Source organism: Ochotona princeps, chromosome Y, assembly GCF_030435755.1.
Source record: "Ochotona princeps isolate mOchPri1 chromosome Y, mOchPri1.hap1, whole genome shotgun sequence".
NCBI lineage: Eukaryota > Metazoa > Chordata > Mammalia > Lagomorpha > Ochotonidae > Ochotona > Ochotona princeps.
In genome coordinates, this window is record NC_080866.1 from 609,212 (window position 1) to 681,300 (window position 72,089).

Below are 72,089 nucleotides of genomic sequence, written 5' to 3' on the forward strand. Positions count from 1 at the left end.
CCTGGAAATTTTAATTCTGTAGTACCCTTTTAACCGATTTGCTTGAATAAATGAAGTTATTTGTTCAATTTATGTGCATTTTTTCCACAGAGGTCTTGTTTTTGAAAACATTCGGTGTTGGGTTTCCAGCAGGCATTTAACCTAAAGATTAAGACATTTCATAGAACATTATGGTGCTCAAGTTCAGTTACGATTCTGATGACAGTTGCAGCTAAGTAGGCCAGGGGAGGCATTAGTGATGGCTCAAGTAGTGGTATTCCTGCCACCAGTAATGCTCCTGCTATTGCGAACATTTGATGGTTAACCCAATAGATGGGTATGCTTTGCTTTTTTTGTCCCTGTCTTCTCTCTTTTCTGCATCTTAAGTTTTCAAATGTTAACTATGGTTATATAAATAGGTGTTGCTTATTAGTCTTTGTATCCTGTATATTTGTGCCTACTCAGTTATGACAATTACAGACTTTGCTATTTTAAGAAAGTATTCATTTGGGAGGTAGAGCATGTTTCTACCTTCTCTTTTCATTCTCCAGATGCCTGTTACATTACTAAAGCTGGGAGGTGGAAATGCGGTCCAGGTCTTACAGAACTCAACCCAGGTCTTACAGTGAGTGATAGGGACTCAAGTAAACAAACTTCTTAGAGTGTACATTAACAGGAAGATGGAATGGGAAGCAGGCCAAGAAATTAAATGCAGGCACTCTGCACTTGATCTTAGCCAAAAGGCCGAGAAGCGATGAATGCAGGCACTCTGATATAACAGGCAGAGGCCCTAACCAAGTATTGATCCTGTGTGCACCTTTCCTTAACTCATCTTTGTAATTCCCAAAGACTTTGAAGACCCTCACCTTCAACCTGTTGCTTATTCTAGAAATGTAATTATTTGTGATGTTAATTTTTATGGTTATCTCCACTTAGTGCAGTTCTTTTATTTCTACTTAGACTCTTCTCCCACCCCCCCCTTGGCTTATACAAGAATCACCATTTTTTTCCAAACCTGTTTGTTCTACTGTTTCTTTCCTTATGTTTTTGGCCCCTTTCTCCATCTTTAAGTATTTCTGGATGTGATCCTTTTACAAAGCCTTTGTCTTATCTTTGCTTTCATTAACACTTTTGTTTCTTTCCATCTCGTTCCTCAAATTTTGAGAATATTCTGTAGCATTTTAGTTGATCTGTGATATAAAAGTGTTCCGCTGGTCACAAGCTTGGAACTCTTGTCTTTTCTTGACCAAACTACAGAATTTTGTTTATCAGTCTTGCTTTGAATTTTCTCAATTTCCTTGTTCTTGATACTCATATCCTGCCTATTCTTTATTCTGATTTCTTATGTGGTTTTTCCAGTGACTTTCTGAGTATCTCTACCCTGGTGTCTTAGTGTCATTTGTATTCAATAACACTGAATCCAATCTTACTATCTGGAGTTGTGCTTGACACTGTAACGCTTTCTCTATATGCTTCAATACTGCTATTTTTCCAGGCTTCCTATTCATACATTAGAGGACTAAAACTACTATTCACCAGTTTTAGGTTTACATTTTTATCTTGTCTAAGCTTTGAAGATCTGGTTTGTTCTGAGTCATTTGTAGCAGAATGACTCAGTACATGAAAATCATTTGTGAGAAACATTAATTGAATAGTCAAATTTAAATATTTCTACATTAAGTGAAATTGAGTGTCTCCATTAGTGATATATCTTAATATACATGCTAACGCATATCAGAGTCATTTTATGATAGTTCTTGATTAAAATAAGAGAAGTCAGAAACTTCTCAGTCTCTTGTCAGGTACATTAACAGACAAAATTATTTTGGCAAATGTTTTAGCAGGGTTGGCATTGTGGCAGAGGAGGTAAATCCACCATCAATAACACCAGCACTTCAGATTGTGGCTGCTTCATGGTTATCTGACTCCTTGCCAATTCAATGGAAGATGGTCCAAGTTCTTGGGCTCCTTTACTCAGATCTTGTTGCTGCAGCCATTTGAAGAGTGAGTGGGCACATCTAGCAATCTCTGTGTGTCTCTCATTTGTTAGATATTTTAAAAGTCTTAAGACCATAAAAATTGCCAAATATGGATCTCCAACTTACAAAAAAGTTTATAAATACAAAATTTCTAATCCAAGTAATCAAATAAATAGTGGTTTATTAAAAGAGAGTTCTTGGGTTTTTGTTGATTGGTTGGTGGGTTTTTTTTTTTTTATGATATGTTTACTTGTTTGAGAGAGACTTACACAGAGAGACGTCTCCTTCCATCCATGGCTCATCTCTTAGAAGACTGCAAAGACCACAGCATGCCAGAAGCCTTTTCCAGATCACCCAGGTGGGTGTAGGGTTCCAAGAACTGCTTCCCAGCTGCCTTATCAGGAAGCTGGATTGGAAATGGAGCAGTTAGGACTCTAATCGGCACCTGTGCCACAGAGCTAGCCCGTAAAAGAAGAATCTAAATTGAGAAAAAGAACCAATGAATGTCATAAAAATTGAGAGTATGTTAATGTAGTGAGCTGTATTCAAGCATATATGTGACCAAGTGTTATGAAGTTATTGAAAATAAATGGGTTCTTTGTAAGGATTGGTCTTACTTCCTAATCTCTTGCAGAATGATACATTCTTATGTATGTATCCAAAACAACCTATGTCTTTTGAACTTATCAGTATGTGTTTGGGCCCGGTGCAGTAGCGTAGTGGCTAAAGTCCTCGCCTTGAACACGCCAGGATCCCAAATGGGCGCTGATTCTAATCCCGGCAGCCGCACTTCCCACCCAGCTCCCTGCTTGTGGCCTGGGAAAGCAGTGTAGGATGGCCCAGAGCCTGGGGACTCTGCACTTGTGTGAGAGGACCCGTAGGGTGTTCCTGGCTCCTGGCTCTGGCTTCAGATTGACTCAGCTCTGTGGGGAGCGAACCAGATTTGAGTAGAAGGTTGAAAGTGGCAACATATATATTCAGTTCTTTGTTTTTGTTTGTGTGTGTACACAAGCAGCGCATGGTTAAATAAATTTAACAAAACTCTAATACAAAATAAGAATTTTTTAAAAAGTTTTTAAAATTTTATTTGAAAGTCAGATATACAGGGAGGAGGAGACACAGAGGAAGATCTTCCGTCCAATGATTCACTGCCCAGGCGGCTGCCACAACACCTGGAGCCAGGAGTCTCTTGTGGGTCTCCCATGCATGTGCAGGGTCCCAATGCATTGGGCCATCCTCGACTGCTTTCCCAGGCCACAAGCAGGGAGCTGGATGGGAAGTGGAGCTGCCGGGATTAGAACTGGCACCCATATGGAATCCTGGCGTGTTCAAGGCGAGGACTTTAGCCGCTCAATTACCGCGCCGGGCTCAAGGCTTGCTTTGTTTTGGATCCAACTCTGCTGATGTGCCTGAGAAAGTAGTGGATGATGCTTCAGGTACTTGAGGCATTACCATTCTCTTGGGAAATTTGAATGGTGTTTCTAGGATCATTGCTTCACTCTAGCCCACTCCTCGCTATCGAGACCATTTAGGGAGTGAGCTGGTGCATGGAGGAACTTAATGCATCTTGTCTTTTGTCTCAGTAACTTTATTGCAAATAGGTTTTAGGAGTAAACTTTTAAGTTGACTTCTCCTCAGCCTCCCCCTCTGCCATGTTTATAATGTTGCAAAAACATTCCTTCCCGGAATGTCCGCTGAAATGAATAGATGGTTTAGGATTCTCTTTATTTGCCCTCTGCCTTTGGTCCCTCAATCCCTGCTGTTGGTGTCAAACTCCCCCAGCCATTTTGTTCCTCATTGTTGAAAGCTAAGGTTGGAAGTGATCATTCTGTAATTAATGCTGAGAAGGGACTCCATCTAGGGACCTGTTGGCTTAACTCTGAAATTGACCTCCTACACCCTGGGCAAGACACCTCTTGTTTGCACAGTTTGGAGTAGTAAGAGTAAAGAAAGCATGAGCATCATGTTATTTTTAATTAATTTTATTGGTTTCTTGTTTTGTTTCCGTGTGTTTCTTCCCTGGAATTTTGTGGAGTTGGCAGTCAGTCAGCACATTTACTCTGTCACAGTTGGTAGCATACTTAGTAACTGCTCAGCTTAGTTTCAGATATTTTTTCTTTTTTAACACTCAGAGATAGTGACCCTCAGAAAACCCTGTCTTTGGGTTTTCTATGAGCCTGCCTGAGTTTTTACTTATAGAAAGGAAGAAGAAAAATACCAGAGATAGCTAGTGTATAATGTTAAGTCTGCTTTCTTTGTAGTGTTGTTGGCGAAGTTACTTACTTTAGGATCCCTCTTTAAATGCCCTTTGCGCTATAGAACAGCTATTTCTTTTCAGCAGCCACAAGAGTTTTTCCTTAAAAGATTTATTTTATTTTCATCGTAAAGTCAGATACGTAGAGAGGAGGAGAGACAGAGAGGAAGATCTTCTGTCCGCTGATTCACTCCCCAAGTGATCGCAACGGCCGTTGCTGCACTGATCTGAAACCAGGAGCCAGGAGCCTCTTCCAGGTCTCCCACACAGGTGCAGGGTCCCAAGGCTTTGGGCCGTCCTCAACTGCTTTCCCAGGCCACAAGCAGGGAGCTGGATGGGAAGTGGGGCCACAGGATTAGAACCGGCGTCCATATGTGGTCCCGGCGCATTCAAGGCAAGGACATTAACTGTTATGCTATCGCACCGGGTCCATGCCTCACATCTTTCATCATCAAACAAGTGACTGCAGCTATTTAGAATATCAAGCAACTGTTTTAATGATCTGAACACCTGGGGTAGCATTACTGTTGCTCTTCTGACTTACTTATACATACATGTCAAAGAGCTTTTGTACATCAGACAGTTTGAAAGTGCTGGCATTCTGCAGAAATCCCTATCGCTTTTTACATGCCTGATTGCATTTTGGCCTATTTACAGGGTTCAGATTGCCAATCCTTTAATATCATAGAGGAATTTCATTATTAACCTAAAATTAGCAGTGTGTTTTTAGAAGTCCCCCCACTTTTTCTGGCGATAAACAGAATGAATTGCCACTTGCTAGTTTTTGAGCAGATGGTATTGTCATTGGTCTGCTGGAATACCTACGCATTTCAGTTTATTTAGAAATTTGTATTTTGGGCCCGGCACTGTAGCGTAGCGGCTAAAGTCCTCGCCCTGAATGCGCCAGGATCCCTTATGGACACCGGTTCTAAATCCGGCAGCCCCACTTCCCATCCAGCTCCCTGCTTGTGGCCTGGGAAAGCAGTCGAGAACAGTCCAAAGCCTTGAGACCCTGCATCGGCGTGGGAGATCCAGAAGAGGCTCCTGACTCCTGGCTTTAGATCAGCTCAGCTCTGGCCATTGCGATCACTTGGGGAGTGAATCATGGGATGGAAGATCTTCCTCTCTGTCTCTCCTCCTCTGTGTATGTGACTTTCCAAAAAAAAAAAAAAAATCTTAACAAATAATTGTGTCTTTTTAAATTCTTCATGTGCCTTCTCTGCCAGATCATTCAAGATGTTAAAAGTGTTTCCAGAAGTCTTCATTTAAGGACTAAGAGTAAGAATATCATCCACTTAAGATTTTTCTCTTCAAATGTATAGCCCTTTGAGGCCTAAACTCAAGATTTCCCTAAAAATTGTAGAGCTGTATTGAATCAGCTCTTTATGTAGATGAGTTCATCAGTGCTAGAATTTCTGAGGAGTTTTGTATCCTAATTATCAAAGGAAAGTAATACTAGGGAATTAGAATTGAAGGAGTATACGGAATATGTCTTCTCAGCAATACACGGAAATAAGTCATCAGAGCATAGCACTGGGTAGCATGGTATGAATGTCCTGAACTGCTTCATTCATAGCCTGCAAGTCATGAATAACCTGTGTTTATTAGACCCAATTTCTTTCATAAACACTTAAAAAAAAAAAAAACGCTTTACTTATTTACTTTTGAAAGGTGAGATCTACAGGGAGGAGGGGAGACAGAGGGAACTCTTCCACCCAATGATTCTTACTCCTCACGTGACTGCAACGGCCAGTGCTACGCTGATCCAAAGCCAGAAGCCAGGAGCCTCTTCTGGATCTCCCATGCGGGTGCAGGGTCTCAAGGCTTTGGGCCGTCCTTGACTGCTTTCCCAGGCCACAAGCAGGGAGCTGGATGGGAAGTGGAGCAGCTGCAATTAGAACCGGCGCCCACATGGGATCCTGGTGCATGCAAAGTGAGGACTTTAGCCACTACGCTACTGTGCCAGCCCCTCAAGTTTCTTAATGAAGATCTTAAAGGCCTGGTCAGTACTTCCCTATGGGTTCTGTTAATTACTATTCGGATTCCAAAAGTTGCTTGACGTCACAGGATGTTACTTATTCCTAGGCCAGTTGGTCTGCTTTTGTGTTATCTTAATTGGTGATCCTTTAACTTTCCACCCTGTTTCTGTCTGGGTTGATCCTTATGGCTATCTTGATATCACAAGGTGCTTTCCTCCAATAAGCAATAGCAAACAGCTAAATCAGAAGCATAAACAGAACTCAAAGCCTGGGTATTCCAGTATGAATGCAGGTATCAGAAGTGGTAGGATTTCTTTGTTTTGTTTTGTATAAAGTATTCATTTCAATGACTGAAAGAACATTAGGAGGATTAGAAATGTACTTGAAGTTGCGCAAAGGTTGGGCCTACTTTGGTACCCTAGTGGCAAAAGGCCTCATCTTGCACAGGCCTTGATGCCATATGGGCACTAGTTTGTGTCCCAGCAACCTTGCTTCCCATCCAGCTCCCTATCTGTGGCCTGGGAAAGCAGTGGAGGATGGCCCAAATCCTTGGGACCCTGCACCCATGTGGGAGAGCTGGAGGGAGCTCCTGGCTCCTGGCTTCGGATTGGTGCAGCACCGGCCATTGCGATCACTTGGGGAGTGAATCATCAGGCGGAAGATTCCTCTCTGTCTCTCTGCCTTTTCTGTATATCTGACTTCACAACTAAAATGAATAAATCTTTTAAAAATAAATTGTTAAAAGGAATTAACATGCCACGTTATACTGTGGGTATAGTATTCATTAAATTTATTATGGAATTTTCTTGATACTGTCTCATAGGCATTGGGGTTCCCCCTTCCACTTTCTCCAACCCCTTCCTGTTGGTTTTCCCTCATATTATTACAAAACTTTCCCCAACCCCTCCCTGTTGGTTTTCCCTCATATTATTACAATACGATAGTCCTTCAATAGCAGTCATTAAGTCCATCATGCTGCTAGTCTGACACTGCAGGTACAAACAATGGTGGTATTCAGCATCCTGTTGTCAGGATATATGTAACAGTTTGATTGGGAGTCCTTTATTTGGGAGTAAAGATGCATACTGCAATGTATCTTCATTTCTTGGTATGCTATTATGCAGTGAGATACATGTAGGCACATATTTCCTGTATAACTTGTATTTTCCATGAAAGTTGCCTTACATCAGAGCATCAGCGGGAACCTGTGATATTTGTCCGTTGGAATTGGCTTATTTCATTGAACATGATGTTCTCTAGTTGGGATCATTTTGTTCCAAATGGTAGAATTTCATTGTCTTTAGTGGTTGAGTAGTATTCTATAGAGTGGTTGTACCCACAGTTTTTTCATCCATTTCTCTTTCAGTGGGCATCTGGGTTGTTGCTGTGTCTTCACTGTTGCAGATTATTGTGCTTTAAATAAAAGAGTTGGGCCTGGCGCAGTGGCCTAGAGGCTAAAGTCCTCACCTGGAACGCGCAGGGATCCCATATGGGCGTTGGGTCTAATCCTGGTGGCCCTCTTTCCCATCCAGCTCCCTGCTTGTAGCCTGAGAAAGCAGTTGAGGACGGCCCAAAGCCTTGGGACCCTGCACCCATGTGGGAGACCTGGAGGAAGTTCCTGGCTTCTGGCTTCGGATCGGCGCGGCACCGGCCATTGTGGTCTCTTTGGGGGGTTAATCATTGGATGGAAGATCTTCCTCTCTGTCTCTCCTCTTCTCTGTATATCTGATTTTACAATAAAAATAGATAAGTCTTTAAAAAAAAAATAAGAATAGTAATAGGGTTGCGGAGAAAGATTCCTCTCTCTGATGCTTCAATCCCCAAGCAGCAGCCAAGGCCAGAGTTGCGACGAACCAAAGCCAAGAGCCAGCAGCTTTCTCCAGGGCCTCCCAGGCGGGCACAGGATCCCAAGGCTTTGGGCTGTTCTGGACTGCCTTCCCAGGCCACAAGTTCCCTAACTGGATGGGAAGTGAGGTTACTGGGATGCAAGGTGGTGCCCATATGGGATTCTGGCGAGTGCAAAGCGAGGACTTTAGCCTCTAGGCTATCTTGCCAGGCCCTGCAGGTCACTTTTTCTTACACAGATTTCATTTCCTCTGGATGTTTTCCCAGGAGTGGGATAGCTGTGTCATATGGCAGATCATCTGAGCACTCTCCATCTCCATACTGATTGCCATAATGAGTGCACAGCAGTAGTGAGCAGGGTACCTTTTCCGACATGTCCGTGCATGTGGTGTCGTTCTATTAAGATAGACTACTTAAATCATTCATGAGATCTTAAATATCCTTGTCACTTTGTTATCATTTTCTTTAATGTGATTACTGATTATGATGTGTTGTTTTGTTTCTGAGTGAAGGTCAGTCTCAGAGTTAGGTGGAATCTCCGGGAGGTTTTTATCTGTATTTAATGACTAAGGAGTGTGAATATTTTTTCATGTGTGTATTAGCCATTGAATTTGTCGTTTTGGAAAACGTCTGCTTGTTTGAAAGGCAGAATGACAGCACAAAGAGAGGTGTCTTCTATTCCCTGGTTCATTCCCCAAATGGCCACAAGAGTCAGAGCTGCCAGCGATATACTAGGTCAAAGCCAAGCACCATACACTTTTTTTGGTTTGTTTTTTAGTATTTACTAAAGGGTTCGACATAATGGTCTAGTGGCAAAAGTCGCCTTGAAGACGCTGGGATCCCATATGAGTGCCGGTTTGTATCCCATCAGGTTACATCCCATCCAGCTCCCTGCTTGTGGCCTGGGAAAGCAGTCGAGAACAGTCCAAAGCCTTGGGACCCTGCATCAGCGTGGGAGACCCAGAAGAGGCTCCTGGCTCCTGGCTTCAGATTGGCTCAGTTCCGGCCATTGCGGCCACTCCCATCAGATGGGAGATCTTCCTCTCTGTCTCTCCTCCTCTCTGTATATCTGACTTTGCGATAAAAATAAAATCTTTTTAAAAAAATTACTTATTTGTATTGGAAAGGTAGATTTACAGAGAGAAGAGACAGAAAGATCTTCTACCTGCTTGTTCACTCCCAAAGTGGCCACAACAGCTGAGCCTAAGCTGATCTGAAGCCAGGAGCCAGAAGCCTCCTCTGCATCTCCCAGGTGGGTGCAGGTTCCCTAGGCTTTGAGTTGGTCCTCCACTACTTTCCCAGGCCACAGCAGGGAGCTGGGTGGAAATTGGAGCAGCCAGGATAGAAACTTGTGCTCTTATTTGATCAGCTAGGATTGGTGCCCAGCTCAGCCCCATAAATTTTATTTCAGTCTCCCAAATGAGTGGTAGTTGTCCAACTATTTGGATTATCTTACACTGGCTTTTATGAACAACATTAGCAAGAATGCTGTCTCTGATGCTCTGAATTGAAATAGTGGTGATTGTAAGCTGTGTGTTAGAACTTTTGTTAAGTGCCTCAAAACTTTTGTTATTTATGGTGCAAATTGTAAAGGCAACTGTGTTTCTCAAAAGTGTAGGAGGATGTGAACTATCTCTTAAAAATGTCTATGCTCTGACAAGAGGAGTCATCCTGCACATTGGTTTCAGTGATGGCAAAGTGTGTACAGAGTTTATTTGTGGCACAAAAGCACCTTCTCCATATATATTATTCTTCCACTGCAGTAAGCAATCTCACTGTTGCAATGGTTATTATTACTTCTTTGGTTGCCTGCTTTTAAATTTGTAGTCATGTGTGTATTTTTGTGTCCATTTTTGTATTTTACTTTTCAGAGCAATGTTATACATGTGAAATTAACCAGTGGTTATGCATAACAGTTTTTAAGTTTTTAACTTTATTCTGCAATATTTAGTTTTAGGTATTCCGAAAGTGGTTTGCCCATCTTTCTTAGCAATGAATAGTTTCTTTATGAATAGCAGTTCCAAGGAGCATTTTTATAGAGTGTATTTGTACGAGTTTTGTACATATGTACATATTCAGGTTAGTTGTGTATACAACAGTGGAATGCTGCAAATTTAAAAGAATAAATTTAGGGTAAGTTAATATTTCTGATTCAGGGTATTCAAGAATTAACTTTTTGAAAGAAACTCAACAGAGTTGTCTATCTTTTCAGTGGGACATTATTGCACTGTTACAAAAAGATATGCTAGTTTTAAGAGTATTAATTATATATTGCTATACTTTGTGAACACATTGTAGTTGTTGCTGAGTTAGTTCTCCTGCATTTTACTCATACATTTGACTTCTGAGGATTGTGAGTTTCTTCTTGCTGCTTAATTGCATTAATTGCAGATTCCAGTGTCAAGGATGTATTATTATATATTATTTCTCATTCATAGGAATGGTTAAGTTGTTTTATTCTTAAGCTTAATTGAAGTTATGCTCCTTTTAACTATAAAAGGAGCAGCATTGTGGTGTAGTGAATTAAGCTGCTACCTGGGAGACAGATAGCATGCTGTATAGGCACTAGTTTTGTGGTTGCTCCACTTCCAGTCCAGCTGCCTGCTAACATGACTGGGAAACCAGCAGAAGATGGCCTTAGGGCTGAGGCCTGTGCCACACACTTAACAAAACCTGCCTGGTGGCTTCCGCTGGCTTACTTCCAGCCATTCGATTCTTTGCAAAGTAAATGTATGCTGGAAAATCTTTGTCTCTGCCTGACTTGGGTACTTTGTTTTTCTCTCTCTCTGTTTTGTCTGCTCAGAGCAATTTACTGTGTATCCTGGATCTTTTCCATCCTTCATTAATGAATGAAACTATTAGTCATGAGTTGTTTTGTTCCCAGAAAATTCAGTGTTAATTTTCAGGATTTTGATGGGTCATAACATTTGCAACTTGAGATGAAATTTACTGACTTTTTAGTATTTTGTGGACATTTGAGATGCCACTGAATATGATACCATGTTACGCATTAAGCGGTTTTTACAGTCTGAGACTTGAATTATTCTGTTTATTTGGGTTGTTATGTCTTGAGTTTGATTGCTACAGCATAGAGACCTGATAGTTATATTTAAATAATCGTAGCACATTTCCTGTGTTTCAATTTGGGCTTCTTTTTTTGAACATATTCCATTGAAGATCATAGTTTTCTTCTCTGATTAGTGAGTTAGCAGTGTTTAGGGATTGCTTTGCTCAAGGGAATGTGTATTTACATTTATTTTAAAGTGAAAAAAAAAAACCCTTTTACATAATTTTGAGTTTTACCAAGATGAAAAGGAAGGAAGTAGATAATGTATTTAAGGTTTTGATTATTGACTTTCTATGCTGAATAATCTGGCAGTAGGTGCTTGCTTTTCTTGCCAAGTCTAAGTCCTTCTTTCTGTGGTTTCAGTGTGTATTTCAGAGGAGATTAAAAGCAAAGTTGGATCTGGCATATCTCCAGTTTACCATATCCCAAGTCCCTCAAAACAGCATCATCTCCCTGCATATATAGTTACATGTGCAGTTATTAACAATGGTAGCAAATATCTAGCTCTTAAAAAAATTAAAATAAAGCTTAAAAAATCTTTAAAAACAGTTACAGCTCGTAAAGCATTTCAGTGTTTTACTTACAGTAGCTACCTCTTTTACACACTGCTGCCCATTAAAACAAAATGAAAGTTGAAGGGCCTGATGTTAAATAGCCTAATGGCTAAATCCTGGCCTTATGTGTATGTTAATCTCTGTTATACAGTTCATCTATTAGAATACATGTATATACATAGACATACATGTTTAGCTATGTATCTGTTGTATTTGCATGAATATTGCCATATGCCAGAGAAAGCATATTAAACTTCACTTTTTGAATTGAGTTATTTCACTTAGCACAATGGTCTCAGTGGGACTATTCTGTTGCAAAGGTAGAATTTCGCATTTTTTCTTAATGGCTGAGTAGTATTCCGTGGAGTAAATGTACCAATTTCTACATTCATTTATCTGTTGATGGGCATCTGGGTTTTCATGTCTGTTATAGATCGTGCTGCTGTAAAAAGGGGATTATATGTCACTTTCTCATATGCAGATTTCATTTCCTTTGAAATTATTTCCAGGAGTGGGATAGCTGGGTTATATGGTAAATCAATTTTCAGCACCCTCTATACAGGCTTCTGTAATGGCTGCACTAGTCTGTATTTCCAGCAGTAGTGGAGTAAAGTATCTTTTTCTACTTGTCCATGTCAGCAAATGGTGTTAATAGATTTCTGAATTTGGCATTTATTTATTTATTTCCTTGACAAGTTAGGAGCCTGAACATTTTTTTTTTGTATGTCTATCAGCCATTTGAATTTCTTTTGGAAAATACCTGCTCAGTTCCTTTGCCCATTTCTTCTCAGGGTTGTTTGTTTTGCTGTTATTGAGGTTCTGAAGCTTATTATAAATCCTAGGTGATAGCTCCTTGTCTCTTGTGTACTATGCAAAGATTTTCTCCCATTCTGTTGGTTGCCTCTTGGTCGATAATTTATTTGCTTTAAATATTTTGTAGAATGTTCCTTCTACTCCAGGCTTAGTATTTTCACATGAAGTAGTGTTAAAATTAAAAAGACAAAACCCTTTCTGTACGTATATTGAGAGGAACGTAAGGTTTTATTCTTCGTTTTGCTCATGTGGTGTATCACATTTCATGATTTGTATTTGCTAAGCTATCCCAGCATGTCAAGGGTGGATCACACATTGACCTTGCATCACACATTGGTCTGGGTAAGTGATCTGTTTAATGTATTGTTGGATCCTGTTGGCTAGTATTTTGTTGAAGATTTTTGCATCTATCAGGGATGTCAGTAGGTAGTCCTTTTCCCCTGTTTTATCTTCCTAGCTTCGCTATTAGCTTATGCTGGCTTCATAGGACGAGTTTGGAAGGATTGCCTGCCTTTCTGTTGTTTTAAATAGTTTGTGGAAGGTTAGGATGAGTACCTCCTGAAACATTTTGTAGATGTTGGCAATGAGGTCATCCAGTCCAGGGCTTTTCTTGGGGGTGGAAGGGAAGGGTTTAATTGTTCAGTATCAATCCTCATTAAAGAGCCATTTAGGTTTTTAATCATCTCATGATTCAGTTTTGTAATTTTTGTTTGCCCAGAAATCCATCCACTTCTTTTTGTGTTATCTGGGGTTTCTTTTTTTGTTTGTTTTGTTTTGGTGTAGAGTTGTCTGTAAATAGTTCCTGTGTGTTCTGTGTACATCCTTTGTATTTTCTTTTTCTTCTCTGGTATTACTTTTTTTAAACACATTTTTATTGCATTTCATTTTTTCAAAAATTAATTACATTGCATTATGTGATACATTTTTTATGCACTGGGATTCCCCCACCCTCCCCCCCCCCCCCACGGTGGATTGCTCCACCTTGTTGCATTTCCGTAGTTCAAATTCAGTTGACATTCTTTCATTGGAGGTATTTACCAAGCATAAAGTCCAGCATCTTATTGTCCTGGTAAGTTCAGTGGTTTCTTGGTGAGACCATCTCTGGTCTGAAGGTAGAGCCGGCAGAGTATCATCCCAATCAATTAAAAGCCCCAACATAATATTTCCAACCATTTACAACATTGTGGCATTAGTTGACATGGTATTGATTAACCAGTATGTTAATAGGAAAATGCAGGTTCTCAACCACAACCTGTGACTTCTTCATGGACATTTCAATTTTGGTTTATATTCAACCATGTTCTATACACCTTAAAATGGCTTAGATTGCTATTCAGCTGTCTCATGCCTATTTTAATTTTAGTATTTAGCAGTTTATAGCATTGAAGCATGTTTTCGCTGAACCTGACTGTTTTTCAGGTGGTCTAACTCTATAATTCTAACAGGACATATGTCAACAGTTTAGGTGAGCATGTTTAGGAGGGGTGTGCAGAGAAATCTTCCATCCCCCAGTGAGGAGTAACTAATCTTCTCGTCCCACCCAGTGAGTTATAAGTGCATCCCCACTGGCCGTTTCCTGTCTGTTTCTAAGATTTCCCTGAGTGGTCCGCAGAAACAGAAGAACAATAAACTTGCTTCAGGACTAGGGAGAGGAGCTTTCTCTGGTCCTTGCCTGCTTCCAATTTTGGGTCCCCACCCCCTCTCGTAATGATCATGAGGAGCGCTCCAGAAACCCTTCAAAACAAACAAACAAACAAACAAAACTAGAATAGATAGACAGAGAACAATAAGGAAATCTTCTCTGGTATTATTAAGATTCACTCTTTTTTCTTTTTAATTAACTGGGCTAGTTAATTTCCACGTGAAAGCATATGTTTTTTTCATTGCACTATTCTTTGGTCTCTGGTTTATTTCCTTACTTGTTTGTTTTTTTCTGTTAATCTTGGGATTGTTTTCCTTTTCCTGTTTTTTTTTTTGTTTGTTTTTTTTTTTTTTTAGCTTCTTCAGAGCTTTGGCAAGCTTTTTACGCATAGATTGCAGCAAACTTTCCACTTAGAACTGTCTTGATTGTGTCCCAATAGGTGATGTATTGTGTTGATGCCTTCATTTGTTAGGATGTATTTATTATTTTTATTGGGAGGCAGATATACAGAGAAGGAGGTATACAGAAAGATCTTCCTTCTGCTGATACACTTCCCAAGTTGCTGCAATAGCCGGAGCTGAGCTGATCTGACGTCAGGAGCCTCTTCCAGGTCTCCCACGCGGGTGCAGGGTCCCAAGGCTTTGGGTCGTCCTCGACTGCTTTCCCAGGCCACAAGCAGGGAGCTGGATGGGAAGTGGAGCAGCAGAGATATAACCCGGCGCCCGTATGGGATCCTGGTGCATGCAAGACAAGGACTTCAGCTGCTAGACTATCACACTTGGCATCAAGCAATTTTTTTTCATTTCCCTTTGATTCTTTTACCATCCACTATTCATTTACCAGCTTATTATTCACTGTCCAAGTATCTGCATATTTTGTGGCATATTTTGACTTGCTGTTCTCCAGTTTCAGTTCATGGGTGGTATTGAGAAGAAGCATGGTATGATTTTCAGTGTTTATCAGATTTGCTGAGATTTGGTTTGTGACCTATAATGTGATCAGTTCTGGAAAAGAATTTATGTACTGATGAAAAAAAGTGGGTTTTTTCCTGCAATTTTTTTTACATTTTTACATTTTTATTATGATTATGATTATTATCATTTTGTGATACAGTTCCATAGGCTCCTGGTATTTCCCTTATCCCCTCCCCAATTTTCCTCCACCCCCACCTAGTTCCCCTATATTATTACTATAGTATACTTCTTCATATAGTCCTGTGTCCATCATTGCGGGCATGGACACTGGCAGAGAGTCCAGCATCCTATTGTCAAGATATAGTGAACAGTTTCATTGTAAGTCCATCTTTGTCTGGAAGTAGAAATGCATACTGCATTGTATCCTCACATCTGGATGTTAGACCCCACTTCACAGCTACTGTACATCCCTCAAATGAAAAGTCATAATACAAAGTCAACAATAGAAAGAAAAATAGAAATTTACAATGCCATGAAGTTAAATAACATATTACTAGACATGACAGTCTCCATTACACAGCTACTATACATCCCCTTAAATGAAAAGCCACAAAACAAAATCAGCATCAGGAAGAAAAAAGAAAATAACAACACCATGAAGTTAAATAACATGCTACTAAATGACTAACGTGTAGCTGAAGAAATGAAAATCAAGAACCTTCTTGCAGAAAATGATGCTACTGTATGATCTATGAGTCATTGAAGAATTTAATCAGAAGAAAGTGTTTTGAAGAGATGACTGGGAGGCTCTTTACATTTGCCTTTGGTTTTGGTAGGTGCTATTCCTCTTCTGTGTCAAGAGAACATCTTGAAGTATCATTTGTGGGGCAGGTTTAGAAAAGGCAAATTCTTTTAACTTTTCTTTACTGTGGAAGAATTTTATTTCATTTTCAAAGACAAAAGAAAGCTTTGCTGGATATGTCATCCTAGGCCGACATTTTTTTCTTTTAGACTCTGGAATATGTCACTCCATTCTCTTCTTGCCTGTAGAGTTTCCTGTGAGACATCTCCTGTGAGTTTAATTGCCATTCCTCTATATGTCAATTGATTTTTTTCACATGCACATTTAAGGATTTTTTCCTTCTGTTCCATTGAAGAGAGTTTGGTGATCATGTGTCTTGGTGAAGATGGCTTTTGATCAGGCCTGTTGGGAGTTCTGTGCCCCTCCTGGATCTTGTTTCCCAATTCTTTCTGTAGATGAGAGAAATTTTCCTTTATTATTTCATTAAGTATATTTGTAAAACCAATTTCTCTTTCTGCAGCTTCTGGGAGTCCCATAACTCTTGTATTAGGCCTCTTAATAGTGTCTTCCAATTCTTGAATACTTTTTTTGGCCTGATCCAGCTCTGCTTCCAGCTTTTTGTTTGCTTTTCCCTGATGACAGGAAATATCTTCCAATTCTGAGGACGTTAGGTCTGGATGCCACACGGACCTATTTTGACCCCTATGAAGCCAAGGTCGATATTACTTTCCTGCAATTCACGGAACTCAGTGAGTTCTTGCGAGCTCAGCACGTTTGCAGTTCACTGTTGTCCCCTGCAGTCCTTAAGCTTTTGCCACAGTGTACAAAATGGTGCCTGACGTACCACTACTCGAGTTGTTGATCTGCTGGCCATCAGGTGTGTGGGCTACCCAGACCTGTCTTGGGTGGAACCTGTAGAATGCCACGCTGATGCAGTTCATTGAGTCAAAAGTGAGTTCACTCCCAGCTCAGCGTATGCTCAGTCCTTTCCCTTGCATTTGCCTCCTTAAGCCAAAAGGCTCCCAGTTCGGCTCTAGGGGGCTGACTGGGCTGTGAAATCCACCCTGTTCTCGCACTGCCCGTCTGGGATCTGCTGCTCTGTCTCTGCTCCTGGTCAAATCAAACAGACCAGCAGGACGGGCAGTTCTTTGTCTGGGTTCACCTCCTAAGCTCCCAGTGAAAGTCCCTGGTTGCTGGTGGAGCTCCGGCTGCTGGTGGAGTTCAGATCGCCATTAGCTAAATGCCGCTGGGGTATCAGTCACTGCAACACCACACCATTGTGCCCGCTGCTTTCCTGTGTCTGTCAGTCTCCAGGTACCCTTCTGCTGTTGTTCTGTCCTCTCCTATTTCCTGGAATGTGCCCTCTGCTTCATCCTGATTAAATGTTTCTCTGTCCATTTAAACGTGTCCTTACCCTATTCTACCACCTTGATTCTCCCAAAAAGTATATTTTGTAGGATCTGCAGATATCAATCAACTCCGTGTAAGTTCTCTTGTCTGCGTGAGCTCTGTTGTTTCCTTGCTGAGATTCTGTCTTCTAACTGTACATTGATGCTAGTGGGGTTTTATGGTCCTACTATTACTGTATTGGAGTCTACATGTTCTATTTAATCGATTACTACTAGTTTCATATAGTTAAGTGCCATGGCATTTTCTTTCTTTATTTTTTTTAGGTTTATTGATTTATTTTTTCGTGGAAAGGCAGATTTACGGAGAGAAGAGGGACAGCAAACATCTGCAATCCACTGGCTCACTCTAAAAAGTGGCTGCAGCGACCAAAGCTGGTTTAGCTGCTCTAAAGCTAGAAGCAAGGAGCATTTTCTGGGCCTCCTGCATGGGTGCAGGGACCCAAGGACTTGGGCCATCCCCTACGTCCTCCCAGACTGTAAGCAGGGAGCGGGATCACAATTGGCAGCCACATGAAATCCTGGTGCTTGAAGGTTGAAAATTAGCCAGTTGAGTTAGTCTGTCAGTTCCTAAGTGCTCGGCATTTTTGAATCACTTAATCATTATGTGGTGTTTTTCTTCATCTTTAAAATGTTTTCATGTTGACGTCTATGTTATCTGATACAAGGATGATTACACCAGCTCATTTCTCCATTTTCCTATCTCTGAGTTTCAGTGTCTGCATATCTTTGTTGGTGAGGATTTGTTCTTGTAGGCAACAGATGAGCGTGCTTTGCTTTTGGATCCAGTATGCCTATGTGTGACATTTGACTTAAGTGGTAAGCCATTTATGTTCATGGTTAATACTAAGAGGTAGCGATTTAGTCCTGTTTAGCATTGTTTGATTGAAGTTTCTTTTTTGGTTTTATTGAGATGTTCGCCAGTCATACCTTTGGATTTCGTAGGTGCTATTCTTTCTCTTTGTAGCACTTTTAGCAATGTCTCTATGGCTAGTCTATTAGTGGCAAGTTTTTTTTAATTTTTCCCTTTGGGAGTTTTTTTTTTTTTTTTCCATTTCCAAATACAAATGTAAGCTTTACTGGGTGTATTATTCTGGTCTGATATATTATTCTGGAGTGACAGGCTTCTTTCTTTGTTTCTTTGTTTCTTTGTTTCTTTCTTTCTTTCTTTCTTTCTTTCTTTCTCTCTCTCTCTCTCTCTCTCTCTCTCTCTCTCTCTCTCTCTCTCTCTGTCTCTCTCCCTTCCTTCCTTCCTTCCTTCCTTCCTTCCTTCCTTCCTTCCTTCCTTCCTTCCTTCCTTCCTTTCTTTCTTTCTTTCTTTCTTTCTTTCTTTCTTTCTTTCTTCCTTCCTTCCTTCCTTCCTTTCTTTCCTTTAGGATCTGGAATGTTACTCTGATCTCATCTATCCTGTAGGGGTTTGCTCTGAATCAGCTGTGAGTCTGATTGGGGTCCCACTATAATTTGATGTTTCTCACATGCATATTTAAGTATCTTTATGTTCAGTGAAAGAGAGCTTGATGATGATGTGCCAGGGCAAAGAGCATCTCTGGTCAAGTCTATTTAGGGTTCTGTGCCCCGTCTCTTTCTTTGTCCATGTTAAGTAAGTTCACATTTATTATTTTGATGAATACGTATTTCAGTCTACCTTCTCTTTAGGTTTCTTTAGGCACACCCCAAATCCTTAACTTGGCCTTCTAATAGTGTTGCTTAATTCTTGGTGGTTTTCTTAGCTTTAATCAGTTCCTCTTTCAGATTTTTGTTGTGGTACATTCACATGTTGTGTCTTCAAGCGCTGAAGTTCTTCTGTCCCACTCAATCCTCTGTGGAGACTTTGCTTTTGCATTTTTAACTTTTTCTATAGAATTCTTTCTTTTTCTTTTAAAGGTTTTTAATTTTATTTTTATTAGGAACTCATAAATACAAAGAGGAGGAGAGACAGAGAGGAAGATCTTGCATCTGCTGATGTACTCCTTAAGCAGCTGCAACAGCTGGAGCTGCCCTGATCAAAGCCAGGAACCTGGAGCTTCTTCTGGGTCTCCCATGTGGGTGCAGGGCCCCAAGGCTTTCATCCATCCTCGACTGCTTTCCCACCCAGGAATCAGGGAGCTGGATGGGAAGCAGGGCCGCAGGAACACGAACTGGCACTCATAAGGGATCCTGGCGCATTCAAGGAGAGGACATTAGCTGCTAGGCTGCTATGCTGGGCCCAGATTCTTTATTTCTAATAATTCATTTTGGTCTTGTTTCAGTACTGCTAAATCCTGTATAACATATTCACTGACTTCTTACATGTTCTTGTTGTGGCTTTAAAACTCTTTTTTATAGAAGATTTATTTATTTTTATCGTAAAGTCAGTTATACAGAGAGGAGGAGAGACGGAGAGGAAGATCTTCCATCCGATGATTCACTCCATAACTGACCACAACGGCCGGTACTGCGCCGATCCGAAGCTGGGAACCAGGAACCTCTTCCAGTCTCCCACACGGGTGCAGGGTCCCAAGGCTTTGGGCCAACCTTGATTGCTTTCCCAGGCCACAAGCAGGGAGCTGGATGGGAAGTGAAGCTTCCAGTATTAGAACCGGCGCCCATATTTGATCCCAGCGTGTTCGAGGCGAGGACTTTAGCCGCTAGGCTATGCTGCCGGGCCCTGTTTTAAAAATCTTTATCTGGAAGTACCTCAATATCTTCACCAACTAACTGTGGTGTTGAAATAGCCTTTTGATCCTTGGAGGGGGTAGGGCACTGGCAGTAGTGGGCAATGAGGATATGTGGAGGCATTGGTAAGTTCATTCATGGTGTGGCTTCTGCCTCTTTTTCCGTTAGGCATTGCAGTTCAGAAATTCCAGATTCTTTTGGGGGAGCTAATTTTATCTTTAAGCTGTGTTGGTTGATTTTACTGGTTCCTTTCAGAGACTTGGACCATCCTCTGCTGCCTTTCAGAGAGCCTTAACAGAGTTGATTGGATAGGGCTGCAGCCAAGACTTGAACTGATACTCACATGCTATGCCAGCATTTCAAGTTGTGGCTTGAGCCCAGCCTTTTTTACATTTTTTATTTTCATGTGAGGATAGCTGCTTCAGCTCACACTTGGATTCTGTTTGTTTAGAATGTGTTTTTCCATCTACTACATTTTTAGGTTATATATGTTTTTATTGATGAGTGGCTAGTGGGCAGCATTATCTTGTATATTTGTGTGTGTGTGTGTGTTTAAGATTTATTTATTTCTATTGGAAAGTGAGATTTACAGAGAGAAGGTTCATGCCCCAAGTAGTCACAACAGCTGGAACTGAGCTGATCCAAAGCCAGGAGCCAGAAGCTTCTTCTGAGTCTCCCAGGTGGGCCCAGGATCCTAAGGCGTTAGTCCATCCTCTGCTGCTTTCCCAGGGTGCAAGCAGGGAACTGGATGGGAAGTGGGGTGGCTTTGAGATTCCAACATATGCAAGGCGAGGATTTAGCCGTTAGGCTATTGCTGCCGGGCCCTGTGTTGTCTTTTCTAAGAGAAAGATTTGTTTGCAAACAATAATGACAGGATAGAAAGCTACCTATCATTTCTTCCTCAAATGACCACATGTGCAACAGTTGCTCTATGTCAAAGTTATGAGTTTGTGCCAAAGTTTTATTCATGAGTTTGTACCAAAGTTGTATTACATTTGCATTAAAACATTCAGACCTCAATTTCGTTTGCTAGTGGCTGCAGTACAGCAGGTGAGCTTAACCCAACACTCCAAAGTTAAATGTAATTAATGTAATTGCAAGCAGCCATTATTATTATTATTATTGTTGTTGTTGTTGTTGTTGTTGTTATTATTATTTTGCATTTTGAGAAATAATCCATTCTCTTTCAAGTGATGGTGATTATTATTCCTATTGGAAGGCAAACAGATAGACAAAGATATCCTCCGGTTGACTCCCCAAAGGACGAGAGCTTGGAGCAGGACAAAACAGGAACCTGAAGATTCAGTCCATGTATTCCTATTGGTGACATGGACTCCCACTCAGTCATCGTTCTGGGCCCTGTAACTTCTTTTCACTTCTGAATTGAACACTCTTGAGCAAATTTTGTTAGATTCCTCTTGGTGGTGATGAACTACCTCAGATTTGTCTGGGACTATCTTCTCTTTCATTTATATATGAAAGATAGTTTTGCTGAACATGGCTCTTTTTTTTTTTCTTTCAGTAGAAGACGGTACTGTCCTATTAGGTTTCTGCTCAGTAATGTTAGTCCAATAAGAGTTCTTTTTTGACGTGACTTTTCTCCTGTTGTTTTTAGATTTCTTTTCTTGTACGCCAGACTGTTTTAATACTGTGTCATGTTGAGCATCTTTTCTGTTTAAATCTAGCTTGTGTCTTTCACATTTCCTGTAGCTGGATTCCTTAATCTTTCCCAAGATTAGAGAAATTTCATCTATTTTTATTACGATTTTTTTCCTCCTCTATATTTTTGTGGGTTGACAAGGTTGAAAACTGGGTTTAAATGATATCATAGAAGCCTTCCTCTTCCTTTTTAGTTGAAAAACTTTTTCTTTCTTTGATGATATATTTCAGTATAGTTGCCTTCAAACTCAGATTTTTTTTTTCTTTAAACTTATAGCCAGGATTTATATTATTGAATAAATTGCTTTTATTATTGCTACTGTCATTATTAGTTGAAATTTTAGAAAGACATTTGCAAGCTTTTTTTTTTTTATCATTTCTGTTTTGATTAACTGATTGATTAGTTTTTATGGTTGAGTACAAAGGCTCTGGTATTTTTCTTCCTTCTCTTCCTGCACTGACTTCCTCTATGTTATTGGAATAATAAATTCATAAACAATCATGTTTCCATCATTCTGCTATTTAAGTATACCCTGACATTGTAGGTGTAGGAGGATGGTAGTTTGACATCTGTGTAAGTTCTGAGATGGTTACCTTGAATCCAATTCAAGATTTTTTATTCTTTTTCATGATTTCTACACTGAATTTCTCTTTTCATTAGATTCTCCAACTTATTTTTTATTTAATTTTATTCTTCTAATCATTCTTTTGAGTTCCTTATTAAATGTTTTGTCAGTTGTCTGGAGTGCTCAGTAGATGCCACTTGAGCCATCCGTTCTCTTGGATGTTGTTGTTTGATTACAATTGCTTTTGTGGAAGTGGCAGATGATATTCACTCTCTGTTTTCCAAAGTATATGCTATGGCTTTCTTCTGATGTTTGTCTCTTAGAGTGTTGATACAAGAATCTTGACCCTGGCTCCACTTTGTATTACAGTGTAGTCTATAGCTTCTCTAGCTTTCATCAGTGAGTTTGGACTTGATGTGTTCAGTGTTGTGTGGTAGAGGCTGTTGAGCTCCTAGACAAATTAGAAACCTAAAGCTGATGTAGGGGTTTGTAGGGGTAGCGTGTGATCACTCAGGCAAGTAATTGCACCAGGAAGTGGGAGTGTATTGGATGTTTCATCTGCTACCTTCAAGATGAGCCTTACTGTTGACTAGAACCCCCCCGCAATGACCACAGAGGTATCCTAGGGTAGATCCATTCTTCACTTGTATTGGTCAGTGCTGTTGGCCGTGAGGCTCATGATTGGAATGTCTTTAGGTCCCTCCAAGGAAACACATTTGTAGTGTGCAGTGACTGAGGGCATGGACTGCAGAAACATGTACTATGGATGCCTCCAACATCAGATTAGGAGCATTGGAGGGATTGATCCAGGTTCAAGGGCATGCATATTGGTTCCTCAGGTCTTGGGGGTATCACCCAGCATTATGCTGTATTTTTTTCCCACTGAACCTATTTGTCTCCTGTATTTCAGGGCACTTCATGGACTCAAGTACTCGGTCATACCTGCAATGCTAGGTCTATTTGGATTTGTGAAGCTATTGAAATTTGTGCTGAGTAATGAATATTTGGAGGAGCGGATGTGCAAAGATTCTTGTCCTCTAAGTCAGTATGTGTTCTAAAGTGTTTTTATTCTTAATATGGCACCATGCCGCAGCCACTTGAATTGTAGAATCTGGGAGAAACAGTTTTAGTAGTGCTATCTCTAAAGCAAAAGTACTAATGATTCCAGATAAATCCTCAGACTGGCTCCCAGCTTGTGTTCACAGCAGAACAGCTCATAAATCTAGCATTTTTAGCAGTGGAAGTCTGCTGGCATGCTCCAATGCAACCTTTCCACAATGAAGTCCTCCCAACCAGGGGAGTCAGTTGCTGGCTTAATGCTCCTTCATATGCTGGCAGTCAAGGTTTCCATGTCTTTACAGCCTTCCGTGTCTTCCATGTTACCTGATAATGCAATGGTTCTTTCTTTGTTGTTGTTTTGTTCTGTTTTTTATTATTCATTGTGGAAGAGAGCATCAGGGACTCCATCTGTCCAATTTGTAATATTTTCTCCAAGAACGGGTTTTTTAAGAATTATTATTATGATTTTATTTTGATAATCTTCACATAGTTGATTAGGGCACAGAGGGTCAAGGCCTACAGCAAAGTGGATAAGACCGTTGTGTCCACATTCTGCTTTTTCTTTTTCTTTCTTTCTTTTTTTTTTTTTCTGTATCTGGGGTCGAGGGGGAGATAAAGGGAGAAACCCCACCCAGCCACCCACCCATCCCAGGGTTCCCGATGTAGGGCAGGCATGCTTCAGGGTTATTGCTCTAGTGGTTCTGATTGTTCAACAGTTCTGAATTGCTGCCAATCCCTCCACTCCAAGCATGATGAAATCTCTCCAGAATCCAGTGGCTGACATAGTTGACTTCAGAGTCTCCATTTTCCCAGCTTTTCACTGCCAACACGTGGCTGGGGTAGTTGATTGATGTGTTCTATCCTCCTCCTCTGTTGTGGTGCCAGGTGTCGTCTGCAGGTTCCTGTGGTCTGCCATATCCTCCATGTGCACCTGGATATAGTGCAAGGACATTTTTTTTTTATGTGAAGTGCTTTGAATACCATAAAACCTCTGTTGTTTGAAACTGTCTCCAGTTGAAATTCATTAAATGAATCACAATTGTGTTAGTCACTTGAACATTAACTTAAAGTCCATACAATTATTAACATTTGAAAATTAACACATGCAGAGGTAATAGACACAAAGCAAAAGGAAAAGGATGAAGCACATTGGAAATTCACGGAGGAGTAGGTATCCCCAGCATTTGATGGGAGCAAGGGAAAATAAGGGATAAGTGAAGATCAGATGGTACAGAGAAGAATTTGAGGTAGAGAAAATCAGAATAAATAGAGACTTAGACTTAGGATCTTGTACAAACATTGGGTAATACTATTTATCCAAAGAGTGAAGGCAGACTCTGTGAATGAATACCAACTCTACTGGGAAAATGAGGAGTTGCAGGCAAACGTTAGGTTATTTAGGCCAGGAGAACCTTGATTATGTCATTAAGTACTTTTGTTTTAAACAAAAAAGATTTGCTTGTTTCAAAGTAAGACGAGATAGGGTAGAAAGAGTTCTTCCTCCACCTGAACACTTATCAAATGGCTTCAGTGGCCAGGGCTTGGGCCAGGCTATGTCTAGGAGGTAGGAATTCCATCTGAGTCTCAAACATGGGTATCTTTCACTTGGGCACATCAAGTAGCTTGAAAATAGCAACCTATACTCAGATACAGGATGTTAGGTGGTACCTGCTCCGACAGTGTCTTAACACCTGCCCTATTTTCTTTTTCTTAAGATTTATTTTTATTTGAAAGACAGAGTTGTAGGATTGATGAGAGACAGAGAGATCTTTCATCCATTAGTTCACTCTTCAAATTGGGGCTGAGCTGATCCTTAAGCCAGCAGCCAGGCGCTTCCTCTGGGTCTTCCATGCAGGAACAAGGTCCCAAGGCTTTGGGACATCCTCTGCAGCTTTCCCAGGCCACGATCAGGGAGCTGGATAGGAAGTGGAGCAGTTGGGATCACAAACTAGCACCTATATGGAGTACCTGCTGTTGTAGACAGTAGATTAGCCTGTTGAGCCGCCAGGGTAGCCCCAACCTTAACTATTTTCTTAAATAAAAGGTTGATATAATTTTGTTTGCATTAGAAACACTCTTCTTCTGTGTTTGAACTAATACTCATTTTAATCAGGTAAAGTAAGATGCATAAGAAAATGATTATCATAAAAGAAGAAACTCTTGTAAACAGAGGTCTGCAAACAAAGCACACGGCACACAAAATCCACGGGGAGGGACAAGAGATATTCAAGAGGCAGGAAGGGATGGAGGAGGACACGTGGCTCAGAGACTATAAGGATAAGGATTTTTTTTATGAAAGAATGCCCAAGGCAAAAACAAGTGCTGATTTGTTTTTCTGAAGCTCAGCAAAATATCGTCTGATCCTTGATGTTGGGGAAATTTAGAAAAGGGGAAATTTAGCTGTAAAGGGTTATTGAAGGCTATTTATTAGTCAGGCCTAGGGGAAATTGATGAAGAAGTAAAGAAAGAAAAGGAGAAAGATTGTGCAATACTTGCAAGGAAATAAAATCTTTCTGCGCTTCGTTCCTGTTCCCCCTACTCTCTGCCTTTTAAACAATAGATCAGAAATTGTACTTAGAAATGTTTATTAGTAAGCTGAATGAATACCTTGCTATCTAAGACAGAATTGGTTCTTGTGTGCATGCATTGTAATGGCAGCCGTAAAGGACTCTTGCTTATCCTACATATTATACATGTAGGATTTTTATCTTAAATTATGTGAAATAAAGTTTAGCACTTTTTAACCGGTACCTATGGTTCAGAGAAAAAAAAAATGTTTTATATGTACATTGAGTATTTGGAAATCCCCATAGTGTTTATAGTCATCAATTTTTTTTTATAGTTTCAGTTTCTTGTAGGAAGTTTGGAGACCATACTTAATTTAAAGATCTTATAATTATTGCAGAAGAGCCTTTGATAACTTACAAAGTGCATTTCAGCAGAGCCATTGCATTATGCAGAGATTGGGCAGCAAGGGATCTTCTGGGAGAAATGTTCTGTCTTCTAATATGAATAAGCTGACTTTATTAAGCTGAATACTGAAGGTATTTGCATTTATGGAAGCTGCCTATTAACGATCTTTCTTGTGGCTAACCCATAAACCACTGGAAATCAATTTGTTCCCTTTTTATGTAGTTTGCTAATACAAATGTGAACTTTTCAACTGTGTAAAAATTGGGATATTAAGGGTTTTTTGTTCCATAACATTAACATTTGGTATACATTTTATTCCCAGGTGTAGGAGCTGTGACTAATGATAATTAACGACCATGGACGAAGATAAATTTGAATTGCAGCCGCAAGAGGCAAACACATGTTTTGATGGAATAGGTATAACTGTTTCTGGTTTTTGTCAGTCCACATCTGCCATAGTAGGAGATTGTCAAGAGGTGGAACTGTTACATCTGATACTAAATTTTATTTAGATTCACTGACCTGCCTAAAACTCCTAGCATAATCTTATTTGTACTGTATCAGTGTCAAAATTGTACTGTAATGCTATTATTTTACTTTTCAGTACATAGCTGCATCTTATCTGTTCTTCCTTCCAAAGTGCTTTCAAAAGGTTAGTTTTCTGTACTAGAAGACCACCTTTCCATAGTTTAAAGACTTAAAACAAGGCAAATATATTACAGTTTTGTGACTCAGAAAGACAGGCATAGTGCTAGTTTAAACTGATTTCTGTGTGTAGAGCTTCACAAGCTCAGAAACAAGTTTTTCTGCAGTGCCTTCTTCCTTGCTCAGTGCTTCTGAAAGAGAATGCAGTTCTAATAATAGTTGTACTTTTTCCAAAATGTAGTCCTTGCAGTTTTAAGATGGAGATATTCTTTGCTTATGCCCTGCAGTTGTCAACTGGTGGATACTCTTTGCTTCAACAGGTTAACCTCTAAATTCCTTCTCGTGCTTTGCCTGTGGTTTTGTTTAGCTACAGTGACTGAAATCCCTTTCATCCTTTGAATCTTATTTATTTTCCTTTCCACCACATATCCCTGACTTTAGACCCAAAAGATTATTATTGTTGTTGCTGTTATTATTATTATTATTATTATTATTATTATTATTATTTTGGCTGCTTAAACAAATGTACTTCAAAATGTTTATAATAAGTGAAATTAAAGAGGTTATTTTGTCATGAAAACATTACCTTTACGACATCTGCAGAATTTCTTGGGCCTGACCATGTTACATTTCAAGAGTTAGAGATTAGAATTCAGGCATCTTTGGAGGCCCAGTTGTGTCATCACTGTGTATATTCTGGTTTTTAGAATGTGTTTTCTAAATGTAAATACATTGACTTGTCTACAGGATTCTTAGCAATAAATCCTTTTCTAAAATTGGCCATTTGGAGGACAGAGAGGAAGATCTTCCTTCCGATGGTGCACTCCCCAAGCGGCCGCAACGGCTGCAGCTGAGCCAGTTCAAAGCCAGGAGCTAGGAGCTAGCTCTTCTGGGTGTCCCACGCGGGTGCAGGGTCCCAAGGCTTTGGGCCATCCTCGACTGCTTCCCAGGCCACAAGCAGGGAGCTGGATGGGAAGCGGGGTCGCTGGGATTAGAACTGGCACCCATATGGGATACTGGCACGTGCATGGCGAGGACTTTAACCACTATGCTATCACGCCGGATCTGCCATTTGGAACTCTTAAGCAGTGCCTGTCTTAATCAAGTCTCTGTGATATTTTAGATGTAAGTTATTTTTAAGTGTATAAGCCCTTATGTATATATTATATTATACATTATATTATATTCTACATAAACAATTTTTATGTATAATATAAGTCCTATACACTTATTATACATTCACCAATACATACACTACTACTACTAATGTATGCTTAATAATAATTTATATATAAAATATAATAAAATATAATATAATATAATATAATATAAATCGCAGTTATTATCCACCTTCTGACCCCAGAGCAATGAACACTTATTTGCACCTGACAAAGTCAGATGCTTCTGAGTATCTGGTCCAAGGTTGGTAAATTGTGGAAGCATTCAGTCACTAGTGTAAAGAAACTGTCAAATCTATCTAGGTGGACTTTCTCAAGTTTTACAACCTGAGAATAGTCAGTTGTGTGCTCTGTTTTCTTTGCTTTTTTCATCAGATATAGTAAGCTATCAGCCTTTTCCTTGATCCTAGAATTTCAGGAGTCAAACTTTTTTTTTTCATAATATATATCCTCTGCTTCAAACCAGCAGTTTTCTTAGAGTAAATCTCTGAAGACTTTGTTGCATTTAATTGGCACTTAAGCTATAGTTTTTGCTTGTTTTGAAAGAGATTTTCATTTGTGTTATTATTTTATTTTGTTTTATTTTGAATTGATTGAGTTGTCCAGTGTTTCATGCTGGACACCTTTATTGTGGTTTTTGTGAGTCATATTTTAATTTTGTGCATGGAGACAAAATTTTTTAAATCTTCCTTGGTTTTTTCCCAATCTTTTCCTGGCAAAGAACTTTTTTTTCTCCCTTTGGGAAATGACCTTTATTGGGTTTATACATGTGGGTAGAAATAATGTCGGTACAAAACCAAATGGTTGCCATTGTAACTTACTATAATTACAGTTAAAATCCAGGCAGTTTTTTAAAAACAGTCAAATCAATCAAAACCCACTACATCAAAATCAATAGCTCTTTTGAAGTCACAGTTCCACGTAAATATGATTGAGACTTGAATGCAGAAATTTGGTTGGTTGGAAAGCTAATAAAACTTCTGATTTGCTCAAATAGGATTGCAAAAAGGCAAAACTGTGTTTTTCATAGAGATGTACTCTGCTTGGAATCACCAACACTGCACAGTTGGTATAGTACTGAAAGTCCTGAGGTAATAAGGAATACAGGCATGCTTTAGTCTTGTATTGTTCTTTCTTGTATTGTCCACAGTCAGACTGTGGATGTGTCGGATGGCACCACCACCACCAGTTGTGGCCTTCATGAGAGAGTCAAGTTATTCATTTCCATGAATAGCCAGTTGCAAGTGACACGGGGTAATACGCTTTACCTTGAAGTCTTTTGGTGCAGTTCCCACCAGCTTAGGTACCTCTGCAATGACATACTTCCAGCGTGGCTGCACTGTACGCAGTAGGATTCACACCCACACATCCATGGCTAGATTTCAGGTTGTTGATGAGTGCAGCCCACCTGGAATTGCAAGAGGGAAACTGCATTTGTCTTGGAGTTTCCGAAATCCTTCCTAGGGTCCTTCCTAGCTTTACTGCCAGCCATTTTGAATTCTGCTAAAGCCCAACAAGCAAGGCAGAGAAAAGGGCTGATGCAGCCCCCTCAGCAAGATCCCAGCCACTGACTCTCTGGTCGCATTGTGATTCAAAGAATCTTCTAAATTTCACCTTTTCTTCCCTTTCTTAATAGCCTCAGAATTTCCCAAGTGCATTTCATTTGGGGGGGGGGGCTTGATAGAAATTACCATTATTTCTTTTTCTTGAATTTGTGTCAAGAAGCTTTTTACAAAACTTGGCTGAAATCCCCTAAATTATATATCAGAGTTGCTACAAGTTACACTTTCCATATGATCACATAACAGAGTTTTCTTAAACCTATAGTGATGTAACCAAAATGGCTTTTCTCAGTTTCTAATAAAATGTTCCTAATTTTCAGTGCAACCGTCACTAGCACCATGGTTTAAATTCTCTAAGTGTTCGTCAGTGTGCTTAGCAGCAGAGTACACTACTAGTGCACTGTTCAAATGAATCTAGGCTTTTATTTTTAATTGTAAGTTCAGTTTATTAAGTTCAGTGATGATGAATATTCAAAAGTTTATTCTCTTGGAATTTTTTTTCCTAGAAAAAAAGAAGCAAAAGGAAAACCAGAACTCTCTAAGCTAAATTGCAAATGCTGTGGCAGTGAGAGTTCTTTTTAAAACTGGTAGTCCATTTGTCAGTTGAGTCACTTCCTTCGTCAGTAGGATTACAGTCTAGATCATTGTCATCCTGGAGCTCCGAGTCATTCATTTCCCAAGAGAGGAAGCGTACAAACAAAAGGAAATAGAAACTAGGCTTTTCTTAGTTTCATGATTGCAAAATCACATTTTTTAAGATTTTCTTTTAATTTGAAAGACATATTTACAGAGAAAAAGAGAGGGAGAGGGAAGGAGATGTCTCCCATTTACTGGTTTACTCCCCAGATGTCCTCAGTGGCTGGAGCTGAGTCAGTGAGAAGCGAGGATCCATGAGCTTCTTCTGGATTTCCTAAGTTGGCTCAGGATCCAAAGCCTTGGGGCATCCTCTACAGCTTTCTCAGGCCATTGGCAGGTAGATGGGTCGATCCATCAGAAGTAGAAAAGGCTGCACACACCGATATGGGATGAGTATTGCAGGCAGAGCCAGAACGGTCCCAAAATCACTTTGCATTTTTAGTTTTATTTTTAATTTTGAACTTTATGATACAATTCTATAGAGTCTGAAATTCTTCCTCCCCAAATTTCAGCACACCCTGGATGGCTTTCCCCATATTGTTACAATAGTATAGTCCTTCATAAGGAGTTATAACTCCATCAGTCTGTCATCATCTCATTGTCTAACTATGTCCAGCAGTTTCATTGGGAGTCCGTCCTTGACTTGAAAGTAGGGATGCATGTTACATTGTGTCTTCAGATCTGGGTATGGTAGTCTCTATTACTCCATCACTATATACTTCCAATTTACATGATTGCTTTCTTAGAATAGAGAGAACATACAGTATTTGTCTTTTTGGGATTGACTTTTTTCGCTGAGCATTATGATCTCTAGTTGGAACCATCTAGTTGCAAATGGTGCAATTTCAGTCTTTAAATGGATGAATAATATTCCATGGAGTAGATGTACCACAGTTTCTCTAACCACTCCTCTTTGGACGGACATCTGGATTGTTTCAGTGTCTTTTCTATCGTATATTGTGCTGCTGCTGTAAGTATAGGTAAATATAGGATTACAGATCCCCTTCTCACATGCAGTTTGCATTTCCTTTGGGTATATTCCTAGGAGCTGAGAGCTGAGCCATATGGCAGGTTTAGTTGCAATTCTCCAAGTACTCTGCATACTGATTTCCACAGCGATTGTACTAACCTGCCCTCCCACCAGCAGTGATAAAGGGTGCCTTTCTTCCCACATCCACGCCAGCAGGTATTGTTAGTTGAGTTTTGAATGTAGGCCAGTCTCACTGGAGTTAGGTGGTACCTCAATGTGGTTTCCATTTGTATCTACGTGATGGCTCGGAGCCTGAGCATCATTTCCTTTGTCTGTTAGCCATTTGAATCTGTTCTTTTGAAAAATCTCTGTTCATTTCATTTGCCCTTTGTTGTTGTTGTTGTTGTGTTGTTTGATTTTTATGTTTTTTACCCTCTCTGGGATCTGAAGCTCTTTGTAAATCCTTGATATTAGTCCCTTATCACTTGTGCAGTGTGTAAAAATTTTCTCCCATTCTGTTGGTTGCTTCTTCACTTTGTTAACAGTTTCCTTTGCTGTACAGAAGTTTTTTAGTTTGATATAGTCCCATTTGTTTATTTTTGTCTTTGCCTGCCTGTGCTTTTGTCATCTTTTCTAAGCAGACTGTTCGTGGTTCTTGTGTTTCCACACGAACTTTCGTATCTTCTTTTCTGTTTCTGAGAACAGTGTTTTTGGGATTTTGATTGGGATTGTGTTGAATGTGTATATTACTTTTGGTACTATGGACATTTTGATGATAGTCCTACTAATCCAGGAACATGGTAAGGTCCTCTGTTTTTCAAAAGTCTTCCTCTGTTTCCTTTTTAAATGTTTTATAGTTTTCATTATAGAGTTCTTCCACATGTTTAGTTAGCTTAATTCCTAAATATTTAAGATTCCTCCCTGCTATTTTTAAAGGGACTGTACTTACTGTTTCTTTCTCAGTCATAGAATTATTTGTGTACACTAGTGCCACTGATTTGTGTTCATTAATTTTGTATCCTACCACCCTGCCAAAGTTTCTTATGAGTTCCAGTAGTCTCTTGACTGAGCTTTTTGGTTCTCCTATGTGGAGTATCATGTCAGCATGTTCTTTGCATTTTTAAGTGTTTGTGCAGTAGCTATCCATTTTTAACACCAAAGTTTGCATTCCTTTAAATGTTACCATCAGCTTAGCAGTTTAAGGTAATGAGATTTCTGTCTCAGTTTCCATTGGTCAGAGATCTGTCATATTTTGGCTTGGTCACTTACCTCAGGTTTCTCATATCTGCATGCTAAGTATTAGAGTTGCATTTTTTTCTTGGTACTTGAGAAATGAACCCAAAGCCAAGGTAATTGAGATGGTTAAGTGAATATGATTCCTTGTGGTTTCATGAGCTCCCGATTTGATGGCTGTTGGCCAGAGATTTGACTTGCTTTTGTGACTGTCAGTGTTTCTTCACATACTTCCTGTGTGACTCCTTCCATCCATGAAAAATAGGACCTAAAATCATCCTTTGGACCTAAAATCTCTGAGCTGTATTATTCCACTTCAACTTTCCAACGTGAGCCATTGGAAGTTCTTCATTTAAGATTAAATGGATCAGACTTGGCCTTTCCAGATGATTCAAAATAATCTATTTTAAGATTTTATAAGCTAAATAATTCCTGCTAAACCTGTGGTGATAAGCCTTAGTAGTGTATTGTACTCACAGGCATCAGAAATAAAAGCATGGACATTGCTTAGGCATGATATAGGCTGAAAGGGCAAGAGGGCCTGGCAAGAAAATTCTACTTAACATGCTGTTTTTCTTCATGCTAGTTCCTATTACATGTTCCTTACTATGTTATCTAGTTCTTAATTTGTTTCAGTTAAACTGTTTTTCTCATTGTTTAGCTTCTGTGCGTGTTCATCTTAAAATAACAACTATGTCATATCATTTCTCAGATCTTCATTGCTCAGGAGATAAAGTACAATTCCAAGCTCCTCTGCATTTAACCCTATTCTGTCTACAACTCTAACATGTTCCTAAAAGGAGCCTCTTCATCAAGCAAATGACATGTTAGCTCATTTACAAGCAACGTAAGAGCTACTTTATACAATTCTAACAATAGAAAAAATGTTTCCACAATTTCAGATTAATCATGGCACCAAGAAAATGATATTCTGGAGGCTTGAGATTAGGACTGTGTTTCCATGTTTTGTATTTCAAAATAGTTACAGTTTCAAGGTAGACTTTGAATAATTTTAAGTGACCATATTAGCAATATAAAGAAGGAGTAATTTCCACAGGAAACAAAGGAGTTTTTAAAACTTTTGTGTTTAACAAATTGCTTGCAGTTGCTAATTGTGGCTTAATAATGGCAAATGCTAATAAAGAAATGGTGAAATACAAGTTCTTTGCAGAAAAAAAATCAAGTCCTTTTCAGCTTAATTTGATAATGAGCTAATTGGTAGATTGAAGAACTAGTAACATTTTTAGTCGTGATATCACTTAGAGTGTTTGTCTTTGAGAAAGTTGCTTCATCTGTCAGGGTCTCCATTTTTATGTGCAAAATAGTAATGAAAGCTCTCATTATAGATTTTAGGACGCACAGTTCTGGATGGTGTGCATGGCTGATATTGTGGTCCTACTTTAGAAGAAACTGAAACCCAGAGTTTAAATGACTTGCCAGGGCTTACAGTGCTAGCAGATAATCTTAATTTGGACCATTCTAACTGTTTTCAGGTTCATGTCTGCAAATTTCTAGATTGTATTGTAAACACTGGGTACACATCATTTTGTGAAAGTTTCTTTCGTTGCTATTTCTGTATTTCAAATGAGTAATATTTGACACTGAAGACTTCCTAGATTTTACTGCTTCTGTTCTTGTTGAACAAGAAGCTGTGTGCTTCTTAGAAGACCTAACCAGTCTTTAGATTAGGCATCTGATGAATTTCATCTAGTATGAATTAGACGTAGAAGTTTGACATCACCTGAATAGTTTTGGTATTAAGTCTCAGTATTTGCTGCTTGCTAAAGAACCATGATGCCTGATTGGTTTTATTTATTATAATTTTACCTTTTTGATAGGATAGATGTATTTTGTTCGAAGTAGAGGAGTTTATTTTAAATATTTCAGTTAGACATCACATGCAGTGTAAAATATGGGAACTTGATTAAATCTGCTTGTATCACTGGACTTTTCATTTGTTCTTTCCTCTACTTTTATGTCGTCATTGTCTGGTAGCCTTAGATTGGGGAGGTTTTACAATTACAAAGCTTATATGTATGTTTATCCTAAGGAAATAATTGGTCCTACGATCCTAGAAGGAGGAGGCTTGATGGCGATAAAGAATTTAGAATAGGTTCTGTCCCAACTATCCTCAATGAATTTTCACTGAAAAATTAGTATTTTTTTTTAAGATTTGTTTTTATTTTTGAAAGGTGACTTTTACAGAGAGAAGGAGACACAGAGAGAAAGATGTTCAGTCCATTGATTCACTTGCCAAATGGCCAGAATGGACAGAGAGCTTAGCTGATCTGAACCCAGGAGCCAGGATCTCCTCCAGATTTCCCATGTGGGTGTAAGGCCCCAGAGGACTTGATTCATCCATCCTCTGTTGCTTGCTTAAGGCAGAGGCAACGTAAGGCAGAGAGCTGAATCAGAAGTGGAGCAGCCAAAGCTAGAAGTAGTTCACATTTGGGATGCTGGTACTGCAGGGCAGAGATTCTTCTGTTGTGCCACTACACAGATCCCGCAAATTAGCTTTGTAACCAATTACTATTTTTATGTTCTGACCTTATCTTTGTATGTCTTAGATGAAAGGGATGATTTTCAATTTCCAGAATCGTAAAGGCTACATTGCAATTTAAAAAGGCGGGACAAGTAAAGCAATTTGGGAAAAGAAGGATATAGGAGTGACCAAAGATTTGGAAATGAGAACAGTGAAATGTACTGTAAAGGAAAAAAAGTGCTATATTTTCTGAATTTGTGATGAGTAATGTGTTTTCCTTTTAGTGTCCTAGGAATTCTTTTATGCTGTTAAGTGTTTCAAGAGTCCACCCCCAATTTTTTTCTTTCTGTGTGACTACTTGCAAGTGTTTTCTTTTGCTGATACTTATCTGCTAACTGTTAATGTAAGCCAAGTGAAATGCATGGGTTAAAATTTTGTTTTCTTATGCAAATTAAAATGGGTTCTGTTTTTCTTTAATGTTTTTTATTATGCGAGGAACATTAATGAGGTAGCATATTTTCTGATAGACGTGAAATAGTATTATTTACATTATTTCAGATAGTGATGCATATTTTCCTGAAATTTGTCATTTTAATTTTTTTCAAGGACCTGATGCAGCACACATGGATAGTGACCAAATTGTTGTGGAAGTTCAAGAAACTGTTTTTGTTTCTAATTCAGACATAACTGTGCATAACTTTGCTCCGGATGATCCAGACTCAGTTGTAATCCAAGATGTTATTGAAGATGTTGTTACAGAGGATGTGCACTGCTCACATATCTTAGAGGAAGCAAATATATCTGAAAGTGTCATCATTCCTGAGCAAATGTTTGACTCGGATGTAGCCAAAGAAGTTTCTTTAGCACAATGCCCAGTCCCAGATGATGTTTTAGGTTCTGATATTACTTCTGCCTCATTGTCTAAGCCCGGACATGTTTTGACAAGTGAATCTATTCATGTGTCTGCTGTTGCACACATTGAACATATAGTACATGATAGTGTAGTACAAGCAGAAATCATCACTGATCCTCTAACCACCGACATAGTTTCAGAAGAAATATTGGTAGCAGATTGTGCATCTGAAGCAATCTTAGATGCCAGTGGGATCCCGGTGGACCAGGAAGATGATAAAGGCAACTGTGAGGACTACCTTATGATTTCCTGTAAGTCTTAGAGCTCAGGTGTTTATAAAAGCTTTCTTTCAAAAATAAATTTTTCTTTCTTTAGGCTTTTGTAAAATTAAGATTAGTTTCATATATTCCCTGGTAAAATGAGCCATACTTAAGTGAAAAGGTATAAAGTTATTTATGCTTGAGAAGGAAATAGATGAGAAAGATAAAGAATGAAAAAGGACTGATGTTAATGAAGTCATGAGATGCGTGTCTGGATCTTTTAGTAACAGGAATTATAACACATGAATGACATTCACGTTGAATATGTCTTTTTATGATGACTGCTGCCCTTGTTCATCTCATTGCCATGTTTCCCTTTAAAGTAAATTTTTAAGTAAACCTTTACTTTTGGAATTTAAGCAACATCTTTTTTTCCAAATAGTTTATAGATAAGATGGTTGGCGATTTATATATATGCTTCAAGAGCTAGCCTAGGCCAAAGCTGGGATCCCCAAATTCCATCTTGTCTGCCTTATGGGTATAGCTACCTAAGGAATTGGGCCATCTTTTACTGCTTTTCTAGGCTTGCTAGCGAGGAACAGCCTCACCCTGCGCCACAACAGCAGCCCTAAAACAGGTTTTAACCTGTGTTCTTTATTTCTGTGGGATGCCAGCTTTCTTCCTTGTGTTTGCTGGTTCATTAACCCGTGCATGATTGGCCACAGCTTTGTTTAGTTCACAGATATCGATTCTGTAGTGCTTGCAATTTGAATTTTTAAGTGTGCTCTCTACATTCATGTGATTCTGTTTTTTACCCACTTTTTTTAAATTAACATATTCTAATTCACAACCTGCTGTGGGTATTTAGAGAGTACCTAGCCATGGGTGGCAAATCTTTTTCTTCTTCCCATGCTCTCTCCATCCCCCAAATAAGTAAGCTTTTTCTAATTCCCAGCTGCTTGGGCACCTGGTACCTCTGGATAAAACCCAAAACGAACTCTTAGTGGCTGACTTCAGCCTTACCTAGCTCTGAATGTTTTTTTCTTTTTTTTAAATTTCTATTATTAATTAACTAATGTATTTATTTATTTATATTACAAAGTCAGATATACAGAGAGGAGGAGAGACAGAGAGGAAGATCTTGCGTCTGATGGTTCACTCCACAAGTGGCTGCAATGGCTGCAGTTGAGCCAGTCCGAAGCCAGGAGCCAGGAGCCTCTTCTGGGTCTCCCGCACGGGTGCAGGGTCCCAAGGCTTTGGACCATCCTCTGCCGCTTTCCCAGGCCACAAGCAAGGAGCTGGATGGGAAGTGGGGCTGCCGGGATTAGAACCAGCGCCCTTATGGGATCCTGACACGTTCACGGCGAGGACTTCAGCCACTAGGCCACCACACCAGGTCCACTCTGAATGTTTTGTGCCTTAGAAGTCAAATTAACCAGGGACCAGTGCGGTGGTTCAACAGTCTAGTCCTTCACGCTGTAGCACTGGCAGTCAATGTGAGTGTTGGTTTGTGTCCCAGCTACTTGTGGTATCCATCCGGCTCCTGCTTGTGGCCTGAGAACGCAGTAGAGGGCAGACCCAAAGCCTTGGGACCCTCACATGGGAGACCTGGAAGAAGCTTCTGGCTGTTGGCTGTGGATTGACTTGGCGTCAGTTCTTGCGGCCATTTGGGGAGTCAACTAGCAGATGGAAGACCTGCTCTGTATTTCTCCTTCTTTCTCTGAACAGATCTGCCTTTACAAGAAATATAAATAAACCTTTAAAAACATGAAAAGCCTCCAAACTGTTAAGAAAAAGAGTCTTCATTCTGTCTTCCTCTACTCTTTCCATTTTTCACTCAGTTATTCTCTCTTTTAAGCAAATAGATGGATGGGTGTATATTGCAAGATCAACAGATGTTTGGTTCTGAAAGAAATTCTTTTGAAGTGGGAAAGTCAATGAAAATATACTGAAATTAGAAAATGATAGCTCCTGTCAACTACATAAATTCTCTGAAAACACTTAATTGCATATTTTGCATTGTAGGATGTTGAATTTTATGGGCATCTTGTTGTAAGCATGATTAGAATCTGTGGAGGCAATTCCCTATCCTAATTACAAATTGATAGTTTGATAAAACTGCACCATAATAATTACAGTTAGATTAGTGAATTAACTACAGTGATATCTGTGTGAAATAACAGCAAAACAATAGAACACTGTATGTATTCTAGGCATCTGTGATTTAACCATTTTATGCCCGCTAAACTTACTCAATTCAAACAGTCGAATGGTAGGATTTTTAAAATTTTAATATTCTTGAGTGGTAGTCCTGCTTGAAATTTATTGGTTTAAAAAAAGAGAGAGGGAGAGAACTATATGGAAGGCAGTTGAGACTGCAGAAACTGGTAAAAAGGTAGGTACTGATTTTTTTTAATACCACATTAGGTGAAATATTTGCATAAACCAAGGTTACCTAACAAAGTAGGTATCCAAAACAAAAATATCTGGGTAGTACAGTATGTGAATTGGACCATTTTCACTTCTGTTACCAATTGAAAAGACAAAGCTGAACCTCATGTTTCCTAAAATATTTTCTTCACAGGGTTTTTTTCAACGTGTTCTTTTTGCTTTGTAGACAGGTATACATGAGCACTGTCCTTAAAATGAATGCTGGATAGTTACTAGTGTCATGGCAATGTTACAGACTTGTGATCAAAACAGATCCTATTTCCTCATGGTGACTGACTTATGTATTATGTTACACAAGTAATTAGTTAATAAGTAAATTATTTAAGCACTAGTGTTTTAGGAAAAAAATAACTATATTCAACAAGAGCTTTGATTTCTGAGTTTGTTGCAGGGATACCTCACCAACTGCAAACTGAAGTTATTAATATAGACCCTAAACTCAGGAAAGAAAGAGTCAGGCAGACATATCAGTTTCAGTGAAAGAGCTAGTCAGTTGAGAATTGTGAATTCATTTTAAGTTATTTCAGTTAGTAATCTTAATGAAAGGTTATGATTAATAATCTTAAGCATTAAAAACCTGATTAACTTGAATTTAGGAAATGTGCGGTGTGAATAATTGGATAAATAGTTGTGTAAAGGAGAAGGAGCTCAAGTCGTGTGTTTTTTATTATTGGCTCCAGGGAGGAGGAAAATATTGTTTGCAGATAGAAGTAGCCCTGAAAAGTAATGGATCAATAAATACGTTGAAAAAGTAAAGAGAGGATGTGATGAAGAGCCTAATGGCAAAGTCTGTTTTATGGGATGAGTAAATTGCTTTTCTGATAACATGTAGGGAAAACAAAGCTTGTGAATTTTCGTTGTGGGTTGAAGTTGTGCCATCCATCTCAATAATAAAATCTCTTAATGTAAAGTTAAAACATTAAAAAAAAGTCAAAATTGGGACAAGTGGGATATGAAATGTGGGGGAAGATTTCAGTTGCTTGACTGCAATTTGTATTTCACTTGGTAGGAAAAGGAGCAGTATTGCCTTTTAGAAAGTAGTATAGAAAAATCAAGTTACAGAATCTTTGTTTTATAAGTGTTTACTACCATAGTGTTATGAGAACAAAGATAAATACATCTTTGTTCCTAAGATGGGTAACAATAAGCAAACCTTAGCAACAGTCTGGTTTTAAAAGTATAGGCAAATTTATGAAGATGGAGAGGCAAATTATAGGAACCAGTTTTAAGAAAAGGAATTCTTACACAAGCTTAATATTGAAAATTGCATTTCAGTGCAGTTCCACGTATGGGCATTCGTGTGTTTGACAAAATTTGAAGATGCCATGTTAAAGGTAGCTGTTACTAGCATTTTCAGAAATACTTTCTTACTTGGGAAAATCCTATTCTGAAGCTTACATGTTCTTCATTTCTACAGTTTTAAATCAGTTTATGTTGTTTCACTGCACTGTACCATTCTTTCAGCCACGGGTTTTAGTCTTTAAAACTCTGATTCAGCGGCCCGGCGGCGTGGCCTAGCGGCTGAAGTCCTCGCCTTGAATGAGCCGGGATCCCATATGGGCGCCATTTCTGGTCCTGGCAGCTCCACTTCCCATCCAGCTCCCTGCTTGTGGCCTGGGAAAGCAGTCAAGGATGACCCAAGGCCTTGGGACCCTGCACCCGCGTGGGAGACCCGGAAGAGGTTCCTGGTTCCCGGCTTTCGATCAGTGCAGCACCGGCCGTTGCGCTCACTTGGGGGGTGAATCATCGGACGGAAGATTTTCCTCTCTGTCTCTCCTCCTCCTCTCTGTATATCTGACTTTGTAATAAAAATAAATAAATCTTTTAAAAAAAACTGTGATTCAACAGAAGCAGATAAAATCAAGTTATATTTAGATGTAACAAAGTAGAGGTGATGCTAATAAAATATTTGTGTTATGACTGCTGGTTTTAAGATATTGCTTGTAAGAACTTTATTTATGTGTTTGTTTGTTTATTTATTTATTTATTTATGGAAAGTCAGACTTACTGAGAGGAGGAGAGACAGTGAGGAAGATCCTGAGTCTGCTAGCTTACTCCCAAAATGGCCGCAATGGCTGGAGCCGAGCCAATCCAAAGCCAGGAGCCAGGAGCTTCTTCTGGGTCTCCCACATGGGTGCAGGGTCCCAAGGCTTTGGCCCGTCCTCTGCTGACATCGCAGGCCACAAGCAGGGGGCTGGAAGGGAAATGGAGAGGCTGGGATATGAACCCGCACCCGTATGGGATCCCTGTGTGTGTAAAGCAAGGACTTTAAGCGCTAGGCTACTGTGCCAGGCCCGCTTGCAAGTTCTTTACAGATACCTGACACACAGGGCTGCTTTCAGTTAGACGAACAAAAGAAAGTCAAGTATTTTCTTTTGTGTCTTTTGACAATAATTTTTGTGAAATGTACATCTATATGTTGTCTTGGTTAGAGCAAACACTTTCATGTAAACCTAAATAATTGTTCCTGCAGAAAGACTTCAACATTATTTTGCTTAAATGTCTACTGTTATTATTTAGGTTTTTTCCCCCCCTGTTTAGTAGATGATGCTGGTAAAGTAGAACATGATAGTCCTTCTGGATTGCCTATGGATGCAGAGTCAGAAATGAATCCTTGTAAAGTAGATGGCACTTGCCCAGAAGTGATCAAGGTCTACATTTTTAAAGCTGACACTGGAGAGGATGACCTAGGTAAGAGGAAACTTAAGCATTTTGTATTTCCTGTTCCAAGTATTTGATTAATTTTGTTAGCTTTTTTAATGTTAGTAGTTGTTTATTTCAAGTAGAAAATTTAAAATCTTTTCTGATACTCCGAGACTTACTTTTAATGTATGAAAAAAAGTGCATATAAGAATACAGTGAAAGGTAATAAGTGAAACTGGTTAAAACAAATTTTGGAATAAATTCTTGGAACTGTCTTTTGCCCTGAAAGGTGGAACTGTCGACATTGTAGAGAGTGAGCCTGAAAATGATCGTGGAATCGAGCTACTTGATCAGAACAACAGTGTCCATGTTCCCAGGGAAAAGATGGTTTATGTGACTGTTGATGACTCTCAGCAAGAAGATGAAGATTTAAGTAAGCAGGTGGCCTTTTTGTGGGAGATTGTTATCTGTTTTCTGTTCAGTTTTCTTGGTTTATCCACTGTTTGAGGAAACGAACACTACAATTTTAGCAATCATGCTGTAATGCTGCATGGGATGACAGAGGGGTTGTTGTTGAAAGCTTTAGATTGTTGCTTTAAAGATAAGTTATGGGGCAAGCATTTGGCCTAGCAGTAAGGCAGTAGAGTCCCAAATCCAAGTCCCTCAGTTAAGTTCCATGCCTGCCTTCACTCCCAGTTCCAGCTAACACTCACCCTGGGATGCAGCAAGTGGCATTCGAATAATTGGCCCATTGCTACTCCGCATGGGAGACTGGCTTGAGTTCCCAGCCTCAGCTTGCAAGCTTCAGATGTTACAGGAGTTTGGAGAATAAGGCAGTAGACAGGACTCTGATCATCTGTCTACTTTCAAGTAATGTAAAATACACACACACACACACACACACACACACACAAATTGAGTAATGTTGAACATTTACTGCCTTATTATTACTATATATTTTCCTGTATTAGCACTATAAATCTCACAAAAGATTTTTAATTTTCTATGTAGATGCTGCTGAAATTGCTGATGAAGTATATGTGGAAGTGATTGTAGGGGAGGAAGATGCTGCTGTCGCAGCTGCTGCTGCTGCACATGAACAACAAATGGATGGCAATGAAATCAAAACCTTCCTGCCAGTAGCATGGGCAGCAGCTTACGGTGAGTCTTGAACAGCAGTTTATAGTTAGTAGGTAACTTCTGTACTTTTATGACTTCAGAAATATGAAGTTGATTTGGGTGATTTAAGCAAAAGTAGAGGAAAAATACATAGTTAATCAGTTTCCTTTGTTACTCTGTTTCTTTTGTTCATAATTTTGTGCAAGAAGTACATAGGACATATGTGCAATTTGACTTTGACTTTACCTAGCTTGTGACTTCATGGTTTGGAATGTATACAGGAATCTGTGGGACAAGGGTGCTGCTATATTTGGAAGCTTGGCGTTTCCCATAGTCATGCTTTAATAAACATGCCCATAAAGCCCATCACCTAAAAACAGGGAGTTCTGTCATTCATGAGTATCATGTCTTACTGTTGTAGTTGTAAAGAATTCCTAATTCTTTGTAATTTATAATACTGCATCATTTTTTTCTTAATGCATATTGTTAGGCAATAATTCTGATGGGATTGAAAACCGGAATGGCACTGCCAGTGCCCTCTTGCACATAGATGAGTCGGCTAGCCTCGGCAGACTGGCTAAACAAAAAACAAAGAAAAGGAGAAGACCTGATTCCAGGCAGTACCAAACAGGTGAGGGCACAAATGTTGCAGGGCACAGTGAGTTTTCAGATAAAACCCTAGTATATATTCACAGTGGTACAAGGAATGGCATTTAGCCACCAGACCACATGTGCTTTTACGTATCAATTTGAAAATACAGTTTTCAGAGTTCAAAGATATTCATGAATGATTTTTGTAGATGAAGAAGCAGAAGAAGTCACAATTTGAAGGAAAGAAATGAAAATATGTGGTGATTCAGTGATATGCATTTATAAAATGTTTTCACAAATGAATTTAAACAAACATATCAGAAAGCAAGCATAATTTATAGAGGAGCAGAGTCCTAATTGCTTAAATGCTCACAGAATATATGACTTTCCTGGATTGGTTTTGTATGTATTTATATATGGGATTTATATATATATATGCACTTAAATGCTATTGTCAGCCTAAATTTTATCTGAAATGATCTAAGCAGAAACATTACGCTATATTTGAGAAATGGTTTCCTCTACATTTTTATTCTTAGCAGGACAAGTTCTCTGTATTACTCAGCTGCAAGCGACAGGCTGATCATAACTTAGGTGTGTTTTCCCAATAATGTTTAGAGCATGTTGACATTTTGGAGAAACAAATTGTCTTAATTACTCATGCAAATCTTTTTTTTTTTTTTTGCTTTCTTAGCAATTATCATTGGTCCTGATGGACAACCCTTGACTGTTTATCCTTGTGTTATTTGTGGGAAGAAATTTAAATCCAGGGGTTTCTTGAAAAGGCACATGAAAAACCATCCTGAGTACCTTATCAAGAAGTACCGCTGTACTGACTGTGACTACATTACAAACAAGAAAATAAATTTACATAACCACCTGGAAAGCCACAAGCTAGCCAGCAAGACAGAGAAAACCATCGAATGTGATGAGTATGGGAAGCATTTCTCTCATGCCGGGGCTTTGTTAACTCACAAAATGGTGCATAAGGAAAAAGGAGCCAACAAAATGCACAAGTGCAAATTCTGTGAATATGAGACAGCTGAACAAGGGTTATTGAATCGCCACCTTTTGGCAGTCCACAGTAAAAATTTCCCTCACATTTGCGTGGAATGCGGTAAAGGCTTCCGTCACCCATCAGAGCTAAGAAAGCACATGCGAATCCATACTGGTGAGAAGCCATACGAGTGCCAGTACTGTGAATATAAGTCTGCAGACTCTTCTAACTTGAAAACACATGTGAAAATTAAGCACAGTAAAGAGATGCCATTTAAGTGTGACATTTGTCTTCTGACGTTCCCAAATACCAAAGAAGTGCAGCAACATGCTGTTACCCACCAAGAAAGCAAAACACACCAGTGTTTGCATTGCAACCATAAGAGCTCAAACTCAAGTGATTTGAAACGACACATTATTTCGGTTCACACAAAGGACTACCCCCACAAGTGTGACATGTGTGATAAAGGCTTTCACAGGCCTTCAGAACTTAAGAGACACGTGGCTGCCCACAAAGTTAAAAAAATGCACCAATGTAGACATTGTGACTTTAAGATTGCAGATCCGTTTGTTCTGAGTCGCCATATTCTCTCAGTTCACACAAAGGATCTTCCATTTAGGTGTAAGAGATGTAGAAAGGGATTTAACCAACAGAATGAGCTTAAAAACCACATGAAGACACACAGTGGCAGGAAAGTGTATCGGTGCGAGTACTGTGAATATAGCACTACAGACGCCTCAGGCTTTAAACGGCATGTTATTTCCATTCATACAAAAGACTATCCTCACCGATGTGAGTACTGCAAGAAGGGTTTCCGAAGACCTTCAGAAAAGAACCAGCACATCATACGACATCACAAAAAAGTTGACCTGCCCTAATGATACTTCTAAACAACTTGGAGGAATATTGGTGTTTGTCGAGGCAGAAAATTTATCTTAAAGCAGTTAGCTTCAGTCACATACAATACTGTGTATTAATTAATGCTATGTGCAGAAATGGAGTTCTGTTTACATTTGCCTACAATCCTTAAGCTGCACATCTTGGTGGTGCTCATCCAAAGTAAGATTGGTGACTTTAAAAGTAAAAAGTATTTTTCTGTGCAGATTTTTGTATTAGACACATCTACTAACATAAACTGGGAGGTTTTACTGTCAGGTTGTAGTATTATAGCATGGCAGTCATTTTCTTGTCTTGTTTCCTAATCTTTACAGACTGAGAGTGGAACTTTGCATTTGAAACACTTATATGCAACACTGACTAGATTTGTATTTGATTTTCATTTTGTTTAAGTGAACTATGCAGCCAAACAAAGCTTAAATGTTCTTTTCAGTGCTTTTTTTCTCTTGTTTTTAACATGGACGACTTCAAAAGTCATACCAAAAAGACTTGCTTTTTTGAGTTTTATCCCATCTGTGCTTTGTCTTGGAATATTATTTTATAAGTGAAACTTAATGGAAGAGGGAATTTTGGATTCTATGAGAGCTAAATGTGGCTCATAAGATTTTTTTGCAACATTATGTGTTGCTTACTTGCTTATTATACACTTAAAATACACAACCTCAAATTTTAAACCTTTGATGAAAAGAATGTGAAATACCTCTTAAGCTTAGTGATGTGAGACCTTTTCAACATGCTTTTGAGAGATTAAATTCAAGATGAAGAATTAAAAGGAAAGTAAGGACACTAGAAAAGGCAAAACATTTAAATGTTTTTGGTATAGAATAAGGTATTTTTAGATGAAATATTTTCACAAAATTTCAAATTCATACTTCAGATTTCTCTGGGAGGCTAACCCAAGCATACCTCCTAAAAATTAAGTTTTCTTTTAAGTCCATGTAGCAGAAAAGTGTTAATTACCACGTAGAGTTGGCAAGTTCAGCGTTATTTTTATTGAGTAGAGTTTGCAAAAATTTAAAAAGATGTAGTACATAAGTTGACTTTGATTGGGACATAAGAGTATATTTTAAGTCTTTCAGTTATGGGTATTTGAAAGTTGATGTATTTTTAGCAATTAGTAAGTCATACATAAAAGTTTAGCATTCAATGAGTGCAGTACATTAGGACATGGTTATTAGGAATTTTGGTTAACACACTTTTGAAGTTCCCGCTAATGAGTGTTTACACATACATACATACTTGTCACAGTCATGTTCAGAAGCTGCATTTACAGGCTTAAACATGTTTAAGTGGCCTTTTAGATGCTAGAGTTAATCCAGTTTTAAAGTCTTCAGTTGTATAGGTATCTAAACCTAATGCCAGCCAAAAGCAAAAGCATGGGATAGATTTTGTTTTGCAGCTTCTTTTTTCCTTCGGCACTTGTTGATATCCTCTTCCAGTTATTAATGCCATTCACTAGCCTATTTTTAAGACTATATGTTCTGGATGAGCAATTCTTTTAAAATATTCTTTGAATTTGAGTTTTCCCAAGTATAATGTAAATTTAAGAAAATACAAGTAAGACTTTAATTCATAAGCCTTTACATAAAGTTAGTTGATGAGAAGATTATCCCTTTATGTCTTAGTAATGTGAATACAATATTCACTGTTTATTTCTCACATCGTCTGTAGTTATTCACAGTTAGGTTTTTGGTCACAACATTAAATCCTAATTTTAAACAGTAATTACGATTTGGGTATAGTAAAGACATTTGCAGAAAGGAAAAAGGCAATTGTACTTGCTGTTTACACAGGTTTTAGTTTTAGCTAGGTTTTGTTCTCAATTTTGTTAGCAAGTTTAGAAAGTAAATGTTTCAGTTGAAAGTCTTACAGAGGTACAAACTCTTTCAAGGACCTAAGTTATTGTTTAGTTGAAGTTGCCTATAAAATATTGTATGTTGCTTCCTCTCCATTGTAAAATACTTAAACAAAATCATATGAGGAAATACAACACTATTACAACTGTGTAGTTGAAAATAGCATGCAAAAATAAAAAGAAAAGTATTTTCCTTTCAATAAATGTTTTAGCTTATTTGCTACTGATATTGTCAATACTTTCTCCTTAAAAGTGCAGTTTTGCTAAATGTAATAAACATAAGAAAGTTGATTGTTATTTATCTTCTTCATCCATTTTATACACAGTGAAATACATGTGCATTTTCTAATTTTGATTCAACAGGCAGCACATCAGTGAATTAGAAGTGATATGCCATAAAACCAAGAAGAATTTACTGTTTGATCAATGGGGTTTTGGATTTTTTTTATCTTCACTGAAGATTATTTTATTTAGCTCTGTATCCCCAGGCAAGGTTGCTTATATGCTATGTTTCTGGTAGTATTTAAAATTCATTTCAGAGATGAACATTTGGTACAGTGGTCATATTTCTAATTAGGTTGTGCCATGTCAGAGTCGTGGCTTGAGACCCAACTCCTCTTCTTCCAGGCTGGTTCCCTGGTAGCGCATCAGATAGTGAGCTAAGGATGATAGCTCAGGTGGAAGACTTAAATTGAATTTCAGGTTCTGTCTTTTTAACCTGACACAGCTCTGTCTGTTGCGGACACTTAGGAAGTGAACCAGTGCATGGAAGATTTTATATATGCCTGTCCCTTTCAAATAAAAATAAAAATTATTTAAGTTTTTTAAAATAGTAAAATTACTTGTCATGTAAATACACACAGCACAGTGATTACATTTTTGGGCTCCCTTTGAGCAAGTCTTCAGTAAGCACTTACATACTCTGAAGTCCATATCATAATTGAGACAATTTGATTTGTGTTGATACAAAATCACGTAATCTAAAAAAGCATCTGAGAATGTATAATTAATGGTAACAGTGCATTTACAAATGTCACATTACCATAATTTTTTTTTTTGGTGATAGTAAACAGGAATGACATTGATTAGAGTCTTCAGTCAAAACCGTATTAATAATTAAAGTAACCTTGTGGTATGTTAGCTACTCAGAGAGTCTGTAATCTGTATGAAGAAAAAAACCTTGACTTGTCAAAAGCTCGGAGATGGAAGTTTTGAAAGCAGTTACTGTTGATGTGGATGCCAGAACCTGCCAGCATACACATCTGAAAATTAATAGTAAGCACCTGAAAAGTTACAGGTATGAAATATTGGGCCTACCATATGCCATTTAAATAAGTTCCAGCAAACAAGTTGATTTTACTATATTGTGCGTGCACACGCGCGCGCGCGCACACACACACACACACACACACAGACACGTGCATCACACCACTTTAGCCGCATTCAGGAATGTGTTTTCAGGATCCTTGCCTTTTGTTAGTAAACAAACTCTCAATCTTTTACCTTGTAATGATAAATGTGACTCTTTAAAGGCAAGGTCCTTGTTGTTGATGCTTTCTTCTAGCCTTTGTTTGATGGTGAATGTGTATGGTGTTTTCTCAGTGACTTAACTGCATCAGTTGAGAACCATGTTGCTTTTGTCCATATTTTGCTAGCATACATGTGAAAGTACTGACTTTTGCCAATTCTTGCATTTTACAATTAGATCCCATGTAGCTGTGCTGTGTGGCTCTGCTCTTCAATTGGACACAATTTGCTGTCAGGATTTTTTGTGTTTATTTATTTGCGTTTATGAGGGATAATATTTTCTCTTTGTATATTTCTTTGGTGATAATGCCATAATATTAAACTTCAGTTTGGAGGGCAGATTTTCAGGATGAATAATTTTATTTTGTTCAGTAATTTCCCCCAGTGAAACCATCTGCTCCTGCATGTTCCACAGCTCAAAGAATTGTTTTGAGTACTGACTCTGCCACCTTCATACTTCTGGTTTTACAGGTTTTCTGTTTCTTCATGCTTTCATCTTGGCAGCTTGTTGCCAGAAAAATGACCATTTCTTTTATCCAGTTTTGGCACTATTATCACAGTCACTCTTATTTTTATGACATGGTTATAGCGACCCTAACTTGCGATACGTTATTTGAATCTTCCCCGTTTCTTGGTTAGCTAAGCTGTGCTTCCTTATTTTGTTCATTTCCTTGAATTTGGACTTTCTCTTCTCCCTTCTTTAGTCTCTGAATCTTTCTCTGCTAGCTGCTGTCTGTGAGATGTGGGAAGGTTACATAGTTCATTTGGGATTTTTTCCCCTTAATTTTAGTATTGATCTGGGACAATACCATTTGCCAGGGCAAATGGGAGTGTCACCATTTGTTGGTTCATTTAAAATTGTCCCCAAAGCAGGTATCCTGGTACGTAAACCAAATACATGTTTGAGTGGATAGGAACCAAATTACTTGAACCAATCTTGCTGCCTTCCAGTGTCTGAAGTAACAGGAAGCTGGAATTGGAAGCCAGAAAAGGTAGAGCACTCCTATGAACAATTTTGGTATCCCAATCACTAGACATATTACTTACAGCTCTCACATTCTCTCTCAGAAAGACAGACAGACAGGCAGCTAGGTACACACATATATGTATTTAATGAGTATTTCAAAAAGCTCTTTTAGAAAAAGCTTTGATTTTATTGTGAAGATTTTTTTTAAAAGATTGCTTTTTTCGAGAGTCAAGGGAAAAAGGTGTTTTACTTACTAAGTATTGCCAGGTCTGAACAGGCTGAAGCCAGGAGTCCAGAACTCCATCTGGGCTTCCCACATGGATACCAAGGATTAAGTGCTTGGGCCATTATCTGCTGCCTTCCCAAGAGGCACATTTACAGAAAGCTGGGATCACAAGTGTCATGGAAACTCAAACTCGGACAGTCGTATGAAAGTAGCCATCTCATAGGTCACACATTTTTTTGTTCTTGTTGGTGGGCAGTTAGGTTAAACACACATCTTCAGTATTGTGAATCATGTAGCAACAAACTCCAGAATGCAGATGTCTGATAGACTGATTCCATTTTTCATATGTATTTACTGAGAACCATTATTGCTAAACTGTAAGATAGCTCTCTTGTTTTGGTATTTTTTTTTAAATACTACAATTTTATACCAGAGATTTTGGCATAAATAAAAATACATATATTTATGCCAAAATAAACAACTACTGTGCAGAACTCACACAAAAAGCATAAACTGTATAAGAGAAATTAACATACTGGGAACTGACTGATATATACAGCATGCATTTTACTCCTTAATAATAGTAGCATACCTGTTATTCTTAATTACATTTTTACATTACCTTACTTTGTTTTCCTACACCTATCATGATACATTTATATGTCAGAAAGTGAAGTCTGTATCAGTGAAATGAATAACTGACTTAGAGACAAGGGAAGAAGAACCCATAGGGATAGGGATGGGCTAATACCCTGTACATGTAAATCAGTATTATAAACCAGCAATATGTGTGTGTGTTTATATATGTGTGTATATATATATAATTGTGTTCATATATATATGTGTACATATGTATATAAAATCAGTGTATGCATACACAGACACACACCGGCTAATACCCTATACATGTAAATCATTATACACACATTTGCATATATATATAAATAAAATAAAACATCTGCTGTACTATTAAATTTTACTACTTATGTTTCTGATGCAGGACTCCATAAAACATTTCTTGAGTCTGCTGGTGTTGAATTCCTTGTTTTTGTTTGTCAAGGAAAATCTGTTTCTCCATTTCTTCTCCAAGTCTTTTGAATACTTCAGCACTCTGTGTCCTTGTAAGGTCTCAGCTGAGGAGTCAATCATTAGCTGATTTAATGTTGTCATTCAAATGCCTTGACAGTTTGCCTTAGAATTTCTCTTTGTCTTGTTTTAATGTCAGTTTCAATCAAATTCATTGGACTTGAATGCTTGGGACTTCCTGAACTTGATTGCCTCTCTGTCCCTCCTAAATTTATCTGTTTTCAAGAATTTGGGTTTTCTAATGGCCGTTCACTCTGACTCACCCAAAGAGTAATTAGTAGCTTCTATCCCACAATATCCCAGGTTTTCTCAGTTTTCTAAAATTTTTTCTTGTTGGTGGTTATTTCAAAAACTATTTTCAGCTTCAGAAATTCTTTCTGGTTGTTTATTTTACTTGAGACAGTCAAAATATTTGATTTGTTACAGTGATGTCTCATTTGCAAAATAGAACACTGGTTTACTTGAAAGGCAAAATTATCAGAGAGAGGGAGAGGCAGAGATATTCTGTCTTCTGCGTCTTTCGCCAAACGGCCATAACCACAGCTGGGCTGCTATGAGGTCAGGAGCTTTATGTAGTTTCTTGTGTTGGTTCAGGGGCCCAAGAACTAGGGCTGGTTTTTGCTGTTTTCCTGGGCACATTAGCAGAGAGTCAAATCCTAAGCAGAGAAGCCAGGACTTGAAGCTGTGTCCATATGAGATAATTTCACCACAAGCTGTAGCTTTGCCTGCTGTACGAGAGCACCAACCCTTTATTGAACGTTTTAACCATTTCATAAATTGTCATAATACTGCATTTGTATATTACTTTTTTGTCTCACTAACTTTCTTTATTCTTTTGAATTCTTTGCTAGGCAATTGGCAGTTTCCATTTATTACATCAAAAAGAAATTTGCAAAATGTTTCTGTTACTGCATTTGTTACTTTGTATGTCTGGATTTTATGCATTTGGTGTTTTTTTTTTTTTAAAGCCATTTTAAATGGCTTTAGTATGTGGCCTAGCATGTGTGAATTTGTGGTGAGTACATCAGTATAGTATACTGTTCCTGTAGTTTTCTGCAGCAGCAGTCAAGGTCAGTGATACCTGTAGGTGCCTGCTATTTGCTACCAAGATTGCCCTTACAAAAGTCAGTTCCGTGGGGGCTGTGTGTAGTTCCTCCAGGATCATGTAAGGCTTTTCTGTCAATTCCAGTACATTGTATCACACAGGCACTGCTGAACTGAGCTCACAAGAGTGGCAGATTAGGGTGATGGTACTAAGAAAGAGTTGCCAAGTCCCAACACCAGCATTTCAGTGTATTATTGGACTATGTTGAGAAAGGAGGTAAGTTGGTGATTTCCAGTTGCTTCCTTGCAGCCTCAGCAACATAAGCCAGTCAGTAAAAGAGTGGTGTTTTGCTTCATCATAGGTGGACTGTTAGTCTGCCTCCTGGGCATCTCGACCAAGACAAAAAGGGGTAGTAGTCCGTTGCTGTCAGGGACGAGAGAGTGAACAGTGCCAGGCTGATCCCGTGGGATGATCACTGAAACACAAGAAGAGGACATGCAGAACTTGTTTGATGGATGACAGGGATGTTTAGCTGCTCCATACAGATATTTAATAGGATCTCTGATTAGTTGTCAAGGTAACTACATTTTAACATCATCTGAGTTGGAAGGGATTGAGGTACAGTGAAGTCTGGGTCTTCGGGGCAATGATATAACCCAGCAAGTCCTCAAATCAGAGATATGTAAGAGTCAAAGTTCCTAGGTGTCTGGTCTGAGAGGGGAAAAAAAAGGCCAGATTCCAGTTTCTTGCCATTTTCAAAGTAAGCTTGTATGGAGAGAGGAAATGAAAACTCCCTGTTTGCTCGTCCAGAAGATCACTTTATTCATTTTCCTGTCCTTTCACCTCTACAGAATCACAGTGTGTTATCTGACATTGGTGGAGAGCACTTTCTTACACATTTTTAGTGCCTTAATTAACGTGTTTAGGCTTTGGAGCAGGACTTCCCAGAGTGGATGAAGTCTTGATTAGGGTGTAGTACTAAAAACCTGGGCCTAAATTCTCATTCCTGGAAGTGAGGGGTATCTTCAACCTCTCCTTGATTGGAGTTGGGGAAGGGAAGTCGCACTTTATGATAGTCTAATCACCTGATTTTCCAGGTATTGTAGTAAGGTGGATTAATATGTGAGTAACTTGGGACTGGTATTTCATAGGAAGTTGATTGGTGGGAGGATCTTAATCACAATCCAGCAATTGTTTTTTTCTTAAGTTTTTAAATTCTTGGTTTTTTGTTTCTTAAGTGTTAAAATTCTACATCAGTGAAATTAAATGTGCTTCAGTGGAGATTCTCATTAGTTGTGAGACTTGTGACCATTCTAAAAATAGTATTGCATGCACTTAAGTCTGAAGAAGTCTTTGCTAAACTTGAAATTTGTCTTTACATAGTTATCATTTCAACAGGTTTAAACTCATTAAGTGAATATAGTTTTGACATACCTAGAGATCATTTTGTTGAGAGTGTGCAATTTTGGACCACTGACTGTACATGATATTCTTTTATTATCTTACAATGTTTTACTATTCTTACAATGTTCATCTCTCCTGTCATTCCTATTCACTGATTGCTTCATCACTCTCTTCTTTACTATTTAATGTTGTTGAAGATTTACTAGATTTATGTGAACTTTCAATTTAGCTGACTTTCTTAATTATTACCTTTCTTCAGTTTGATCCACAGTGCACTCTTTAATATGCCTAGATGTTCTGCTTCCCTGTGTTTAACGTATTTTATTGTTTTTAAAGATGCTAATTGTATTTAAAAGGCACAGTTAGAGAGAGAGAGAGAGAGAGAGAGAGAGAGACAAAGACAGAGAAAGGGAGATCTGTCATGCACTGGTTCACTCCCCCATGGCCACAAAGGCCAGGACTGGACCAAACCAAAACCAGGAGCCAGGATTTTTCTGGGTCTGTTATGTGGGTACAGGAACTCAAAGAACCGGTCCATTTTCTGTTGATTTTCTAAGTACATTAGCAGAGAGCTGTGTCGGAAGTCAGACTAGCATCCATATGGGATGCCAGCATTGCATGCTGTGACTTTACTGGCTGTGCCACAAAGCCAGCCCCTGTTGTAGTTTCTTAACATGACAAACATGGCTTTTTATATGTTGTCTTGAAATACATATCTTCAATTCTATAAATTCATCACTAGGAGCTTCATTTACTGCACTTCACAAAGTTTGAAACTTAATTTTCATTTTAGTGCTTTCAAATATGTATGAAGTTATTTCTTAGCCTAGATGTTATTTAAACATGCAATATTTAATTTCCACATACTTGGGGGTTTTGCAGTTATTTCTCTAGTGTCTATTTGCAATAACACTTGAAATAATTTGACAGAAAAGACACCATGACTTTTTTTTCAAGTTTTTACATGATGTTGTCACCAGAATATGGTCTGTCTTGTTGAACATTCTGTGTAAGTTTGAGAAAATTTGTATTCTGTCAGTTATATCCCGTTGATGTATTGCTGAGTCCAACTATAAACTCTCCCACCCTTGATTTTCTCCTACTACCATCTTTTCTTCTCTGATAAAGGAGTGTAGCAATCCACAACTAGGAATGGATTCTTCCATCCCATTGTATCTATGAATATTTGCTTTATGTTTTATAATGTTGTTGGGCACATATGCATTTAGAAAGGTACTGACTGCCACTGCCATTATATTATACTCTGTTTCGGTGGTGATAATCTTCAAGCTTTGATGCCTGCTGTGTCTGAATTAATGTAGATACAGCTGTACAACTTCTTCAGTGGTATGTTTATGAATTTATTACTTGTTAGTTACTCCCTGATCACCAGGCCTGCTCTGATAATCTGTTGTGCATACAAACATGTGTCAAGAATTTATTTTTAACGGTGTTGTCATGCACAGAAGTATTATTTGTAAGAACATTTATTTACCTCAGTGGAGTTAGAGGGAGAGACAGACACCATCTACTGATTCACTCCACAGTTGGCCACTACTGGACCGTAATGGACCAAGTAGAAAGCATAACCAGGAGCTTCATCTGGGTTTCCATCGTAGAAAAAGGTGACTCAAGCACTTGCACCATTAGAGGATGTTTTGTGGGTCTCGCTAGCAGAGGGTTGAATCAGAAGTGGAACCTTGGTGAAGAAACCATTGCTCTTATGGATTGCTGGAGTTACAGGTAGTGGCTTAGCCCTGCCTGTATGGTCACACTATAATTCTAAGGGAATGGAATTTACACTTCGTAGTTCCCAAGAGCAGCTCATGTGCCTGGTCCAGCAACCACTGATCCAAAAACTAAGACATACGTCATATACATGTATGTTTACTTTTTTCTTTTTTTATATGAAAATGTATCACATAAAATACAATGTGAGGGGACATTATTTTCCACCTGTGAAATAAACAGAAAAAGTCCTACATGAAAAGTGGCGTAAGAAGAAGGGAATAGATTTCTCAGAAGAAATTATCATTTTAAAATATTTATGAGATCATTTTGCAACATTCTTGCCTATGCTTTAAGTAACACAAGAATTATTGTGATTCTTGGGTCACCAGGAAAGTGACATAAGTTATTCATATTGTAAATTATCAATATTGTAAACTGTTGCTATTGTACAAAATGGGTTCACATTTAAATATTTAACATATTAAAAAATTATTTTCCATGATTGGTTTCATAGCTAATAGGGATTTCCCCATCTCTGACTGCTTGCCCCCTGCAGTTTTGCCCTGCCCAAATCCACACTATTTTTCTGTCAGAATGGTGGGGGCAGGGTAATGAAGTGATTCAGAGCTCCCTGGGTGAACAGTGCCCTTCACATCTGAAAGAGTTGCAGAGAGAGAGAGAGAGAGAGAGATCTGACACTCTACCTTCCCAAATAAATACATTTTCAACCAGATAATTTTTTTCAGTGATGATATTACCTGCCCCCCAACAACAACAAAAAAAAAAGATGAGGCATTTTCAAACCCTTCTGGTGAAAAGACATTCTCTCCTCAAGTGTTTTTTTTTTTTTTAATCATTGATTGAAAAATCCAGGTTAGAAAAGAAGCATGTAAGCATGCACCGATTTTCCCATCACTACGTCCAGCATATTTCTTTTACTTTTAAAATCTATTTTCGTTTTTATACATTTTTACTTTAAATTCTCAGTTCTGTTTTCATAGGTTTATATGTCTTGCTTTTTTAAAAGTATAAAAAGCTATATTTTTAAGCTATATTTTAAAGCTATATTTTTAAGCTATATTTTTTTAAAGATTTATTTGTTTTTATTACAAAGTCAGATATACAGAGAGGAGGAGAGACAGAGAGGAAGATCTTCCGTCCAATGATTCACTCCCCAAGTGAGTGCAATGCCTGGTGCTGTGCCAATCTGAAGCCAGGAACCTCTTCCGGGTCTCCCACATGGGTGCAGGGTCCCAAGGCTTTGGGCCGTCCTCAACTGCTTTCCCAGGCCACAGGCAGTGAGCTGGATGGGAAGTGGAGCTGCCGGGATTAGAACTGGTGTCCACATGGGATCCTGGTGTGTTCAAGGCGAGGACTTTAGCCACTAGGCCAAGGCGCCAGACCCTATATGTCTTATTTTTGGTTTTTTTTTTTTTAATTTAAGATTTTTATCTTCATGGGAATTTTTCATTTATATTTTGTTTTCATTATTTTTCCAAATTTTGTCATTTTTATTTCCAGTTTTTTCCTTTAAAATTTTTTGGTTTTCATTTATTTATAGGTTTTTATTGAGTTATCAAGTTATCACTCCCTAGAACCTTATTATTATGAGGCAGCTATCAAGCTGAGCTAAGATGCCATTCCTTCGCCCCTCCTCCGGCTGACTCCGCTGGATGAGGGAGCTGTCATTCAGTGCGCTCCAGTTTCCCATTTTTAAATGTTTGCTAAATTCAGACTTGTAAAGTAAATAGCAGCGGTTTCTTACTTGAATTTGAAAATTTTCACTTTCTGCTGTAATACATCACTTTAAATATGGAAATGTATTTTGTTTCATATAACTTGAACTGCGATGTAATATCCTTATCATGTTAAATATGAATATGATTTTTGTAATCTAAGCTTAACGGTACATTTCTAATTTTTAGTAGTATAATTTTAAGTGCAATTATGTTGTAATATAATTTTATGTATGAATATATGACTTTCCAATATATAATTTTAAGTGTGAGTTAGAAATTAGAATTTTTGCAAAGTGATTTTAAATAAGTATATGTAATTGTGTCATGCCACTAGATGTGAAGAAATTTTAATGTTATAACTGAATATATAGCTTTATACCATATGCTTTTAAATGTAAATGTCTTACGTTTGTATATCTTGTAATGTATAATTAACTATGGCCATATAATACTCAAGATAGAATTGTTCATATTCACCCTATCTTGTGAGATATAATTTAAATTCTGAATATATATAATGAATTGTAATACTAGGAATATGTACTTTTGTTAGATTATAGATATGAATATTATTTTGGTTATATATAATTTTATATTGGAATATAAGTGTATGGACTAAAGAGTCTAAAATATAAAATTTTTCAATGTAAATATAAAATTTAAAAATAACTTTTTGAAATATGATTTTATGTATGATGTATGTTTTTATGATTTAGAATATGAGCATATACTTCTATGCATGCATGATTCTAAAAGCGAATATAAATTTGTATGTAATTTTACCAGAATATGTAAATTTTTAATATTCTTACTACTCCTGTTGTAATATGTAATTTTAAATATAGCTACAAAGTTGTAAGCTGCCCTTGACATTTCCTTGATGTTCCATGCGTCTTCACCTCCTTACATCTGCAAAAATGAGGTAAAAACTCCTGGACATGGGATTTTTTTAAGAGTTGAACATGTACTACTCTTTGACTTTTTCTTTTTTCTCTGTTAGCCTCCCGGACTCATCCTTTTACCAAGGCTCCTCAGAGCCCGAGGTAAAAATATACAGAATTGTGTGTGTGTGTGTGTGTGTGTGTGTGTGTGTGTAATTTCCTCATTCCAGTGAGGAAATGGAACAATAGGTAGTTGTCATGACTGTAGTGCAGAATGATAGTTCACTCATCCACTCAGGAACCCAGAGGTTGAGTCGTGTGCTTTGAGGACAGGGTAAGAAATTAAATTGCTTTTATATTTTGAGAGGGATTGGATCTTTTTTAAAAATTATTTTTCAGATTGAACTGCTTTTCAAAATATTACTGCTTTTGTCACTAGATGCACTCTGTCCCATCTTATAATTATGAGAAGCAGAGGGCACAAACTTCTCAAAAAATGTTCTGACTACTCACACCCTGTGAACCTGACTTTCTGTCAGGGGGTCTGCAGCACCCTGGGTGAAGTCCTATCCACACCGCAAAGACCAAGAGAGAAACATCTTATGTTTTCATCGAGCCCTCACATGGGCCGCCCCTAGCTGGAAGCCAGCACCAGCTGAGTTTGGAGCTCAAGAAGGGTGTGTGGATTCGGCAAAAAGAGGCACAGACGCAGTCACTTGCTCTCTACTAACAGCTCAAGATGCTGTCTTTTTTATTTACTCAGGCACATCATGAGCTTTGCTCTGCAAAAACCTTTAGTTATTCTGGTTTTACTTCATGACTAAGCGGGGCATGCCCAGATACTTGTTCATTCTATTTGTTATTTCATGGTTAAGCAGGTGCCCCTAAAGATAGTGCAGCAAAATAGTATATTTATATTCTTCAAAGCAAGCTGTTGTTCATTCTTCAGTAGTAGCTATGGAGCGGAAAGCCAGGACTCCAAGGGCAAGGTAAAAGAGATTACCTGCTAATCAGTAATACATTCCTACAGCACTTCTGTTCCTACAACTTGCCCATCACTTAATGGGAAAAATATGCTAAGGGGAAAAAACACCTCTAGTTTCACAACTTATCTATCACCCAACAAGAAAAACATAGCCTAAGGAAAAAAACATAAAGATTCAAAGCAAAAATTTTAAATATTAAATCCCTATACAACTACAGGCTTTGCAATCCTATAAGCAATCAAGCAATAATTAAAAGTGCATTTCTACAACATTAATAAAGGCATCCTTTAATTCCTCTAGCCAAAAGTCATAGAAGTGGCTGAAAGAGATACATTTTTTATGCTTCAGAGAATTTCAAGGACAGGTTAGCCTTTAAAGTCACAGTGACTGTATTTCTCACCATAGCAGTCTCAGCTCAGACTCCCATCACTTCCATTAGTTTGTAGGACATTTATCAAGCCCTTTCCCAGAAGGCATGCTACATGTCTGGGCCAGATTCCAGGGAAATGGGCAGGCACACAATAAGGTGTCCAGAAATGGCATGGGTTTCATTGCACTCCTGTGTGTAAATTGTTACAGGTCCACTCACCAAGACATTGTCAGCACCATTAACTCCCAAGCTCACCTCTATTGCAAACACCATCTCATAGAGACAAGCAACAATGCCCCAATAGATTACAGAATTCTTAGTAGGGTGGTTGAGTGTCCAGGAAAAGGTGATGAGATTGTGTCAAGGTGGTTGGACAGATATCCGCCAGGCCCTGCCATACAGCTGGAAGCTCCTCACAGCTTGCCACCAGGGGAACTGATCTCTTTACACCTTCATGTCATCCGCACCCACTGCACAGACCCCAGCAGAACATTTTTTCAATCAAGATGACCAAATGAAGTGTTATCAAAATAATGTCTAACAGTTTTTAAGTTGGAATCAGAAGCCAGGATCTCTCTACCCTGATTTCCTTTACGAGTGAGAGGGTTGCCTATTCCTTTACCAGAAAGCTGGGTCAGAAACCAGGTAGTTGATTAACCTACTGCAATGCAATGCAATGATGGTCCCTTAGCAATTACGTGTTAACCTAAATAAATGCCTTATGCCTTTGATTTCCGGTTTTTGAAAAATCTCAGTTCTTCAAAATATATTTCAAAACTAAGTGACACGTTTATGAGGAATATCCCTATTGCTAAATTAAAATGTCCCTATTGTTAGGAATGTCCCTACTGTTAAATTCACACTTGAACACTATAAGCTGCTAAACATAAATATGAAAAAATATATGAGACAGCTGAATAGTACCCTATAATCATTGTAAGGTTTATAGCAGCCAGTTGTGTATAAGCTAAAAATTGGGGTGTTAATGAAGTAGTTAACAGGATATGGCTAGGAACTTGCATTTTCTAACATATTGGTCACTCGGTAGTACCATCTCAATTGACTTCATGATGTTGTAAATTTCCATGTTTCTTCCTGTTGTTGAATTTGTGTTGTGGTTTTTCATTGGAGGGGATGATACTCTGTGAGTTCTACTTTCAGACCAAAGGTGGTCTCCCAATGAAACTGTTGAATTTATGTGGACAACAAGATGCTGGACTCTCTGCATGGTCCATGCCCACAGTGAAGGAATCATGACTGGTTATGAACTGTACTACTGTAACAATATGAAGGAATTCAGTATGGGGAAGGGCATAGGGAGAGGTTGGGGGGAATCCCAGAGCCTATGAAACTGTGTCATAAAATGAAATTGAAAAAAAAAATTACAGTTTTGGGGGGTTGACATTTGGCATCTCAGTTAGGACATTGCTTGGAATACCTATTCATAGTGTCTGTTGTCTGCATTAATTCCTAGTTACACTGAAAAGCAAACTTTAAAAATAATTGCATAATGCTGCCCATCCATTTGTGTCTTACTGAGGTGCCAAAGTACCTCTTTCCTATTGGCTCCACCTCACAGTTTTAGATTTAATGCACATTTTCACTCAGCTGTCTTGCGGCATTAGTGAATCCAGTGTATCTCAGTACACAGTGAAACACAGAGATTTAATGGAAAACTCAGATTAGCTTGGAGCTGGTTTACAATAGACACTTGGAGATCACCATCGTACGTAATCCCATCAGAAGAGCAATTCTCAAGGAAATGATTTTGCACCCTCTGAGACACACCTGACTGTTTCTTGGTGCTTCTCTACGAAGGAATGCTATTGACATCCAGTAACAGAGAATGGAGGGACAGTTGAGACATCCTGCTTTAGGTTGACACTGTTGGGAAGGCAGAAAAATAAATAAATCCTCAAAAAAAGTGTTGCTAAAAATATTAAATAATGGGAACATATGCTTTTAGTGTAAAAATTGAATAGATCTGTGAAATTGCCATCTTGCTAAATTTACATCTTTTACAAATAGAATTAAGATTTCATTGTAGAACCATGTGGTTTCTAAAACCAAGAGAAATGTGATTTTCATATAAATTTTACAGCTTTAACATTGTGTGTAACAATTGTTGTTTTAAGTTAGTGCATCGGTGGTAGTTTTTTTAAGATGTATTTATTTATTTTTTTATGTATGTATGTATCTTATTGGAAGGCAGATATACAGAGAGGAGGAGAGACAGAGAGAAACATCTTTCGTCCAATGACTCACTCTCCAAGTGACCGCAACGGCTGGAGCTGAGCCAATGTGAAGCCGGGAGTCAGGAGCTCTTCTGAGTCTCCCATGTGGGTGCAGGGTCCCAAGGCTTTGGGCCATCCTCCACTGCCTTCCCAGGCCACAAGCAGGGAGCTGGATGGGAAGCAGGGCCGCTGGGATTAGAACTGGTGTCCACATGGGATTGCGGCGCATGCAAGGTGAGGACTTTAACCACTACGCTATCGCACCGGGCCCAATGGTACCTCTTTAAAAGATTTATTTAATTTTGTCGGAAAGACAGATAAAGAGACACAAGGAGAGACAGAGAGAAAGATCTTCCATTTGCCTTTACTCCCCAACTGGCTGCAATGGCCAGAACTGAACCAGCCTGAAGCCAGGAGTCCAGAGTCTCTTCTAAGTCTGCCCCGTGGGTGCAGGGTCTCGAGGCTTTGGGCCATCCTCTACTGCTTTCCCAAGCCACAAGCAGGGTGCTGGATGGGGAGTGGAGCCACCTGGACACAAACTGGTGCCCATATGGCATCCTGGCGAGTGAAGGCAAAGACTTTAGCCACTAGATTACTTTTGCTGGGCCCTCTGTGGTACTTTAAAAATACACGTGCCCAGGACATTTCATCCCTCTTGGGTTATCACTTCCCCTGGAGAGCATGAAAACCAGGACTGGGGCAGACATGGCTGCACAGAACAGCACCCACCAGCATGTGAATGGGCTGGAGAGTGGGACCTGTTGGGTTTGAACTAGGTCTCAATACCCATTGACATGTATGAGAGCCGAATGCGATGTGGGACAGACTGGACTAGTCTGCTACACATGCTGGCAAGCACAGGAACCAGGGCAGGGGAGGCTCTGGTGGGGGTGATTGCGGGTCGCTCCGACTAGGCTGCAGCTCCCACTGGTTTGTGTGAGGGCAGAGTGTGTGCTGGGCAGAATCAGGCTGGACTACAACACCCATTGGTTCATGTGGAAGACAGGGCTGGAAACGGAACTGACCCAGCAATTGCAACCACCAGCTGATTGGAGTGACTGATTGTGCTGGGCCCTGTACTGGCAAGCACCTGCAAAGTTGTGCTTTGGGGATAAAGTTTCTTTGGGGATCTCCCAGTTGAACTGGTGGTCTCAGAACTCCAACTGTGAAGAGAAGTGCAGATTCCTTGATCTGACCATGGAGTGCAAGGGTCAAAGCTGAGCCTCCTCAGAGACAGAGCAGTGGAGGGCAAATCCAACTGCACATGGAGGATGTGGCAGACCATACGAGCCTGCGGAGGACACTTGGTACCACAGCAGGAGATGGAAGAGAGAACGCATCAAGCCACTACCCCAGCCACGTGTTGGCAGTGAAAATCTGGGTAAACAGAGATGCTAAGGTAGACTATGTGAACCAGTGGAATCTGCAGCAATTTCATCGTGCTTGGAATGGTGAGGTTGGCAGCAATTCAGAACTGATGCATTATCAAAGGCCACTTGAGCAGCACCCCTCGGAGTATGCCCCATATCGGGGACCTGGGATGGTTGGGAGGCTGGGTGGAGCTTCTCCCTTTATCTCCTGCTTTACCCAGATACAGGGGGAAAAAGCAATAATGTGGAAGCAACAGTTTTACCCACTTTCCTGTAGCCCTTGACCCTTTGTGCCCTCATCAACTATGTAAAGATTGTCCAAATAAAGCAATTTTTAAATAATAGATACGCCTGGAACCAACGCGGTGGCCCAGTGGCTAAAGTCGCTGCCCCACACGCATCAGGATCCCATATGGCTGCTGGTTCTATTCCCAGCTGCTCCATTTCCCATGCAGCTCCCTGCTTGTGGCCTGGGAAAGCAGTCAAGGACAACCCAAAGCCTTGGGACGCTGCACCCACATGGGAGACCTGGAAGAGGCTTCTGGATCCTGACTTTGGATCAGCTCAGCTCTGGCCATTATGACCTCTTGGGGAGTGAACTAGCAGACAGAGGATCTTTTTCTGGCTTTCTCCTCCTCTGTGTATGTCTGACTTTCCAATAAAAATAAAATAAATCTGTAAAAGGTAATAATAAGATAAAATAAGTGGGTACAGTATAAAAGAGTAGTGGCTAAATCCTCGCTTTGCATGCATCAAAATCCCATGTGGGTGGTACTTTTTGAAGTATGTAAATAAGCTAGTACATTCAGTTTTATCTGAAACACACAGTGTTGAGTTAAACAGTCTTTTGGTTATTTGCTCAGTGTCAATAAACTGGGAAATTTGCACACTTAATTAAGTATAAAGAACAGGTAGTCTTCATGATCATATTTGTAAAGTAAGTTAGTTTAGACTCCCCTTTTGTTCAAGTAGGCTGCTAACTCTTCTCAGAATCTTCCTCAAATTCTAAGGATTGAGCACAAATAAGATACTCAAAACCTCTGTTAATAAAATATCAGTAAAGTACCAGATAAATGAGATAGGAAGAGTAATAGTACACACACACACACACACACACACACGAGGTGGAGGGAGCAATACGATGATAATAAGTAAAATAATAAAGCCAAATTGAAGACTTGAACCTTAGAAGCAGCTAGAAGTCTCTTCTGACTATGTACATCAAATCAGATCTAAATTGTACCAAAATCATGAACATGTTTGAAAAGTCTAAGGAAAGTGACAGTATAGCAGTTGAGTTTGACCCTGTACCAAAGTACTGATTGAAAGCTGACAGTAGTTTCTGAGTGCAGCTTACTGTTTTTTATGCTTAGAAGGCAGCAGGAGATGAGTCAAGTAGTTTGGCCCTTGACTGTAATATGAAAGAGCAGGATAAAGTCCCTGGGTCCTGTCTTTAGCCAAACCTCCAGTTGCTGTGGACATTTGGGCAGTGAATTAGCAGATGAGAGCTTTCTCTTCCTGTGCACCCATGTCTCTTTTTCCTTCTGTTTCTCAAAATAATGAGCCAAAGGGTTGTGAGAATGTAAAAACAGTAGCTGGTAATGATTATGGGCCTAATAATATGTGAAGAGGTTGTGCTACATTTACACATTCTAGTTGAGTCAGCCCTCTGTACTTACCCTTCCATACTTAGGTTCACAAGGTCGCATCAGTGGGCACGTATTAACTTAAGTTGCCTATCAAAATCACTGATTATTATCATCATCATTATTAGGCTGATCTTAGGAGTACCTGGTCAACAGAAGATACAAGTTTTGTGTTTTGCTACTGAATATTAGAATAACCCATCACAGGTGTAAATGAGACCTAGGAGAAAAAGAGCACATAATTTTATTAGTCATAGACTTTACTGGAAGTGGACCTCACATGGTCAGTGAAGCACTAGGATCTCTTAACAATGCTTTGCATCCTTTGGATGTCAGCCAAATATGTTTTGTGGGATTTAGACATGAAGAAAGAGTTGTTGGGTTCATGTATACTATACTCAAGCCACCAGTTCTCCTTCAGCAAGTTTCTCAAGAAACTTCACTGGAGTTTGCAGCTTAATTCTGAATTGGGACTTTGTAGACTAAAACCGTTGAGTACTTGGTAGATGGAGATTATCTCAGTGCAACCAAAGACCATGCTTTCTTGGAGTCTTTTGTGCTCCTTCAGGATATGCTCCTCTCTTGAGCAATGGGCTGAGGAACATAACACGACCCACTTGGTGTCTAACTGGCACCATCCTAATTCTCTTCTCTCTACATTTTGTACATGAGTCCAAGAACTGGAAAGCTCTCAAACTAACTCTTTGGAGGGATTTCCAGCACAGATAAATAATACTTCTTTGCTGACAGCTGAAGGGGGAGTGTCTACATAGCATGTCCTTTGAGGCGTGTTTTAAGACCATGCTACAATTTCAAATATGACTTGATGAATTACTGTAAATCCAAAAGAATCCTTTAGGTTGTCTTACTAGAGTGGTGTTAGGAGACCACATGGCCTTGAATTAAATTCTTGTATAGCTGGTGAGAGTTAGGGCGTTCCTTCTGTGCTTATATGTCCTGCTGTAATTGTTTCAACAACTCCTTCCAGGTTAAAACTAGCCTAGGGTTGTGGCTCAGCAAGTTAGACTGCCACCTAGGAAGCTCGTTTCAGATTCATGTCTGTGCTAATGCACCTGGGAAAGAATTAGAAAATGGCCCAAGTTCTTAGCCTGCTTCACAGATACAGGATGCCTAGACTGGAGTTTCAGGATTCTGTCTTCAACCTGGCTCATCCCCAACCATGTAAGCTGTTTGGAGAATGAATTAGCAGATGTAAAAGGAACTCTGTGTCTCTTCTCTCTGTCTCTCTTGAGCACCCAGGGGAATAGGGTCCTTCTTTTCTAGCATTCTTCATTTTGCCCTTTCCAGTTTTAGTGTATGTGCTGCCAAAGCGAGCACCATTTTGCCCCTTCAATCATATCGGATGGTAGCGTCCTACATCCTGTTCTGATGAGTGGTCTTTACATTTCTGCACTGTGTGAATCCACTTCAAAAGTGTTAGAAAACCAGAAGCAATCATGGCAAATCAGGTCCAAATCTTACAAGGCCACTCTGTATCAGCCCAGCTTGAAAGCAGCTAGATAATTTATTTCTCCTTGCTCCTATGAAGAGAGGTTATATTCATAGTGGGAAATACAGGATATAATGCAGCTCATGTGCTTAATAGCAATAAACCTCACTAATCATAGATCAAAAGCAAGTAAGCCTCATTATGGTTAATTAAGCACCAGAATCTCTCATCTCTTGAAACAATTCTTTGCCTCTATAGCATGCCAAGAAGACCTCTGTGTGTGTGTGTATGTGTGTGTATGCGCACGCATGTGTGTGTGTTGTGGCTCTGTCTTTCAAATAAATCAGATAAATCTTTCAAGAAAAAAGAGAGTAAGGCTGAACTCCAACATTCTTCAGAAAGGGTAAGATAACTGTCTAGCCTGATTTTTGTTTTTGTTCTGAGCAAAAAGAACATCTTCCTGTATGCTACATATAGATACCCATTTAAAGATAATCTTTACCAACTCACTCACCTAAAGCCAAAACTAATTGCACCTGTGCCAAGTTTAATCAGGACACAGGAGCCTAATTGACATCTTTCATATAGGATGCCATTGTGCTCAGAGAAATACGCCAAACACAAAAGCATTAACATGCTACATGCTCTGATGTAAGACAAAATAAGAAGTAAAAAGTAAAAAGATATAAAGGTAAGTAACTAAACTTGTAATCTCGCATTCAAAATTCAGCACACAGAATATACAAGTTGGAACTGAAATTTCAAAATACAGAATTCAAAATACAGAACTTGGAATTCCTAAACCTGAATTCCGATCTCAGAATTCTGATCTCAGAACTGAGAACACTGAATTCAGAACTCGGAACTCAGAATTCATACTTCAGAAGTAAGAACTCAGAGCTCAGAATTCGGAAGTAATAACTCAGAACTCAGATTTTGGAACTCAGAACGCAGATTTCAAAACTCAGAAATCAGAAGTCTGAATTCAGAACTTATACTTTGGAACTCAGAACTCAGATTTCAGAGCTCATAGTACAGATCTCAGTGCTCAGTATTAAGCACTCAGGGCTCAGAATTCTGAAGTCAGAACTCAGAACTCAGTGTTCAATGCAGAAATAGGAACTCAAAACTCATCATTTCAAACTTAGGATTCAGAAGACAGAACTCAGAACTCTGTGATCACAAGTCAGAATTCAGAACTCAGAACTCTTAATTCAGAACTCAGAAATTAGAACTCCAAATTCAGTATTTGAAATTGAGCACTCAGAATTTACAGCTTCAAACTCAAACCTCAGAATACAGATGTCAGAATACAGAACTCAGAATTCCCAAACTCGAATTCTGAATTCAGAATTCACAGCTTAGTGTTCAGAACTCAGAACTCAGAATTTCCAATTCAGAACTCAGCCCTTAGAACGTAGTACTCAGAACTCAGATGTTACAATTCAGAATTTAGAATGTAGCACTCAGAAATCAGAATCAGAATGTAGAACTCAGAATTCTAAATTCAGAACTGAGAGTTCAGAAATAAGAGCTCAGTATTCAGAATCACAATTCCCAACCTGGAACTCAAAACTCAAAAATCAGAATTCAGTGTTGAGAACTAGAAACTCAGAACTCAGAATTCAGAACGCAGAATGAAGAATCCATATTCAGAATCATATTCCCCAACCCTGAATTCAGAACTCAGACATCAAAACGCAGAATTCAGAGATCAGGACTCAGAATTCAGAAGTTACAACTCAGGACTCAGATTTTGGAACTCAGAAGGCAGGTTTCAAAACTCAGCAATCAGAAGTCTGAATTCAGAACTTGTATTTTGGAACTCAGAACTCAGCTTTCAGAGCTCATCATACAGATCTCAGTAGTCAGTGTCAAACACTCAGGGCTCAGAATTCTGAAGTCAGAACTCAGAACTCAAAAATTAGAACTCCAAATTCAGTATTCGAAATTGAGCACTCAGAATTTACAGCTTCAAACTCAAATCTCAGAATGCAGATGTCAGAATACAGAACTCAGAATTCCGAAACTCAAATTCTGAATTCAGAATTCACAGCTTAGTGTTCAGAACTCAGAACTCAGAACTCAGAATTTCCAATTCAGAACTCAGCCCTTAGAACGTAGTACTCAGAACTCAGATGTTACAATTCAGAATTTAGAATGTAGCACTCAGAAATCAGAATCTGAATGCAGAACTCAGAATTCTAAATTCAGAACGCAGAGTTCAGAAATTAGAGCTCAGTATTCAGAACCACAATTCCCAACCCGGAACTCAAAACTCAAAAATCAGAACTCAGTGTTGAGAACTAGAAACTCAGAACTTAGAATTCAGAATGCAGAACGAAGAATTCGTATTCAGAATCAGATTTCGCAACCCTCAATTCAGACCTCAGACATCAAAACGCAGAATTCAGAGATCCGGACTCAGAATTCAGAAGTTAGAACTCAGAACTCAGATTTTGGAACTCAGAAGGCAGGTTTCAAAACTCAGAAATCAGAAGTGAGAATTCAGAGCTTATAATTTAGAACTCAGAACTCAGCTTTCAGAGCTCAAAATACAGATCTCAGTGCTCAGAATTCTGAAGTCAGAACTCAGAACTCAGTATTCAATACAGAATTCAGAACTCAAAGCTCATCATTTCGAACTTAGGATTCAGAAGACAGAACTCAGAACTCTGTGATCACAAGTCAGAATTCAGAACTCAGAAATCGGAACTCAGTAATCAATGCGGAATTCAGAACTCAGAAATCACAAGTCAGAATTGAGAACTCAGAACTCTTAATTCAGAACTCAGAAATTAGAACTCCAAATTCAGTATTCGAAATTGAGCACTCAGAATGTACAGCTACAAATTCAAATCTCAGAATGCAGATGTCAGAATACAGAACTCAGAATTCCCAAACTCGAATTCTGAATTCAGAATTCACAGCTTAGTGTTCAGAACTCAGAACTCAGAATTTCCAATTCAGAACTCAGCCCTTAGAACGTAGTACTCAGAACTCAGATGTTACAATTCAGAATTTAGAATGTAGCACTCAGAAATCAGAATCTGAATGCAGAACTCAGAATTCTAAATTCAGAACGCAGAGTTCAGAAATTAGAGCTCAGTATTCAGAACCACAATTCCCAACCCGGAACTCAAAACTCAAAAATCAGAACTCAGTGTTGAGAACTAGAAACTCAGAACTTAGAATTCAGAATGCAGAACGAAGAATTCGTATTCAGAATCAGATTTCGCAACCCTCAATTCAGACCTCAGACATCAAAACGCAGAATTCAGAGATCCGGACTCAGAATTCAGAAGTTAGAACTCAGAATCAGATTTTGGAACTCAGAAGGCAGGTTTCAAAACTCAGCAATCAGAAGTCTGAATTCAGAACTTATAATTTAGAACTCAGAACTCAGCTTTCAGAGCTCATAATACAGATCTCAGTGCTCAGAATTCTGAAGTCAGAACTCAGAACTCAGTATTCAATACAGAATTCAGAACTCAAAGCTCATCATTTCGAACTTAGGATTCAGAAGACAGAACTCAGAACTCTGTGATCACAAGTCAGAATTCAGAACTCAGTAATCAATGCGGAATTCAGAACTCAGAAATCACAAGTCAGAATTCAGAACTCAGAACTCTTAATTCAGAACTCAGAAATTAGAACTCCAAATTCAGTATTCGAAATTGAGCACTCAGAATGTACAGCTTCAAACTCAAATCTCAGAATGCAGATATCAGAATACAGAACTCAGAATTCCCAAACTCGAATTCTGAATTCAGAATTCACAGCTTAGTGCTCAGAACTCAGAACTCAGAACTCAGAATTTCCAATTCAGAACTCAGCCCTTAGAACGTAGTACTCAGAACTCAGATGTTACAATTCAGAATTTAGAATGTAGCACTCAGAAATCAGAATCTGAATGCAGAACTCAGAATTCTAAATTCAGAACGCAGAGTTCAGAAATTAGAGCTCAGTATTCAGAACCACAATTCCCAACCCGGAACTCAAAACTCAAAAATCAGAACTCAGTGTTGAGAACTAGAAACTCAGAACTCAGAATGCAGAATGCAGAACGAAGAATCCGTATTCAGAATCAGATTTCGCAACCCTCAATTCAGACCTCAGACATCAAAACGCAGAATTCAGAGATCCGGACTCAGAATTCAGAAGTTAGAACTCAGAACTCAGATTTTGGAACTCAGAAGGCAGGTTTCAAAACTCAGCAATCAGAAGTCTGAATTCAGAACTTATAATTTAGAACTCAGAACTCAGCTTTCAGAGCTCATAATACAGATCTCAGTGCTCAGAATTCTGAAGTCAGAACTCAGAACTCAGTATTCAATACAGAATTCAGAACTCAAAGCTCATCATTTCGAACTTAGGATTCAGAAGACAGAACTCAGAACTCTGTGATCACAATTCAGAATTCAGGACTCAGAAATCGGAACTCAGTAATCAATGCGGAATTCAGAACTCAGAAATCACAAGTCAGAATTCAGAACTCAGAACTCTTAATTCAGAACTCAGAAATTAGAACTCCAAATTCAGTATTCGAAATTGAGCACTCAGAATGTACAGCTACAAATTCAAATCTCAGAATGCAGATGTCAGAATACAGAACTCAGAATTCCCAAACTCGAATTCTGAATTCAGAATTCACAGCTTAGTGTTCAGAACTCAGAACTCAGAATTTCCAATTCAGAACTCAGCCCTTAGAACGTAGTACTCAGAACTCAGATGTTACAATTCAGAATTTAGAATGTAGCACTCAGAAATCAGAATCTGAATGCAGAACTCAGAATTCTAAATTCAGAACGCAGAGTTCAGAAATTAGAGCTCAGTATTCAGAACCACAATTCCCAACCCGGAACTCAAAACTCAAAAATCAGAACTCAGTGTTGAGAACTAGAAACTCAGAACTTAGAATTCAGAATGCAGAACGAAGAATTCGTATTCAGAATCAGATTTCGCAACCCTCAATTCAGACCTCAGACATCAAAACGCAGAATTCAGAGATCCGGACTCAGAATTCAGAAGTTAGAACTCAGAATCAGATTTTGGAACTCAGAAGGCAGGTTTCAAAACTCAGCAATCAGAAGTCTGAATTCAGAACTTATAATTTAGAACTCAGAACTCAGCTTTCAGAGCTCATAATACAGATCTCAGTGCTCAGAATTCTGAAGTCAGAACTCAGAACTCAGTATTCAATACAGAATTCAGAACTCAAAGCTCATCATTTCGAACTTAGGATTCAGAAGACAGAACTCAGAACTCTGTGATCACAAGTCAGAATTCAGAACTCAGTAATCAATGCGGAATTCAGAACTCAGAAATCACAAGTCAGAATTCAGAACTCAGAACTCTTAATTCAGAACTCAGAAATTAGAACTCCAAATTCAGTATTCGAAATTGAGCACTCAGAATGTACAGCTTCAAACTCAAATCTCAGAATGCAGATATCAGAATACAGAACTCAGAATTCCCAAACTCGAATTCTGAATTCAGAATTCACAGCTTAGTGCTCAGAACTCAGAACTCAGAACTCAGAATTTCCAATTCAGAACTCAGCCCTTAGAACGTAGTACTCAGAACTCAGATGTTACAATTCAGAATTTAGAATGTAGCACTCAGAAATCAGAATCTGAATGCAGAACTCAGAATTCTAAATTCAGAACGCAGAGTTCAGAAATTAGAGCTCAGTATTCAGAACCACAATTCCCAACCCGGAACTCAAAACTCAAAAATCAGAACTCAGTGTTGAGAACTAGAAACTCAGAACTCAGAATGCAGAATGCAGAACGAAGAATCCGTATTCAGAATCAGATTTCGCAACCCTCAATTCAGACCTCAGACATCAAAACGCAGAATTCAGAGATCCGGACTCAGAATTCAGAAGTTAGAACTCAGAACTCAGATTTTGGAACTCAGAAGGCAGGTTTCAAAACTCAGCAATCAGAAGTCTGAATTCAGAACTTATAATTTAGAACTCAGAACTCAGCTTTCAGAGCTCATAATACAGATCTCAGTGCTCAGAATTCTGAAGTCAGAACTCAGAACTCAGTATTCAATACAGAATTCAGAACTCAAAGCTCATCATTTCGAACTTAGGATTCAGAAGACAGAACTCAGAACTCTGTGATCACAATTCAGAATTCAGGACTCAGAAATCGGAACTCAGTAATCAATGCGGAATTCAGAACTCAGAAATCACAAGTCAGAATTGAGAACTCAGAACTCTTAATTCAGAACTCAGAAATTAGAACTCCAAATTCAGTATTCGAAATTGAGCACTCAGAATGTACAGCTACAAATTCAAATCTCAGAATGCAGATGTCAGAATACAGAACTCAGAATTCCCAAACTCGAATTCTGAATTCAGAATTCACAGCTTAGTGTTCAGAACTCAGAACTCAGAATTTCCAATTCAGAACTCAGCCCTTAGAACGTAGTACTCAGAACTCAGATGTTACAATTCAGAATTTAGAATGTAGCACTCAGAAATCAGAATCTGAATGCAGAACTCAGAATTCTAAATTCAGAACGCAGAGTTCAGAAATTAGAGCTCAGTATTCAGAACCACAATTCCCAACCCGGAACTCAAAACTCAAAAATCAGAACTCAGTGTTGAGAACTAGAAACTCAGAACTTAGAATTCAGAATGCAGAACGAAGAATTCGTATTCAGAATCAGATTTCGCAACCCTCAATTCAGACCTCAGACATCAAAACGCAGAATTCAGAGATCCGGACTCAGAATTCAGAAGTTAGAACTCAGAATCAGATTTTGGAACTCAGAAGGCAGGTTTCAAAACTCAGAAATCAGAAGTCTGAATTCAGAACTTATAATTTAGAACTCAGAACTCAGCTTTCAGAGCTCATAATACAGATCTCAGTGCTCAGAATTCTGAAGTCAGAACTCAGAACTCAGTATTCAATACAGAATTCAGAACTCAAAGCTCATCATTTCGAACTTAGG

At 38.8% G+C, this 72,089-nt stretch overlaps 1 protein-coding gene across 5 annotated transcripts; it reads left to right on the top strand.

Annotated features, from left to right (window-relative positions):
- Nucleotides 1–18,635: 18,635 nt before the first annotated feature.
- LOC131478785 (zinc finger X-chromosomal protein-like) lies at nucleotides 18,636–44,644 on the top strand. 5 transcript variants are annotated; one of them, XM_058659359.1, is made up of 8 exons: nucleotides 18,637–18,834; nucleotides 26,415–26,503; nucleotides 35,399–35,956; nucleotides 40,877–41,047; nucleotides 41,289–41,432; nucleotides 42,011–42,160; nucleotides 42,609–42,749; nucleotides 43,404–44,644. In XM_058659359.1, the coding sequence occupies exons 2-8, from the start codon at nucleotides 26,443–26,445 to the stop codon at nucleotides 44,582–44,584; spliced, it is 2,406 nt and encodes an 801-aa protein (XP_058515342.1). In that variant the 5' UTR covers nucleotides 18,637–18,834; nucleotides 26,415–26,442; the 3' UTR covers nucleotides 44,585–44,644. The 5 variants fall into 5 exon arrangements, with proteins under 5 accessions (XP_058515345.1, XP_058515342.1, XP_058515346.1 ...); XM_058659360.1 differs by having other exon boundaries at nucleotides 18,638–18,834; nucleotides 40,898–41,047; XM_058659361.1 differs by having other exon boundaries at nucleotides 18,638–18,834; nucleotides 40,901–41,047.
- Nucleotides 44,645–72,089: the final 27,445 nt, after the last annotated feature.

Excerpts from the sequence above, each read along its gene's own strand:
- LOC131478785 (XM_058659359.1), top strand. The coding sequence starts at position 26,443 with ATGGACGAAGATAAATTTGAATTGCAGCCGCAAGAGGCAAACACATGT. Across the intron at positions 26,504-35,398 it reads CACATGTTTTGATGGAATAG|GACCTGATGCAGCACACATG; the intron begins GTATAACTGTTT and ends ATTTTTTTCAAG. Across the intron at positions 42,161-42,608 it reads AGCATGGGCAGCAGCTTACG|GCAATAATTCTGATGGGATT; the intron begins GTGAGTCTTGAA and ends GCATATTGTTAG.